The 72,089-nt window shown below is 31.4% G+C and overlaps 3 protein-coding genes, 3 long non-coding RNA genes and 1 pseudogene across 8 annotated transcripts; 5 read left to right on the forward strand and 2 right to left on the reverse strand.

The window, feature by feature from the left end:
* Nucleotides 1-195: 195 nt before the first annotated feature.
* Nucleotides 196-2,168, reverse strand: LOC140176325 (uncharacterized). Its single transcript, XR_011867385.1, has 2 exons — nucleotides 1,288-2,168; nucleotides 196-1,211 (listed from the first exon to the last, which is right to left on the reverse strand). It is a non-coding gene; the product is annotated as an uncharacterized lncRNA (long non-coding RNA).
* A 917-nt stretch (nucleotides 2,169-3,085) lies between these two features.
* On the reverse strand, nucleotides 3,086-6,431 carry LOC140176326 (uncharacterized). 3 transcript variants are annotated; one of them, XR_011867387.1, is made up of 3 exons: nucleotides 5,715-6,431; nucleotides 5,443-5,631; nucleotides 3,086-3,292 (listed from the first exon to the last, which is right to left on the reverse strand). It is a non-coding gene; the product is annotated as an uncharacterized lncRNA (long non-coding RNA). The 3 variants fall into 3 exon arrangements; XR_011867388.1 differs by having other exon boundaries at nucleotides 3,086-3,279; nucleotides 5,715-6,429; XR_011867386.1 differs by lacking the exon at nucleotides 3,086-3,292 and having other exon boundaries at nucleotides 3,436-5,631; nucleotides 5,715-6,417.
* Nucleotides 6,432-15,613: 9,182 nt separating this feature from the next.
* Nucleotides 15,614-17,719, forward strand: LOC112720541 (UDP-glycosyltransferase 84B2). Its single transcript, XM_025771509.3, has one exon. It carries the CDS (start codon nucleotides 15,905-15,907, stop codon nucleotides 17,462-17,464), a length of 1,560 nt encoding a protein of 519 aa, XP_025627294.2. The 5' UTR covers nucleotides 15,614-15,904; the 3' UTR covers nucleotides 17,465-17,719.
* Nucleotides 17,720-28,044: 10,325 nt separating this feature from the next.
* Nucleotides 28,045-28,590, forward strand: LOC112721139 (UDP-glycosyltransferase 84B2-like). Its single transcript, XM_072205915.1, has one exon. It carries the CDS (start codon nucleotides 28,045-28,047, stop codon nucleotides 28,588-28,590), a length of 546 nt encoding a protein of 181 aa, XP_072062016.1.
* Nucleotides 28,591-29,776: 1,186 nt separating this feature from the next.
* Nucleotides 29,777-30,502, forward strand: LOC140173033 (UDP-glycosyltransferase 84B1-like). Its single transcript, XM_072205916.1, has one exon. The coding sequence runs from the start codon at nucleotides 29,777-29,779 to the stop codon at nucleotides 30,500-30,502; it is 726 nt and encodes a 241-aa protein (XP_072062017.1).
* Nucleotides 30,503-35,667: 5,165 nt separating this feature from the next.
* Nucleotides 35,668-40,016, forward strand: LOC112720542 (probable methyltransferase At1g29790; annotated as a pseudogene).
* A 10,832-nt stretch (nucleotides 40,017-50,848) lies between these two features.
* On the forward strand, nucleotides 50,849-51,784 carry LOC140176505 (uncharacterized). The gene is made up of 2 exons (XR_011868108.1): nucleotides 50,849-51,176; nucleotides 51,267-51,784. It is a non-coding gene; the product is annotated as an uncharacterized lncRNA (long non-coding RNA).
* The last annotated feature ends 20,305 nt before the right edge of the window (nucleotides 51,785-72,089 follow it).

The following is a 72,089-nucleotide window of genomic DNA, read 5'->3' on the forward strand; positions in this document are numbered from 1 at the left end:
TGTCAGATTGTGTAATTAATACGATGAAAATAAGCGGTTGGTTAATTTTGACAGTAATTTTGGCGCTATGTTATGTTTTGTGGCGCTCATTTACTGTCGGATTGTTTCGCCTGATATGCAATTTTTTTTTGCATAATTAGCGCACAATTAGTAGTCAAATTAATTTTTTTTATTTTTTAGTATTCAAATTCTAAATACCAGAAATCAACTAATGATTTTATTAAATATCAAGAGTTTGAATATAATAAAAGTCAAAAAAGTAAAATACAATTAAATAGACGTAAAATAAATTAAATCCCTAAATCCTACGGATTCCGGTAATCGTCGTCATTGTCTTTTCCCTACTGAGGTGGTTGACTAGGTGCTGATGTCGGTGTCCCACCAGCAGTGCCGCTGCCTCCAGCTAACCTCAATCCACAACAGCAGTCAATACTCAATTAAAATACAAAGCAGTCCAAACAAATTCAAAAAATACTCAATTAAAAGGTTGCGGGTTTGAGTCTCTTATCTTTGATAAAGAAAAAATAAAAAAATACATCATGTTGAACTAATTTTTATAAATTCTCTAATTGGTTCTAAATTATCACCTAATTGAAGCAATAAGCAACTTGAAAAGGAAATTAAAGCACTAAAAAAAATTTTCAAGTTAAAGAATAAGAACAAATTAAATCAACAATAGAAAAAATAATATATAATAGAAATTTCACTAAGCAAAAACCTGAATAATCAATAATAATCAACAATAATAAACACAAATCCTATTTTATAATAATAAGTAAGCTCAGACCTTAATCCAGTCCAAACAAATTTAAATTCAAGAAACATAACAACATGTTGAACTAATTTTTATAAATTCTCTAACTGATTCTAAATTATTATCTAATTGAAGCAGCAAGCAACTTGAAAAGAAAATTAAAGCACTAAAAAACTATTTCTAAGTTAAAGATTAAGATCAAATTAAATCAACAACAACAAAAAATATATAATAAAAATTTCACTAAACAACCTGAATAATCAACACAAATTAACAATAATGTGTCAACCTAATTGATCTGTATAGAATATAAATTCTTCAATAACCATAATAATGAATATACTACCTCCTCAACCTGGGATGCAGATTGTGACAATGAAATTTCTTCACTCTGAGCTTGGGTTGCTATTTCAGGTCTTGTAGACAACTTAGAAAGATTTTTCTTAGCTTTTCTTGCCTGTATCAAAATAACGAGTTACAAACATCAATCAACACAGCTACCTTTAAGAAATGTTTTAACAGGTTAAACTTACCATAATATCTGAGACTGTCCCACCACCTGTAGGGTTAAACCAGGGACCTCCATCCTCTCTCGTGCTTTGCGCTCACAGTTTATAGAATCCTCACTCACTCACACTGCTCTGCCTATGCTTGTGGTGGTCGTGGCGCCACCGATCTTTCGGGTCGCACACCAGCCAACATCTGACCTCGTAACTCAGGCGACCTCCACCCTCTCTGGTGCTTCGCGCTCACAGGTTATAGAGCCCTCACTCACTCACACTACTCTACCTCCTGCATGTGGCTGCTTCCTTTGGTCTTAGACCTCGCACTCCCGCCAGCCTCCGACCCTTGCCACTCTGCGTCTTTGTGCTTCCTCTGCCAAGTCTCAATTTTTTTGTGAGTAGTGATGTCACTCTTTTTTGTTTCTTTGTCAATTTGCTTGTTAATGATGGTTCTCTTCGTCAGACTATGGCTTGGAGGTTTATTAATGGTCCTTTGGTCTTTCTAAGGATAAGATTAGAGGTTTATTAAAAAGTTAGGGTTTGTTCTTAACTCTTTGGATATGAATGCCACTCTCTTCTATTTTTCATCTGTCTAATATGTTTTATTTTTTGGTCTGTGATAGGAAATATTGTGAATGGTTGGTGAATTTGAAAATTTTTTTATGCATTAGTTACTTTTTGCATTGTTAACCAAAAATGTATTTGTTACAATTGCATTACAGTGATTCTCGTTTTTCTTTTTTGTTGCCCTTTTGAATGTATCCTTTATATGGTTTCTTTCAGAGCTATTCAGGTGGTTCTTAGAGACTTAGGATAGTTTGCTATTATCAAAAGGACAAGAATTTCTCTCGAGATAATACCCACACATACTTTAATAAAGATTATGACATAATCATAAATTCCTTTAAAGAAAAGAGTAAAAATGTACTTTATGACTTGGTATTAAGAATATATGCATTATGAGCTAAACTTAAAAAATATTATAATGAATGTTGCTGGTTTATTAATACTTTGTTATAATAATGAATGTTGCTAGTTTATTAATATTTTGTTATAATGAATGTTGCTGCATTATCGTTTAGACTTTCTTGCTGGTTTATTAATACTTTGTTCAAAAAAATATATCTATGCTGATTGTGCTACTTTGGAAAGGAGTAAATGAGTGTTTTGTTATAGCCTGTAAATTAAGTTGTCGGAGTATTTTTATAAGGGAATATACTCAATATACTCAATATACTCAAAAAACTTTGACTATGGTATCAAAATATATTCATGCACCAGTTTAGCGTCAATTGTTGCATTATTGGGCTATAAATTCGTATTTTAAGAACTAGAAGTTCCATGCACACTGGTAGTTCTATATCTATGGGTGAACATGCACGCAAAATGATAAAATAAAAATAGTTAATTTTAGTATTTGTTCTTATTATGAGCAGAGCTTTCTTATTTTTTTTTCTGTGGATTAAAACTACAATATTATAGAAAAAAATCTTATAGAAGTAAAACCTTTTCTAGAGGAAATTTATACCAAATGTCATACCAAAAAGTTAAAAATTGGATTGACGAAAGATCTGAGAAAGTCATTGTATGTGATGCTAGTTTGTTCTTTTGTCTTTCAAAAATATAATTTTTACTATATGTTAGTATTTGTTCATGATGTAACACCTTAACTTCTAGCACGTCATGATCGTACTAAGAGTAAGGTGTTACGACTCTATTTTCCTTTTATTAGCTATTTAATATTGAGCCTCTACACGTTAACTGGTCGATAGTTTTTAAGAAAAACGAAATTCCTTTTAGTTTGGTATATACTTCACACTCAACTATGTCAGATAAACATATACTCACATAATTAAGATTAACACATAATAATTATTCATACAAGACTTAAATACAAACCTATCCCTCTGTAAAAATACAACACTTTACAACATCAAGGGCGAGGGAAATAAACACAAAAGCAACTAGCCAAACAAGCCTTCTATGTCCGTAGCTCTTGAACTAGCCATCCTGTCTGTACCTCTGAAAAGGTTTTCTAAAAACTTTGGGGTGAGAACAAAGCCACACGTTCTCAGTAGGGAACGTGAACGCCGCAATATATAGAGTAAATACAAATAGCTAATTCATATCATAAAAACAATTTCACTTAAAACAGTTTTAAATTCCTTTCTTTAAATCTCGTTACTTAAATAAAATCCCAGTCACATTAACAATTCCTAAATACATTATTAAGACCGCAACTCAAGTAAAATATCCATCAAACACACAAGAAAATCACCAAAACAACAGCACAGTCACAAATAAACAAAATAAAGCAAACGCAATCAAATGTAAATGCGCAAACAAGATGATGCATGCCTGTTCCTAGCGCAGGCCATGAGCTCATGCGTCGGTTGTCTACCCACAACCCGACGTTACTCGGAGTGAACCCCGAATATGGTCCCTTTACTGTGCCAATTAGACACCTTGGCATCACGGTTACCCGTGTCAATTAGGCCTCATTATAATAATAGTTCAATGTGTATCACAGTAAGGAACAGTGCTATCAATTAGGCGAACATTCCCGCATTAGCAATCTCAGGCTATCCATTAGGCGGGCACTTTCGCATTAGCAGTTTGGCACAAGGCCCATTCAACATACACTTTTCATAATTTACTTATTCATTTCAATTATCTCTTTCAAACATGGTTTCTCATTTACTTTCTCTTTATCATGCCTCCGCATCACCAACACTGTAAAACATACCTCCGCATCACCGCCTAACTATACATACCTCCGCACCACCGTCTAATTATACATACCTCCGCATCACCCATTAACCTTAAACATTCTTGGAGACAACTTACACATTTACATTTAACTAAGTTCCTGAACTTTTATAGGAATTCGGACATAATCTCCTCAAAAATAGCACTAAAACCACCCTTACGGGTTCCCTCAGCTTTAACAACGTTCAAACTTTCCTCAACAATTTACTAGGTAAACATTCTTAATTGGTCATTATACTCTCTTTAATCCCTTTAGTTATTGTAAAAACACGGGTTTAGAAAATAAAACTTGGTTCTGGGGCATTCCTACCATAATTGAAATTTGTACAAATCTTTCAAAAATTCTACTATCATTGCAGAAAAAACAGCAGCGAGTAGTAAATTTGTTAAATTCACTAAAAATCCAATTCTCACCCATTGCCTTTCGAAATTCATGTACTTAAAAACAACTCTTCCAGCTTTCTAGAAAACTAAATTTTAGACTATTACCATGTCACATGTAAAAGTTATGAGGTTACGAACACAGCCCTGCCTTATACAAATCTGTTTTCAAAATCCAACAAGCAACTCACACTTTTTGCAACATATCTAATTGGTTAAAAAGAGTTTTGACACGAAATTTAAACTGAATATTTTAGACACATAAAGCTTGAAACTTCCGTTGGTTTCAGCCCAAATACTCATCAGAATTATAAATTAAGTGAATTGGAAGTTGGTGCTTCTGCAGTAAAGAAACAGAATTTTCTGCTGAAACCATCAATCTTCAAAAATTCATTTCTCCCAATCCACTTATCAATTAATTCTGAAATTTTTACGAGATATTAAAAACACATTAAAGTTTCATAGAAAAATAATTTCATCTAAAATTATGATCTGGAATGCTCCCAGAAATTCGCTCATTCTGCTGCCAATTATGCAGAAATTGCAGAAATTCTGCATAATGCACTTCCAGCAACCTCTCATGCCAAATCTTATATTCAAGCCTAGGATTCATCTAAAACCACATTTCTAACTTTCTTTTGACTAACCAAAGTTGCCCAAGAACTCTTAATTCAATATATTACAATTTCATATCATAGGTGCAACGTAACCATATTATCACAGCATCCATTCTTCAGCATCTCATCTATAACAACATCAAGTTCTGATTCATCAAATGAATTTCCAGCAACCATAGCAACATTTCATACACAAAATCATCATCAACAAGTACTAGCAACAAGTATAACTTCAAAATACACAACATCGTCAATAATAACTAGATTAAGTCATTAAACCAATCACCAATTACAACTATGATTCAACTCAATACCAACAATTATTCACACCAAGCAACCATAAACTATTTGTAGTTACTCATTTAATTTTATTGGCATTCATAACTTAAAACATTTATTTTTAAAACAAATCCCCTACCTTGATTTGTCGAACCCGTAGGAACTAACCGCGATAATCCCTTTTTTGTCCTTAATTTTCAGCAGCGGCAGCAACCCTCAAAATAGCCAAAGTAGCGGCAGTAGCCTCAACTCCTTCAGGGCAACAACAACAACAACAACAACGACAATCGCGCCAATTATGCTTGTCCCGGAGATGAATTAGCAATGACTAGAGCAAAACACATGCTGCTGTAATTAGGGCAGGGATATAGCAGAAGGATAAATTGATAACAGAGCAAGGAAGAAAGTTACAGGTTTCAGAAATTGGAAAAACTGGAATTAGAATAAGGAGGATGTTCGCCAAATCGGGAAATAGTGGCAGCAGCTGATCGGTGGCAGAATGGTGACTCCACGGTGGCGTGCAACTCGCCGGCGGCTATTGCAGAGGCGGAGATCCCCCTTCTCCTTTCCCGTCATGTCACTCATTCTCTTTCTCCCCGGTTCAATAGCGACGGTGATGGCTAGGGATTCTCCCAGCAGTGGCTTCTCCGACGACAATGGTTCTATCAACGGCAGCGGTGGCGATGATGGTTCTCCGCGAAGACGACGATGGAGCAGAACGTACACGGCATCTCCTCTCTCCTCAGCTGAACTCCCTTGCATGCATCTCCTTCTCAGTCTCCTCCTCTTGTTCGCGATTGTGGCGGCGACAACGGCACTCATCCTGTCGGCGAGATGAAGACGTGTGGCTTCACGAACGGTGAGGCGCGACACCGGCGCGGGACAGCCCCTCGCCTCTCCTCTTCCTTCAGTCGCCAGCTCTCACTCTCGAATCTCTCTTTGCTTCTGTGTTTTTCATTTTCCCTTTCTTCCTTTCTTTCTCTTGATCCATCTCTGTATATGTGTGGATTATGTGTGTGGGCATGGGATAAAGAGAAAGGGGAATGGCGGTAGTAAGTGACGGTGAGAGTGGGTGAACGTGGCTTGTTGAGGAATAAACACATGGTGGGAAAAGGTATAAGTTTTGGCGAATTGGGTAATAAGATTAGGGCTGGTGAAATTAGGAATTGGGAATTTAGGGATTAGAATAGAATATGAATTGAAAATCAAACTTAATCAATAAAATTAATTTTAAGAATACTACTTTTTTCTTTTTTTTTTAAATTATAAATTATTTTTAATTAAATAATTCATTTTAAAATTATAGATAAATAAATAAAATTTTCTTTGTTTATAAAATAAGTTCGAAACTAAATATTTAAATACGGTATATAAAATTTTCATTATTTCTCGATTACTAGAACTTCAAATTATAATTAAGACATTACTCGATTTTTATGTAAAAATCTTCGAAATTATAATCTTGATTAAATAGGATAAATCGTAAAATAACTTACTATTTAATTTTCGTAAATCCAGGGTCTTACACATGACATATTTAGTTGCGATTAAAATTGATTGGTTCTGTAAGGTGAATTCAAAAAGCGAAAGACAGAACTTTCTCAAGTAGCTTTATCTTAGATAACGAGGGAGATGTTGAGGCATCTAAGAAAGGTTTAAATATGCCAGATGATTACACTATTTGGAATGAAGTTGTGGCAAAAGGGAAAAAGTTGCTTTTGGTTTAGGTTCTTTTAGTTTAGGGGAAGTGTTATGGTGCTTATGGAAGATTCCTTCAACAGGTGAAGAAAAGTGTTGGCAAAAATATGGAGACATACATGTGAGATCTTGGGAACTATGAGGAGACAAATTCTGTCCAAAAATAAAGGCTATAAGAATTGTAGGGTAATAGAATTAGATTAATTCTGAAAACATAATTGTAATTATATTATTGGGCCCAATTAATGTGAAGTTGCAGTCCTTTTTTGGAAGTGTGTCAATGATATGGATTTTTGGGTTTCGAAAAAAATTGAGAATTCAAAAATAATAACAATAAAAGTTGCATGGGCTGAAACGGGCATTACTTATAATAATAGCATTGGATATTGTATTAGGAGTAGTAATAAGCATCTAAAACTTTAGTATTTTTTCATAAAAACACATTTTTAATTTTATTTTTATATTAAAATAAATATTTTTTTTACTAATTAACTGATTAGTTTATATTTATTATATTATCATATACTATATGTATTTATCAAAAAATAATATTAATAAATATTATATAATCTTAAAAAATATTATATTGTTATTAATAAAAATATTTGATTTTTTTTATTTATACATATTTAATTACATTTATATTAATAATCATAACTAAAAAAAATACTTAATTTAAATATAAGTAAGTCTAAAATTAAAATAATCAGTAACAGAAATTATTACATATATTGATACAACATATATTTGATCTTTTTTATTTAATTATTCCACAACAATATATATAATTTAGTATAATTACATATATTTATCCAACATATATCAAGCAAATCTCAAATGATTAATTTAACGTATGAAAATAATAACTACGGTAATATGATTAAGAAAATTATTCATAATTTTATTCTTCACCTTTTTATGTTATTAAGATATTAAATAATTATTTTAATAACAGTTTTTGGACTTCGATAAATGCAATATATTATTTTTGGATTTCAATAAATAATATATTAAAATAATTATTTAATATCTTAATAACATAATAAGGTAGAAAATAAAATTATGAATAATTTTTTAATCATATTACAGCAGTTGTTATTTTTATACATTAAATTAATCATTTGAGATTTGCTTGATATATGTTAGATGAATATATGTAATTATACTAAATTATATATATTGTTGTGGAATAATTAAATAAAAAAGATCAAATATATGTTGTATCAATATATGTAATAATTTCTGTTACTGATTATTTTAATTTTAGACTCACTTATATTTAAATTAAGTATTTTTTTATTAGTCATAATTATTAATATAAATGTAATTAAATATGTATAAATAAAAAAATCAAATATTTTTATTAATAATAATATAATGTTTTTTAAGATGATATAATATTTATTAATATTATTTTTCGATAAATACATATAGTATATGATAATATAATAAATATAAACTAATGAGTTAGTTAGTAAAAAAACATTTATTTTAATATAAAAATAAAATAAAAAATATGTTTTTATGAAAAAATGCTAAAGTTTTAGATGCTTATTACTATTCCTAATATAATATCCAATGCTATTATTATAAATAATGCATGTTTCAGCCCATGCAATTTTTACTGTTATTATTTTTGAATTCTCAATTTTTTTTGAAGCACAAAAACCCATATCATTGACACACTTCCAAAAAAAGGGCCGCAACTTCACACTAACAGAGCCCAATAATATAATTACAATTATATTTTTAGAATTAATCTAATTCTATTACACTATAACTCCTATAGCTTATGCTTTTGGTCAGAATTTGTTTCCTCATAATTTCCAAGATCTCACATGTGTCGTCTCCACATTTTGCCAACACTTTTCCTTACCTGCTGAAGGAATCTTCCATAAGCACCATAGAATTTTCCTTAGTTTAGATATTTCTTTAAAATTGGTTTTCAAATCTTGCTTAGGCAAATCTAAAGACGATCTAAATATTGAGTAAGAATTACTTCACATGTGGAAAGAAAACACAAAGGAACAAGAAATGATCAATGAAGAACAAAAGGTTAAGTTGGATAATGTTGAACACAAGTTAAAAGATCAAGGAGGTCAACTAAAAGCTCAATAGAAAAGAATTTATTCTACTGAAAAGACACTTCATACTTTATATAAAAAGTTGAATCTTCCACTTTTTTCAACTTTATCTGTTCTTGCGAAAGATGAGTTTGGAACAAATTTTAGTGATGATGATGATGATAATATGAGTAATTGATGTTTGGAGTATACGTTTTCTCTTATTTAAATTAAGAAATTTTTAGGTGAATTAATTAGTATATTTTAATTTATTTATGATTTGTGATCGTTTTAAGGGTTTTCTTTGTTTTAATTTAATTATTTTTTTATTTTAGTTTGATTATATTTATGGATAAAAATATTTTAATAATAAATATTTTTTAAATCTTTTACTGTAATTAAATTTTTTATGACTTTATTATGTGATTATAATTTCAATGATGTAATATAAAAATTTGTTTATTATAATGGTTTTAGTATAGAAAGCAGATCATATACAATTTATTTTTTAAAATATTTATATATTAAATAGTAAATTATTTTGTATGAAAATTATTTAAAATATTATATTAAATTTGTAAAAGAATTTGTGTGAAAATAATTGTATTTTTGTATGAAATTTGTTTCAAATACGTAAATTATATTATATTAAATTTGTCTAAAATTTAATCAAAAAAGAAACATTTGATTTGTCTAAAACTACTGTTAAACCCGTGCGATGCACGGGCTTATATTTAAATTTGATAAGTTAAATTAAAAATAATATTTTATAACCATATATTTTTTAAATTTAGTATAACACTATCATCGTCGTTATATAATAAACGTGTTAAATATGTTGTTTTATCTTTATTCAAAGTAAAATATAAATAGAAGAGTTTGAAGTTTATAATATTCTTGAACTATAAAGAGGGAGACATAAAAAAATAAGAACATATATAACTGTAATAATAGCATGTTAATTTTACCCTAAATTTTATATCAAAGCTAATAAAAATTTATCGACAACCTAGTATCTTACTAACTTCATTAGAAAAGTAATTGGCATAGGATGTTGTGCTCCTTGTTACACATTTCATTTCAAATTTGAAAAAAGAGTTATAGATAAATTAGTTATATCTATAGTAAATATTTGTACAAAAGTGTAAATCATAACATGCTATTAAAATGAAAATAATATTATTCTTACCTAAATATTATTAAAAACCTCTTTGAACACGACATTTATTGTTGATGACTTTGGATTGCCGTCTTCGTCTAGAATTAAAACCCTAAGGCCACTGCCACTCTTAACTCTTAACAAAGCAACATAAAGTTGTCCATGGATGAACACTGATTTTGGCAAATAAAGCCGTACATGTGATAATGATTGACCCTGACTCATGTTAATGGTCATTGCAAAGCATACTGTTAATGAAAATTGTCTCCGTTAGAACTTAAATGGCAATCCTGAATCTAAAGGGATCAAGTTCATTCTTGGAATGTACACTTTATCTCCAATATTTCTACCAGTCACTACCGTCGCTCCAATTACGTTGCTGCCAAGTTCGTTAACTATTAATCTTGTCCCGTTGCATAAACCTAAAGTATGGTCTATGTTTCATAGTAGCATTACAGCGACTCCTGGCTTCAAAGTCAACTTGTGATTGGGTAGTCCCGAACATTTGATGTCATTTAGGAACTCTGGTGTGAACCACGCTTGTTGTACATCTTCATTCTCATCAGCTTGACATGTTGTGTCAGAGCTCAACAAATATGTATTAATATTCGACATAAGCAAGTTCCAAAAAAAATCATCCAAAAAATAATATGTATTAATGCTATTTATAATGTTCGACAACACCGATTGAAAATGCACACCATTGAAACTATCACTCGAATTTCCTATAATTTTTTCATAAACAAATTTATTAACATATTACGAAGACAATGTAAATTAATAATTTATTACTTGTCAATAGCTAAATAATATATAGAAAATATTGTATTTTATGAACTTTCATTTGGCCAAAATACTAATGACATGTTATTTATTTTGTATACCCAATAAAAACTAAATATATAGAAATGACATACTTAAAAATACCAAATAAAAAAATATATTATTCTAACCTAAAAACAAAAATGATAAAATAATCAATTTATTTTTTTATATGAAATCTACTTTAAGTTGTGCTTCGCTTTGTATTTTCTTTGTCTTTTAATATCAATTTTCTCTTCAATATAATCTTGCTTCTCTTTGGACTTCTTGCATCTTTCAATATATACCTAAAAATATTAAATAAATAAATTTTTTAACCAATTAAAAATATATATACATTATACATAATACATTTTTATTATCAAATTTTTTATATTATTAAAAAAAATAAAGTAGTACACATATGACAGCGTTTGTTTTTGGTATACATGTCCATCAAAATATAGACACAGGAGTACACAGGAGTACATGTACGGTGTTTGTTTATTGAGATAAAAATGATGAAAGACATAGTCATACACAAACACCCATTAAAAACATGTATTTTGTGTCTCTCTAAAATAAAATGCTGAAACACTAATTTTTAACTTGAGACACTAATTTTTTTTATAATTTTTCTCATGTCTAACTTACCAAATAGAATATGAAATTAGTGTCTTCTTATGTCTATGTAAAATCGCACAGGTTTTATTTTCAATGGCTGCTTTAATTTCTTTTTTATTCTCATTTATTTAGTTACTTAAACATATTTTACAGAAAATAATATATATTTTTCTACAAAAGTATCTTTTTTCAAAAAAAATATAAGTTTAATCTCACGATCAATAAATTCAACTTATAGTTAAAATCTTTTTTTTTTCATTTCCTTAAATAAAGAGATTGAAAATGAATAACTTATAAGTAAAAAGAGAGAAAAAGATGAAAGTACCTCTATTGTTGTACTGGGATAATCTAAAAAATAACAATGTAAAAGAAGTAAATAGAAAAAAATTATAAATGTGACAAATAAAAAAATTTAAATTTAAAAATCAAAACGGTTAAGAAGCCACTTAATTAGGAATTAGTATTAAAATTTTAAATTTCAAATTTTTAAATAGAGTTTCCTAATTAGCTAGTATAAATTTAAAATTTTTAAATAAATTTTTTTAATTAAACGTTTGCTATTCATTAAGAAAATAGGAATTTGTTAATTTAAAAATAATTTTTATTAGTTTCGTCATAAATAGTATCAATCCTATTATTTATCGGTAAAAATAAATAAAATTAAATACAATCTAAAAATTAATAACCTTATAAATTACGTAAATTTAGAAAAAAATACTTAAAAAAAGAGAAAAAGATGAAAGTACTTCTACAATCTAAAAGATAATAATAAAAATTTATAAATATGGCAAGTAAAAAAATTTAAATTTAAAAATCGAAATGGTTAAAAACTTAATTAGAAATTAGTATTAGAAATTCAAATTTAAAATTTTTAAATAAAATTTCCTAATTAGCTAATATAAATTTTAAATTTTTAAATAAATTTTTCTAATCAAACGTTTGTTGTCCGTTGTCCATTAGAAATATAGAAATTTGTAAATTTAAAAATGATTTTTTTTATTTTTATCATAAACAGTATTAACTTTATTATACTTTTTCTAAAATTTAAACAGTATTATATTTTTTTAAAATAGTATAAATAACTTCACATCTTAATAAGACTGATAATTCTATTTACAAATAACTTCAATTTATATTTAAAAAAATTCTAAATTCCAAACATAAAAATCGAAAAGAACCAAAAGAAAAATAACAACTCAAGAAAAGACAATGTTTCCACCAAAACAAACATATGCTTGGCATTATTCTATTAGATAGACTCTAAAAGGGATTCCAAAACATGTGCATCCAAATTCTCAAGTTTCTTTCTCAATCTTGATCTTCTTGCAAGTTGAGGTATCTCCTTCCACCTTCGAATCTTCCGACTCCGAGAATAGTCGCTTAGTTGGTGTAATAGCATTTTCCAACAATTCGGATTCATCATTGGCCGCAACTTCATTGGAATTCAAGCAACAAATTCTGTACAAAAAACCACGTTAAATTAAAGACTTCTTTCTAACCTTTGATTTTATCTCACTAATATTTTTTGAATAAAATTAAGATCTAATTTTGAGAGAACAGACAAAAAAAATTATTTTTTGAACAAATACCTTAACACCTTCTACTTTCTCCCCTTCAATGATTGAGGATGTCTTTGAAATTGGAAGCAAACCACCGATGTAGTCAACATCCTAAAATTATAATTAATTATTATTTATAAATTAGATACTACTAATGACCAAGGAAGCAAAAAATAAATTAATTTTTAATAGAAAGTACACTTATATATACTCAAAATTTGAATAGGGTGAGCCTCTTTGAATTTATTTATGAGGTCCACATTATCAGTCATCTTCTTAACTTTATAAGAAGGTGAAAAATGTGGATTATCAGATATTTGAACTTCAACGATGAAGAGAAAGATCTTATCAATTAGGTTGAGCAAAAATGTAGGTGCATCCGATAGATCTCCTTTCTGCAGGGTATTACATAATATATTAATAATAAATAATATAAAAAGTACCAATAAAAATATCTTCACTAATGCTTTTAGAAATAAATATTGGTTAGATCTTACCAATAGGAGTGGATCAAGTATCTCTACACAGCTCTTTCCCAAAACTTGTTTTGCCTCCTTGTCAAAGACTACATAACATGCATAGTCAGAATCATCAATGACATCAAGCTTTATTCGATACCTACTTAAAAAAGAAAATAACATAAAAAAAAGTTAAATATAGACTTATTCAATATCTAATCCAATGTACATAGACTTTAATTTAAAAAAATAAATAAATAACCTTGGAGTCATGGATAAAAGGATATTAGTAGAAAACTTGCGTCTTCATCGAGCCAAACCATCTCAATTGAGTATGGCAATGGAGAATTTTTGTAACTTGATAGTGTCCATGACCGTATCACTCGTATACGTACACACAAATTGTCGATTGTAGGATTGATGTCAGCAATTTTGTGAATACCAGCCATTGGAATAAGTAGGGAGATTTTGGATATATGTAAAAAAAGGGATTGATGTACTTTAAATTGTGGTGCTTTACATCTCTCATAACTTATCCTTTTATAGTTGCATCATAACTAAATTTTTTTAAATTTGGTTGACTTCAATTTAAAATTTAAAAAATAACAAACTAAGTAAAACAACCCAAACTTAAAATTTGAAAATAACAACCTAAATAAATAATAATTTAAAAATTCTAAACTAACGTAAATCTTTATTTATAGTAATATTAGTATGTAACAACCGAAGAATAATTAACGTAAATTTTTTTAAAACTCTAAATTTCTTTAAAAGAATGTATGTAGCTGCAATTTAAAAAAAAATCAACAAAATTTTAAAAAATAATTTTAAAAAGAATTAACAGATTTTTAAAAAATAGTGTTAAAATATAAAAAAGAACTATCTAAGTAAAATCTAAATAAAATTTAAAAAATAACAACTTAAATAAAATAATTTGAAATTTAAAAAATAACAACCTAAGTAAAACAACCCAAACAAATAAAACAATTTAAAATTTAAAAAATAACAACCTAAGTAAAACAACCCAAACTTAAAATTTGAAAATAACAACCTAAGCAAATAATAATTTATAATTTATAAATATAAATCCAAAAATTTCTAGTGACGACACGTAAGCAAAAAAACTCCCAGACTCAACGTATGAGCGCCACGTCAGCAAATGAGCTTCCCATTTGTATACTATAAAGATTTGTTCTAAAAAAATGGTTATATTTGATTAAATTTTTCATAAATTTGTTTGAAATGAAATATATTTTTGTTTAAAATTTATCTAAAATGACGTATTTTTACGTTTAAAATTTGTCTGAAATATATTATTTTTATATTACTTAATCTGTCTAAAATTTTTCTAAAATACATTGTAATAGTTAAAAATTTAGTAAATAAATGTCTATTCAAAATCTGTCACAAAATTGTTTGAAAAAAAATTCAATGAAATTTCAGACAAAATATAAATTAACAACAAAAACTTTTGGAACAAAAAAAAATTCGTCTCAATTTTATTTAAAACAAAAAACTTATTTTTAATTTATTCAAAATTTATCTCAATTTCATCTCAAAATTTGTTCGAAAAATATTGATTTGTAGTAGTATTTGTCTTTTCATATGAATAATTAGAGATTCGTTTTGAAAATTATATTTTGTGATTATTAGTTTAAAATGATTTTATTTTATTTTTTATTATAAATAGATATTTTTGTCCTAACAATAAAAAAGATTATTCATTCTTTTAACAAAAATATCAAAAGACATATTATTTTTTATAATTATTTATAAGAATATTTTACTATATATGATGATATATAATACTTTTTAAAAACTAATAAATAAAAGTTAAATGATGAGAATGTAATTTACGTGATAATTTTTTTTCCGGTTCAATTTGTTTCTCATATTAATACGTATTAAATAATCACCGTCTTCAAGAAAGCACTTTTTGATAATATGTAATTGGAATAGTGTTATATTAGGGGGAAAAAAATCATTTTAATAGATACTTCTTAAAAGAAGAGCTGCTAATTCCTATCTAATCGTACCAATTTATTATTAAATTCAAATGTTTTTTTTTTTCCGATACTCTTACATTAGATAGCATTGACGTGAACTTGGAAGGAAAAAAATGAAGAGGTCACTAAGCCACTACGTATGCTATGATGCAAATTGATTAGCAAGAAAAAGGCCACTACGTATGCCATGATGAAAATTAATTATTTAACAACCAGAATCATTTCATATATATATGCAGCGTACTTATCTCCTAATTCGTCAGTCATATCATCTTGTCCTTAATTTGATAATTTCCATACTCTTAAATCTAGTTAGTCTTCAACCACAACACACATTTTGTGACTTTCGTGACACGGAGGAGAAAAGAATGTCTTCATCTAAAGAAGTTATCAATGTCTTAATGGTGTCACCAACTCTTCAAGGCCACCTGAACCCAACTCTCAATTTAGCGAAACGCCTTGCATCAAAGGGTGTCCACGTCACATTAGCAATACCCGAAGAACTACGTCAGCGTTTCCAAAACCTCCACAACCAAGAAACCAATAATTTCCACCACCATAGCGACAAGCCATCAAAGATCCAACTAGCGTACTTCTCTGATGGCCTTAGCGTTGACCATGATCGCAGCAACGATCCCGCGGCCTTCTTCGCTTCCTTCGAAACCAAAGGTGCGGAGAATCTTTCAAACCTCATCACTCACCTAAAGGAGCACGATCGAAGCTTCTCGTGCTTGATCGCAAATCCTTTCATGCCGTGGTCAGTGGATGTTGCCGTTTCTCATGGAATTCCTTGTGCCATGTTTTGGCCCCAAGCTTCGGCTCTTTTTTCCATTTACCTTCGCTATGTATGCAAAACGAACTGTTTTCCTGACATGGAGAATCCAAATGAGACCCTTCAGTTACCATCACTGCCAACGTTGCAGGTTCGAGAACTTCCCAGCTTTTTGCTCCCCTCTTGCCCTCCCTACCACAAGAAATTGGTTACGGATTTTGAGCCAATCTTGGACAAAGTGAAATGGATTTTAGGAGCTTCCCTTTACGAGTTTGAAGAGGAGATAGTGAACTCCATGGCTTCACTGAGACCTATTCTCACCATTGGACCCCTTGTGTCACCATATTTGTTAGGACAAAAAGAGAGTGAAGATTTTGATGATCTTAGCGTAAATTTGTGGAGGCCAGAAGATTCTTGTCTACAATGGCTTAACGATAAGGCAACTAGTTCGGTTATCTACGTGGCATTTGGTAGTTTAATGGAACTTTCACAGAAGCAAATGGATAACATCGCAATTGCTTTGAAGAATACAAAGAAACCGTTTCTCTGGGTGATTAGGCCACAGAAGGGTGGTGCTGAATTGCCACAAGAGTTCTTGGAAGAAACGAAAGAAAAGGGATTAGTGGTGACGTGGTGCCCTCAGGCAAATGTGCTAATGCATCCTGCAGTGGCTTGCTTTGTAAGCCACTGCGGCTGGAACTCGACCCTGGAAGCTGTGACGGCCGGCGTACCGATCGTTGCTCTTCCCAACTGGTCAGATCAACCGACGAATGCTAAGCTTGTAGAAGATGTGTTTAAGACTGGGGTGAGGATGAGGATTGGGGAAGAAGAAGATGGGGTTGCGAGCGCAGAAGAGGTTGAAAGGTGTATTACGGAAGTCATGGAGGGTCCCATGGCTGAAGAGATTAAGATGAGAGCAGTGGGGCTAAAAGAAGCTGCACGGAAAGCGATGGTGGATGGTGGTTCGTCAGATAGAAATATCAATCGGTTTGTCACCGAAATTTCTGGGAAATCCACTTAGAATAATCAAGTTTCATTTGGATAATACAGTATTCTTCTGTAAGGGGGAAGAAATTGAGTAGAGAAAGAATTAATAGTATTAGATAGAAATAAAAAAAAAATAAAAGAGAATTAAGAATAAAGAAGAGAGATAGGGGGAGAAAATAATTTTATTGATAGAATTTTGAAAAGAGAAGATATAAATTATTTTTATTGTTATTATTACATTATTTATAATAAATTTTACTCTTAATAAAAAAATTTTAATTGAACTACAGATTTATTTCTACTCCTTACATTTTTTATTCTAATAAATTAGTCATCGATATACTTTTTCGTCACATGCTTTATTTATTGTAATAATTTTTATTAACTTAGTCATAAAAAATTTTGTGCCTAGACGGCTAGACAACTACTTTTAGGCTTACCATAACATCATTCGTACATATTTATTGTGTGTACTTGATACTTAGGCTAAATTTTTAATCTTGGGTTTTCAAATATTTTTGACAACCCAAAAAAATTGAAAAAAACAAAGAGATACACACACTCTTTGTTCGGAAATGGATCCTCTCCAGTTTTTTCAACACTTGAGGAAATACAGTGTGATTTTTTACCATTAACTTTATAAGTGAGGCCAAAATTAAATATGAGAGAGAGTGTAATGAAGAGTGAGAGATCACAATTGACACCATCCAGTTTTTTCTTCACTGGAGAGGATCCACTCCCCTCTTTGTTCTCTAACACTTAAAAAAAATTTATTAGTGCTTTTAAGAAAAAGTTTAGGAAGTCAACAGTTTTATTAAAATTTGGTCAGTACTTAACTATAAAAAAATAAATAATTTTACACCATTAAATTTTATCTCATACCATTAAAAATACTAATAATGACTAATTGATAACTACAAATCATAAAATTTGCTGGCCTTTAATACTCCTCATGCTTTTAATTAGAAAATTCTAAAGATAAAAGTAAAAATTTTTCTCTAAAATTTAGAAAATTATTCACTTTTTTTTTAAGTCTGATTTAATGTCATGAGGTGATCAACTTTTGTTATTCTAGTGCTACTACTACTACTCTTGGTTTACATCCTCGGTCTTTTATTTTTCTTTTAGTTTTATGTAATGGATTGATTAAACATGGATCATTTGTTTAAGTTTATTGACTGAAAGTTTATATTTATGTTGAATCTTTGCTAATTTAATTTGTTGTTATCTTAGTTTTGGATTTAGTTGTTTTAATTTGAGTTGTTTATTATTGTTTTGGGTAAAGTACTAAATTGGTCCCCTACGTTTGGGCGTAATTCTGTTTTAGTCTTTAAGATTTAAAGTGTTCTATTTAAATTCAAAAAAGTTTCATTTAGCATCAATGTTGTCCCACCGTGAGGTCAAAGTTAAATAATTAATAAAATGTCCTACATAACACTAATACAAGACAAGGTTGATAATTTAGAGAATAAGTACAAGCTCTAGAGGTACAAAATCAACTGTGGATGCATCAATACATGTATTTATCATTTTTCTTAGTTTTATAGAAAATATTTCATTTAAATTATAAGAAAAATGATAAATAAATGTATTGATGCATCAACGGTGGATTTTGTGTCTTCAGAATATTGACCTTGTTCTTATACTACTGTTATATAGGATATTTAGTTAATTATTTAACTTTGAACTCACAATTGGACTAAATTAAAACTAAATGAAACTTTTTTTAGATTTAAATAAAAAAACAGAATTATGCTTGTAAGGGACTAATTTAATACTTTATTCTATTGTTTTTTATGATGGGTTTACTATGTGGACACCAAATTTCGTTGAATTGTACTTAGTAGTTAGGAGCAAATTTTATAAACTTGTTATAAGGCTATGATCACGGACGCCTTGAGTTGCTAAATGATTTTAATGGATAATAATTAAGGGTTAAAAACTTAAAATTTATTTGGTCTTTATGATTTAACGAATTCTCTTAGTTAATTGGTTGAGTAAATTCACATTTTAGTTCTTGTGATTTACGTAATTATTAATTTTTGTTTTTAAAATTTAAAACTTTTTATAATGGTCTTCTTGATTCAAGTATGGACACTAATTTAGTCCTTCGACCTTTTTTAGTAATGAGTCAGCAAACGGAATACTGAAATGGTAAAATTTTGTCCCGTTAAACTTTTCAACGATTGAGTGACATGACAACATTTGATTTTAGACCCAATTTGATCCGTGGAACCCTAACTTTTTCGTCTTCCTCTTCCATGTTTGTGAATTTTAAAAGTTCTAGTAGTTCGTCGATTTCTATGACTTCAGGGGGCTATATTCTTGTCACTGCGGCGGAGAAGGTCATCATTGTTGGAAAAGTATTTCTGCCCCCGTTGACTTGATAGATATTGCACTCGTCCAAACGCTTGCTCACGTGGCCACCAGCCTTGTCATGTGCTTCTCCGATAAACCCTTCTTCTTCCAGTGCAAGAATTCCGGATCCCTCATCCGAAAAGCCAAAGTCTTTTAGCTGTTCCTGAAGTACCTTAGCGATTCTTTAGGCGTGTGTCTATCACTTACTGTCGTGCTCTGCCTCAAGGAGTTGTACTTGCTTCTCTTTCGGTCCAAAATTTTTTTTGATGATTATGCTCAATTGTGTAAGTTGTGGCTTTTGCTTCAAAATCATTTGATTTATGGTCATTTCTATGATTTGAACCAAGAAATTTCAACCTTTTTGGATGTCTTTTCAATTGGGGATATTGGGTTGAGTAAGGATGTTAGAAAACATGTTGAGCTTTTGCCGAAGCAATCAAAGAAGGCCACTAGGTTGTTTATAGACAATAATGATGATGTGCTTAGGATAAGATTTTTCGCTTTTTTGATGAATTTAAGAGTGGGGAGATTCTTGATTCTGCTGGATTGAGGAATTTCTATGTTGATAAGTTTAGGATTTTGGATGCTAGGAGTTGTAGAAGTGAAATTGAGGATTTAGAAGAGCAGATTGTTAATCATGAAGGATAAAAAATTAGGATTCCAAGGACAAGGAAGTAGAAAAGAAAAGTGAGAGGAGAAAGACAACGCAGAGTAGAAGGAAGAAGAAGAAGAATACAATTAAAGAAGGTCATTAGTTTGTTTATAGACAAGAATGATGATGCGCTTCGGATAAGATTTTTTGCTTTTTTTTTTTTTATGAATTTGAGAGTGGGAAGATTTTTGATTCTGCTAGATTGAGAAAGAAGAAGAAGAAGTCAGGATTTCAAGGATCAAATAGGATCTAAAATTAAATGTTGTCATGTCACTTAATGGTTGGAACTTTCAGCATAACAAGATTTTATCATTTTAGCATTCTATTTGTTAATTGATCACTTGAAAAGGGTTGATGGACCAAATAAATGCCCAGACCTAAATTAGGGGACTACTATAGAGAATTTTAAATTTCAAAAATTAAAATAGATAACCACATAAATCTTAGGAACTAAAATGAGAATTTACTTTTAATTGGTTAGAATTTTTTGGATTAGAATAATTAATTTTAATTAATTTTTTTCGTATTGAAGGTTAACTAGTTAAGATAATTCTCTTCTTTATCACATCATTTTAGATTAGTGATAGGGATAACAACACTGGGAATTAACCCTAATCGAAATCTTTTATTAATTGATCAATCGCTTTTGCTAGTTATTTTATTTCGTTAGTTTACTTGTTAGTTGTTACCTCTAATTTCCTCCATTCCTATTTTATTTTATTTATAGTTTTACTTTTAGTTGTTTACCATAAATAATAATCTCCCAATTCCCATAGTCAATAACAATGTGCAAAGACGACTCGGGAATAAAACTCTCACTTGGTTTTGAATTTAGTGACAATATTTTAAATTTGATCGATGAAATTTCAGTTTTGGAATATTACTATAATAATACAAAGAACTTTTCAATCCTATTTTCTCCCAAGCTGATTTTACACCCATCAAGTAGTTTAAATAAATGGCTAGACAAATTTAATAGTTATATTATTAATAATGTAAAGAGAGAGTACAAAGAAATTTTAGAATTTGTTTTTTTTTTAATTTAATTACAATGAGCTTTATTGTAGTCTTTTTATAGGTTTCTCGATTATTCATTTTTTAAATAAGTTTTTTTTGAAGATTAAATTAGTAATATTAGATTATTAGTCTCTAAAAGATATAACTGGAAGTTAAATTAGTCTTCGTGTTAGTTAAATTATTCTGTAAGTGATACGTGACATGATGATACGGCAGGTTAAATATCACGTGTCATAAAATAATTGGTTGATATGTCATGTCAGTAACATATGATATGCCACTTATCATCTGACATGCCATAAACTTATATGGAGTCAAATTAGTTTTCGAAAGTAGGGATGACAATACCACCTGAACCCGCGAGTACGCACCCTGCCCCTACCCACACAGGGCGAGTAATTACCCACTCTGCACCGAGACAGATTCTTGGGTGGGGCAGGACGGGGTCGGATTTAGGTAATACCCGCCCCTGCATATATATAATATATATAATTTTTTGGTTTCCCACGGTATCCCCCAACCCAGTAGGTCAAGGACTAATCCGTCGCGGTACTGAGCTCCATTTAAGGGTTTGCCGCTGGCCAATGGGTTATATAAATTTTTACTTTAATTTATATTATGTATGTCATGATGGTTATATAAATTTTAAAATTTAATTTTATTTATTGAATTTTAATAATTATAGAGATGGGACGGGTACCAGCAGATAGGAGCAGAGCGGGTTCTATACGGGTTATTGTAGGGTGGGACGGAGTCAGATAGAGCAAAAATATGTCCCTACCCGCCTTGTTACCACCCCTACCAGAAAGTACACATGAATTATTTTCATCTCTAAAATTTTAAAAATTTAATCAAACTAGTTCTTATATAAATTTATCATATTTTCTTCATATTCTTAAAATTTTAATATTTCTTGATCTGACTAATTTTAATATCACTTTTTACACCTTAACAAGCAAAATTCTCTTCATATAAAATAATAGAAATAATTAAATTATTACAAAAATTATTTTCTCATTCTACTTATTTTTAGATTTTATATTTTTAAATTTTTGTTACATTGAAAATTTTTTATTTAGTTAATTTTATCAAATAATTATTAATTATATACTAATAATTTATTTTCTTATCTCACTAAATAAATATAATAATTATTTTAAAATTTTACTCTTTTAGAAATTTTTTATTTGAATTGTAAAAATATTTTTAGATTAAATTTAAAGAGTTTAACAAACTCCATAATATATAGAAGTGCTAATTGTTTCTTTATAATTGATTTGACTTATTGCAAAATCCTTCGAGGTTTAACAGAACTAATTTAATTTTTTAAAAACCAATTTAAAGATAAATTTTCTTTCACAGACAAATTTAAATATTAATTGATAATTTTATATACTATCTTTGATATTTTTAGTATTTAATTTATTTAGTTATTTTCTAAATTTTTCGATCGTAATACATAGATATGTTTTTGTATAAAATAAGATCATGAAAATTCTAAATATTTCTACAAATGTATAGTATAAATAATACACTTAACGGTTTAGTTTAGTTAATTTTTATTTTCTCATTGTGTACTAGTCTTCATGGCTCTAATTGTAAAAAAAAAAAAACAAAATAAAAAAATAAAAAATAAAAAAATAGAATAATAAGATATTTGGAGTTAAAAAAATAGTTTAAAAAATTTGAATAATATTTTAAAATTTATATAATTTTATCGATCAAAATTTATTTTCTATAAATGCAATATAAATATTATTTTTTCTAATAGAATAATTGCCAACACCTAAAATTTTTCATAATTAAAAATAATTATTTATTTTTGTTTTCTTTAGTCATACTAATTTATTAAATTCAGTTTTTTTTCGGTCACCCAAAAAGAAATGAAAAAAAAATAAAGAAAAAGAATAATAGAGACACTGACGCATGCTGTGATGTATATATACTCTCCGATCCATTCGACACGTGCAATTTCTTTTCCGTCGATATGTCCCGCAATTTGTACTTGAATTCCTTTTGTCCCCGCCTGTTCAGTTAATTCAATAGCTTTTTTCATTACTTTACGAAACAAAATTCTATTCCTTAATTGTCCGGCTATAAATTCTGCAAGAATATTAGGATGTCCATAAGGTAGCGTTTGTTTTGAGGTACTGAGACAAAGACTGAGAGACTGAGACTCAGTATCGTGTTTGTTAGTTCAGAGACTGGTACTAAAATTTCTGTCTCTGTCTCTAAAATTTTAGTATTTCAGTACCTCCAAAAAGTAGGGACACAGGGGACTGAAATTTTTAGAGATGGAAACTGAAACTTTAATAACATTTTATACCTAAAATACTTTCATTTCAATTAATTAATTTCAATTTTACTCTTTGTGCAAATTAAAATAGAGTTTCATTCTTGTTTCAATTCCTGTCTCCCATATTGCACCAAACAGAATACTGAAATTTATTTCAATCCCTGTATCTTAGTCTCTGTCTCTCGGTCTCAGTCTTTCTGTCTCTGTCTCTCCACCAAACGCTACCTAAGGGTTTGCAATTCTTGTAATAGCAATGTTCAGTTTTCGGTTCACACAATTGAGTTTTTTTTGTAAATTCATCTGTAACTCTTCTATTCTGCCAGGCTTACCCTCAATTAATAACTTTGGAAATCCCATAGAGATTATGACTTGAATCAAATAAATTCTTTTTTGAATCTTTATCCCTGCTATTCATTAATAACTAAGTAGTAACCAACTCATCGCTTCGGTAACCAACTCATCGCTTCGCATTATCTGGATTTAAAGGATTAATCTAAAAATCGAAATAAAATCAAGATATCATATTTTGGTAGTAGAATTATAACAACTGAGATATTGGATAAAAAAAAAACGAATATGATTATAAGTTGTAAAGCAATAAGAATATACAGATAAAAATGAAGGGTGAAAGAAAGAAAAAAGATATATCAATGATATAGAATTCGAATATGTAAAGGTCTTATGGTTATCTCATAAAAAGGGGAAGTGTAATAAAGCATCAACATTAACTAAATTCATATATAGATATATATATTCCCAAAATAAACAAATCAAGATATATATATATAGGAAAGTTTTATGGTGCTTACCAATAAAATCAACATAGCATATTGAACATATGTGTCTAAGAAAGAAGAGTGACACGTGGAATTTGATTTGTTTGTATGTGTGTAAGCTACAAACGCTGTTTTGGTACCATTCTTTTTATTGTAAAGCTAATTATTTATTAATATTTTGATTAACTTTTGGATAACAATATATTTTTGGAACTGGGCTGGACCAAATTTTTTTGAATTTCTAACTTGGACTGGATAACAATAGTTAATGGTTTTCTAGACTCTTTTTGAAGTCTGGTTGAAAACGTTTTCCTACTCTAATGGATAAAAACAAATTAATCAACCATGATATAGACATGTCTTACACAAATATAAATATAATACATATACTTTCTAGCTTTCGTAATTTGAATGAATATTTTACTGAAGAGTAAACAATATATTATTTTTCATATTTTTATTATAACAACAATTAGGTAATTAAGAACACTTAAAAAAATAAAAAAAAGTATAATTATAATTTTTTAAATAAATAAATTATATGTTTTATTTATGAAAATATATTATTTAAGAGATATTTATTAATTTATGTAATATTATTTATCTCATTTACAATAAAAACTATATAGGTATACACATATCTTCTTTATAAGTTAAATGATATGTATTTCGAGACAAACTTAATACGTATTAAATTAGTTTGAAAAAGTATATTAATGTTTGCGATAATAATAATAATAATAATAATAATAATAATAATATTTTATATTCTTTATTAAAACTTAATAATAATAATAATATTTAATATTCTTTATTATAGTTCATTCAAATTTTAAGTTTTAATAATTTTATAATAAAAAATATTATTATTATCGCAAACATTAATATACTTTTTCAAACTAATTTAATACGTATCAAGTTTGTACTCGATGTACATACAAATAATCTAACTTATAAAGAAGATATATATATATATATATATATATATATATATATATATATATATATATATATATATATATATATATATAGTTTCTATGGTAAATGAGATAAGTAATATTACATAAATTAATAAATATTTTTTAAATAATATATTTTAATAAATAAAAGATATAATTTATTTATTTAAAAAATTATAATTATACTTTTTTTTATTTTTTTAAGTGTTCTTAATTATCTAATTGTTGTTATAATAAAAATATAAAAAATAATATATTATTTACTCTTCAGTAAAATATTCATTCAAATTACGAAAGCTAGAAAGTATACGTATTATATATTTATATTTGTGTAAGACATGTCTATATCATGGTTGGTTAATTTATTTTTACCCATTGGAGTAGGAAAACGTTTTCAACCAGACTTAAAAAAGACAAAAAGAGTCTAAAAAACCATTCACTATTATTATCCAGTCCAAGTTAGAAGTTCAAAAAAATTTTGGTCCAGCCCAGTTCAAAAAATATATTGTTATCCAAAAGTTAATCAAAATATTAATAAATAATTAGCTTTACAATAAAAAGAACGGTACCAAAACAGCGTTTGTAGCTTACACACATACAAATAAATCAAATCTCACGTGTCACTCTTCTTTCTTAGACACATATGTTCAACATACCATGTTGATTTTTAACGGTAAGCACCATAGAACTTCCCATATATATATATATAGGAAAAAGTTTGGTAACCAAAATTTTTCAGCCATAATCAGCCAAAACTTTCTATATTTTACTTCATTTATATCATTTAATAACAGTTTTATTTTTTACTTCACTCTCTTATCATTCTACTTATCACCGTTTATTCTACTTATCACCGTTCTTATCAAATCTGCTAATTAATGATATTAATTAGAAAATCATATCCTTTTTATTAGGCACTATTGTAATCAATACTTAATATTCTTTTTTATAATTTAATTTTTATATATAAAAATATAATAAAGATTAATAATAATTATATTTTATTATGTAGTTCAAATTATTTTACATATATACTAATAAATCATGATTCAAAATATTTTAATATTTTATTTTTGAAGACATTATACATTTAAATCAACGTATAATTTTTTAAATCACCGTCTTTGATAATTTAAAAATTTATTTCATGTTTTTCAAAGTGAAAATGATTTATTTTAATTCACATATATTTCTAAATTTTACTATAATTAGATTTGAAAAAAAAATGTCAAATACCTAAATTAATTTATTCAATTGGCAAATTTATTCATAACATCCACAAGTTCATACACATAACATCCATAATTAAGTAAGATACACATAACATCCAAAATTTTATATTAATAACATCCATAATTTCATACTCATAACATTCATAATTTCATACATATAATATTTATAATTAACAAATTTTTACAATTAATATTACCAAATTTAAACTATGTGTCTTGTTATATATTTCAAATTATCTTACATGTACATCAAAGGATCATAATTTTAATATTTTTTGTTTACTATTCATATGTATACTTATTTATTGATTTTAATACGACGAATTAATAATTATTTTTTAAATTTTATTTTTTAATTTTAATTTTTTTATTTTATAATAACCTATATGTAAAATATGAGTTGTATACCAGAAGTTGTTAAATTCTCTAATTTAACATCCATATTTTTATACGTATAATATTTATAATTTTATATATATAATATCCATAATCAATAAATTGGTGCTAATTTATTATTATTTATTATTTTATTTTGCAGGTCATGAACTAATAATTTTAGATATTTTTAATTTTCAATAAATAAAAATTGATTAAATTTAAAATATTTTATTTTTTATAAAATGTATTGAGGTGATTTGAGTTTTTTTTAATTAAAAATATAAGAATTTGAAATTTTTATTTGGAAGAAAAAAATTATACAATTATAAATACATGTAATAATAATGAAGGAGAAATTTTTGCAATTTGATTCACATTAAATTTGGAATTAACTTTTTGTATAATTAAATAAGGAAAGATAATTAATGATAGAAAGAAATTAATTACGTCAATTAAATTAGGAGAGTGATTCACACTCTCTTATCAACGCAAATACTATTAATCATATACCTTTATTTATTATCTATAATATTTTGGTTACGTAGCATTGCCCATATATATATATATATTGGTGGGAACTCAGTCGTTAGATGAAAATTTAGTCAAATTAATCATATTATTTAACGACTCTCAATTATCAACTTCACGTAAAGTTGATTATACCTTAATTTTCACCATACATTTTTTTAAAATTAAAAATAATTATTTATTTTCCTTTTCTCTAGTCATACTAATTTATCGTTAAATTCAATTTTTCTCAGTCACAAAAAAAAATTGAGTTTTCTTCCATACACCCATACTAGCATTGACCCGTACGCTCCAAGGAAAAAAAAGTAAAGAAAAAGAATAATAGAGACACTGACGCATGCTGTGATGTAAATTGATATATATAATTAGTCTTTAATGGCAAAACATATTTTGTCACTTTTGTGCCCGCAGGAAAAAAATGTCTTCATCTAAAAAAATTATCAATGTCATAATAGTGTCACCAACTCTTCAAGGCCACCTGAACCCAACTCTCAATTTCGCAAAACGCCTTGAATCAAAGGGTGTCCACGTCACCTTAGCAATACCCGAAGAAACACCTCACCGTTTCCAAAACCTCAACACCCAAGAAACCAATTCCCACCACAGCAACAACCCATCAAAGATCCAGCTAGAGTACTTCTCTGATGGCCTTAGCATCGACCATGATCGCAGCAAAGACCCCGCGACCTTCATTGCTTCCTTGGAAACCAAAGGTGCGCAGAATCTTTCGAACCTCATGACCCACCTAAAGAAAAACGATCGAAGCTTCTCATGCTTGATCACAAGTCTTTTTATGCCGTGGTCAGTGGATGTTGCCGTTTCTCATGGAATTCCTTGCGCCGTGCTTTGGCCCCAAGCTTCTGCTCTTTTTTCCATTTACTATCGCTATGTATGCAACGCGAACCATTTTCCCGACATGAAGAATCCAAATGAGACCCTTCGTTACCCTCACTGCCGATGCTAAGGGTCCGAGAACTTCCTAGTGTTTTACTTCCTTCTTGCCCTCCAGTGGCGTAGCTTGAAACAAAATTTTGGGGCTCAGATAGAAGATAATTGTCAAGATGCTTTGGATATAGACCTATTTAAGATAAGTTCCTCTAACCTCATCTCTTTGATTTTGGTGATATTGCCAAATTTAAAGCCGTTTTTCAAAGAATTAAGGTCAAACTCATAAGATACAATTCTTTGAATTTTGTGAGGTTGTATCTCACTTTTTTCGTGATTCATTAAAGTAGAAGAACTATGTACATATATTGATATTGTAAAAGTTATATGTTCTCTTTCTTGAATATTAGCCTTCCTCTTAAAAAATGCATCAATTATTTGATTTTTCATAATTATTTTATATAAAAATTTGAATATATATCCTGTAAAATATGTAAAAAAGAAGTTAGAATAACAAATATTAAAATTTATAATATTTATTGAATTTTTTTATCAATTTATACAGATACAATAATATCAATACTTATTGAATATTCTAAGTTTTTTATCATATAAAAAAATTAAATTAAATAAACAGTAAAATATAAAATGTAAAATAATATTAAATTACATAAATAAAAAATACCTAATTTTTTATATTTGAACTCAAAGGTAGAGAAAGTGTTGCTTATTAAATAGAGAGCTGCGAAATGCGAATACACTCAGTTAAGACCAAATCTAACATGTTTTAAATATTTAAAACTAAAAATTATTGTACAATAAAAACAAAAGATGAAGATTGAATTTTGATATTTTAAACCATAGCAAAATATTTGAGCCAACTAAACTAATTTTTTATTTTTTAAAAAAATATTACTATTTTTTTTTACCAAAAATTTGGGGCATGCCCCTTATCTTAACTAAGTTCCGCCCATGTTGCCCTCCCTACCTCAAGAAATTGCTGATGGATTTTAAACCAATCTTGGACAAAGTGAAATGAATTCTAGGATCTTCCGTTTACGAGTTTGAAGAGGGGGAAAGTCTAGGAGGCCAGCAACTTTGTTAAATTCTGGCCAGCATATAACTAGCAAAGAAAAGTGAGTCATTGGATGAAATGTCACACCAATCTTACACCATTAAAACCATCATTGATGACTATTTGATAGCTATAAATCACAAAAATTGATGCCCCTAACATTCCTCTTGAAGAGGAGATAGTGAACTCCATGGCTTCACTGAGCTGTATCCTTACCATTGGACCCCTTGTGTCACCTTATTTGTTAGGACAAAAAGAAAGTGAAGATTCTGATGATCTTAGTGAAAATTTTTTGAGACCAGAAGATTCTTGTCTACAATGGCTTAATGAAAAGGCAACTAGTTCGGTTATCTACGTGGCATTTGGTAGTTTAATGGAGTTTTCACAGAAGCAAATGGATAACATCGCAACTGCTTTGAAGAACACAAAGAAACCATTTCTCTGGGTGATTACGCCACAGAAGGGTGGTGCTGAATTGCCGCAAGGGTTCTTGGAAGAAATCAAAGAAATGGGGTTAGTGGTGACATGGTGCCCTCAGGCGAAGGTGCTAATGCACCCTGCGGTGGCTTGCTTTGTAAGCCACTGCGGGTGGAACTCAACCCTGGAAGCGGTAACGGCCGGCATACCGATCGTTGCCCTTCCAAACTGGTTGGATCAACCGACGAATGCTAAGCTTGTAGAAAATGTGTTTAAGACTGGGGTGAGGATGAGGATTGGGGAAGAAGAAGATGGGGTTGCGAGCGCTGAAGAGGTTGAGAGGTGCATTACGGAAGTCATGGAGGGTCCCATGGCTGAAGAGATTAAGATGAGAGCAGTGGGGCTAAAAGAAGCTGCACGGAAAGCGATGGTGGATGGTGGTTCGTCAGATAGAAATATCAATCGGTTTGTCACCGAAATTTCTGGAAAATCCACTTAGAATAGTCAAGTTGCATTTGAAAAATACAGTCTTCTATCCTAATAAATTAGTCCTTATATACTTTTCAATCCCATGCTTCATCACGTTTCTTGTAATAGTTTGGCGACATAGTGATAGAAAGTTTTGTGCATAGGAAACTGCATGCGTAGGCACTTTTTGTGTGCGTACACATCAGTAGTCTCATGTGACTAATTTTTTTTTGGAGGCCACTCGTATAAATATCCTTAAAACATCTTTTTTTAAACATGAAAAAAAGATGTTTTCATGTTGTATTTTAATTGGTTTCTGTATAATTTATTCGGTGTTCCTCATCACATATTATTAAATTTTTTAAAATATTTTCTTTCCAGAAACAATAAAAAATATTTAGTTTGGATTAAAACATAAAAGGTAATAAATTAACTATTAGATTTTTTTAAAAGATTATTTACATAAAAAAATATATCACATTCATATATATATATATATAACAAGCTCTTAAAATTTTTATAAATAAAAAAATAATTAATTTATATTCGTACAATATATAAAATAATTATTATATTATTATTATATTATATATTAAGATTCACTAATTTAAATTTTTTTTATTTTTAATATAAGCATTAGAAATAAATAAAATTTTTATAACTAAATGTAGTGTAATAAAATATATATAATATTAATTAGTTTTTTAAAAATTCTAAAAAAATAGTTTCTTTCATTTTAGTAAAATAACTATTTATTAAAGTAGACAAATTAATTATTTTCTTCTCATATACAGTTTTTTTAAGACATAAAAGTAATTAATTAGGACATTGGTTAAGATAATTAAAGTCACTATTTCATTAAATTTTTAATTTAAAGAAAAATCCTAGTTAATTTTGGTATAGAAATTTCGAATTTAAAAACATTGATAAAAATTATGTTAAATTTTGATTTATTTGATTCTCATTTAAATTAATCACTACATAAGTTAAAGTTCTGTTTTGAAGTTACATTCGAGCTTTAATCTGATTTTTAAAGTTTCAATTTACTTAGTTTGATTTTTTAACTTAGGTATCCGTGACTCATATTAGGGTTTTAAGTGTTTAGTTGAAAAAAATAAGGTAAAAAAAAATTCAATTGTTACATCAAACAGTCGATAGAATGTATAATGTAACAGTCGTTAGTCCATCTCAGCATGTCGTTAACGATTTTGTGAGACAGTGACAAAAATAAGATTAGGAACCAATGTGAGTCATAACTATTAAGTTGGGAGACTAAATTGAGTAAATCGAAATTTTTGAAATTAGATTGAAACATGGTTGTTAGAACCGAACAGTGATCAAACCGGTCAAGCTACTGGTTCACTGGTTTATTGGTTCAACCGATAAATCACTGGTTGAACCGATAAAACCGGTCTCACATAAATATAAAATATAAAATAGTTAAAAACTTAAAATTAAAATTTGAAATACATATTTTCACTAACATTTTATGAAGAATCAAGTCTCAACTTCTAAAAATAACTAATATAAAAAAATCATAAAATTTTAATACTACAATAGTATCTTATTTTGACACAATAAAAAAATAATTAATTCACAAAGCCTATCATCTAACTATAATATCAGTAGATTTTAACACTAACATCAAAACAAATAACCTTAATCACAATACTAGCAATAAAATAGATCAAGTAAATTAATAAATTTTTAGTGAAATTTATATTTATATTAATAATGGTATATAATTAAAATATAATTAATTTTAAAAATAGAAAAAACAAAAATTAAATTAAATTAGATATTTATATATACTATATAATTAGTATTTGTCAAATATAATGCTTAGAAGTGCAATGGTTAAGTGGCAAGTAGAGGTTGTTTTTGCTCCAAGGTTCTTGGTTTTTTTCAAGCAGACCAGTTCGGTTAGACCGGTTTGCACCGGTTCTTATCGGTTCACACCGGTTTTATTCCTTAAACGGTCCAAAGAGTAAACCGAACTGAACTAGGGTTCGGTTATAGTCCGATTCACTAGTTTTCCGATCGAACCAGCCGATCCAGTTCGGTTTTTACAACTATGGATTCAAATACGAATATAATTTCAGAGACCAATAAGTATTATCTCTTTGTTGACACAATTAAGTTATTTTAATGGTAATTAAGATCTAATAATGGTTTATAATAAAAGAAGCATTCTTTTGCAACAATGAACCTATAGTAGTAGTTAGGGGTGTTCATAGATTAGATCATATCCATATAAATCCACAGTATTTATCCGTATCTGATCTATAATTTGAGGATATGATCTGATCTGTAGGATGATCGGATTGGATCGAATCGGATCCACACTCTAATCAGATAGAAGTAAATATGTTTACAAAAGTAAACAAAAAAATATTGACTTTTTTTTATAAAAATAAAATTTTTTAATATTTTTTATTTTATGGATATATTTGATATCTGATCCAAACATAAAAAGTGCGAATATCGAATTTGATCTAATGAGTTTAGTGCGGATTGGATCGAAATTTCAGCCATATCCCATCTGTAAACACCCCTAGCAATAATAACTAAAAAATTATAATGATTATATTTTTAACTAAGAGGAAGTGCGTACTAAATACAAGGAACATTTAATCAAATATTAAAAGAAAATTTTACTTTAAAACAGTTGGACTTTTTTTGCTCATATATATATATATATAATGTAATAATAATAATAATAATAATAATAATAATAATAATAATAATAATAATAATAATAATAATAATAATAATAATAATAATAATAATAATAATATGATAATTGTTTTATATATCACACAAATATAAACATTTTTTTTTCTATGATCTTAAGAAAGGTTTTGTAAGTCCCTAATATTGTTATCAATTTTTGTAGTGTTAGCCCTCATATTATCAATTTGATTCATATATAATTCAGATGATAAATTATTTGGTGACGTACTTCCTTTTTTATTGTGATATACTTGTTTATTATTATTATTATTAAAAAATAACAGGCCAAATTATTGTCATAACATAATAGAAGTATGGAAGTTTATCATTCTTCTCTAATGGAAGAAACAAAATTCTTTTCAATAGTTTATTTAACGTTTAGTAGAATAAAAATAAATTTTATTAGAATAAATTTTAGTACGAGTTTAATATTTTTATTCATCATAAAATATTTATAGAATTACTCGTAGATAAATTTTGGAAAAAAGAAAAAAAAAACATGATTTTTAATTTTATTTTTAAATAAACTTTATTTTTAATTTTATTTTTTAATAATATTAATTTTTTACTGTATATAATTATTCAATTATTTTTTAATCATATATAAATAAATTACTATTAATAAGACTTTTTTGTATTATTCAATTATCTTTTTTAAAAAATAATTAATTATTAAAATAATTAAACTTTTCACAACAAAAATAATAAAAAAAATTATGAACGAAAAAAATTAACTATCCTGATAATTTTTTTTATTTTTATTCATATTTTAATTATAAACATAAATATAATTTAATTATATTATTTATGAAATGTGACTATAAATGTAGATAAAATTTAGTTAGATTATAATTATGACAATAGAATTGTTCTTGTATTTTTATATATGTGACTAATTGGTGATGTTAAAACATTACTCTTAATTATAAATAAGGTTTATAATTTAAAAAATTAAAGACTCAATTAAAAAGATACGAAAAAAATGATGTTAAAATATTCTAACTCTTTAAAATAAAAATATTTGAAATTCAATTAAAAATTATTTAAAATTTAAACTCAATAAAAATTTATATTCAATGTGTTTTGTATTAAATATATTTAATAACCTAATATAAAAATTTTAAGAGCTTGTTATATATATATATATATTTTGATGAATGTGATATATTTTTTTTTATGTAAATAATCTTTTTAAAAAAATTTAATAGTTAATCTATTACCTTTTTTGTTTTAGTCTAAATTAAATGTTTTTTATTATTTTGGAAAGAAAATCTTTTGAGGAATTTAATAATATGTGATGAGAAATACCGAATAAATTATATAGAAATCAATTAAAACACAATATGAAAACATCTTTAAAAAAAAGACGTTTTATGGATTTTTATCTGAGTGGCCTCCTTTTTTTTTTGGGTATTAACATGTGACTGACTTATTAAAGCATGTAGATACGTCTATAAGATTTGTTTTAAAAATAAGAAACTTTTAATTTTGTCTTATCCTCAAACTTTATTTCTGTAGAATTTTATATAAAATTAGAGTCTGAAAAAAAATTAAGTTGTCATAAATTGATGTTGCTTTTCTATTTCAATGGCTAAATAAACTAAATCTTTTATTATTGTATAATGGTAAAGTTCGACTTTATGTGTAATTTTTGTTTAATTCAATAAAAAATCATCCCATAAGAATCTCAATATTCTTTTTAATATTAGCCTTGTCTGTTAAAAACAGAAACTTTTTATGGTACTTTTTGACTGATTGTGAACCTTATTTTAACATACAAAATTTTTTAAAAAATTTGTTGTGGTATGATAATAGCACAAACCGATTTCTCATGATGTATGATAATGGTACAAATCGGTTTCTAAAGATTTTCTTCATCTTCTCCCAACTGTAAATTGATCTTTTCCCATACCTTCTTCTATATTTTTCTAACTCATTCCACTATAGACCAGCATCGTCCGAAAATTTGGTTACTACCAATCGAACCTTCTTTTTCTCTAAAAGGATGCAACATGCAAAAATCGACTCTACATTCCTTTCCCATTAGAAACAAGTTTTAGCATCAACTTTTCTTTTAAAAGCTGGAATTTAAATCTTGAAAACTTTTCTCGCATATGAGATTCCTTCATCATCACTAGCACAATTCTCAAGTCTCATTGATTTTGATTTTGAAAAAAAATAATAGAGAAAAGGACAAATTAGTCCTTAACTTTTTACCTCGCGGACATTTTAGTCCCTGACCATTGGAAAATACTTTTAAGTCCCTGACGTCCTTAAAAGTTGGACGGATCAGTCCCTCCATCCATAAACCATCGTCAGACCCAACAGAAAAGATTGACGTGGCTCCCCCTCTGCTTACCTGGCATCACGGCTTCCCACGTGGCACGTTAGTAGGATGGAGCTTTTGAAAAATAGACATATAAGTCCCTGTCGCTCAAAACAACGTCATTTTGTGTGCTGCCCTAATCCTCAAATTCATTTAAGACCTTCATTTAGGGTGGTGGCTGGTGGAGAGGAGAAGAGTTGTATGTTTTTCAACAATGGCTACGAAGGGGGATTCATCAACCTCAAGAAAAAGCGTAAGACAAGAAGAAGACGAAGCAGCAGCAGCAGCAAGAGAGGAAGGGAAGAAATGGCTTTGCCGTTCCCCACAATGACACTGAACCTTGTTCTTCTGATGGCAATGGTGGCCACCAACATCCTCTCACTCTATCACCTCTCTTCAACTCTCCAATCGCCAAAATCCCCCAAACCACCCACTCCTGTCCTCGACCAGGTCCTCCACTAGCTCCACACAATATGCGCCACCATCAACCACCTCACGCGCCTCCAACACTCCACCGACATAACCACCACCACCTCCACCATCCCACCAGATCTACTCCTATACTCCCACCTCAACCCGATAGCCTCTTCCTGCCACAACCACCATGACCTCCTCCACAAGTACATGTCCTACACTCCCTTCTCCTTTTGCCCCTCCGACTCCGACCTCGCCGAATCTCTTATCCTCTGTGGCTGCCACCCCTCCCCTGCCGCCGCTGCTTCTCCCGAACCGCGCCGCACAATCCCTCATCCCCTCTCCCTCAAGACCCTTTCCCTTCTTCACTCCCCGATTCCTCTGTAATTTGGGACCATTACCCTTGCAAATCCTTCGATTGCTTCCATCACCAAAACCCTAACCTAGGCTTCAACCCTTCCTCCGATTCGTCCAAGTTCACAACCTACAAGACCGACCTCGATCTCCCGATCTCGCAGCTCTTCCAGATCGCCAATTCTGCAAAGTCAGTCATCCGGCTGGGCCTCGACGTCGGTGGCGGCACCGGGTCATTCGCCGCCACGATGAAGCTCCGCAACGTGATAGTTGTGACGACGACTATGAGCGTGGGTGCGCCATATAGCGAGGTGGTGGCGCTGAGGGGGCTTGTGCCATGTCACGTGCCGCTGCAGCAGCGGCTGCCGGTGTTCGACGGAGTGGTGGACCTTGTGCGGTGCGGGCGTGCCGTGAATCGGTGGATTCCGGTGACGATGATGGAGTTCTTGTTGTTTGATGTGGATAGGATTTTGAGAGGTGGAGGGTACTTGTGGATTGACAGATTCTTCAGTAAAGAGGTGGACCTTGAAAAGCTGTATACGCCATTGATTGGGAAATTAGGTTACAAGAAGGTGAAGTGGGTCACTGGGAATAAGGTTGATGCTAGTGGCATCAAGAATGCTGAGGTTTTTCTCATTGCATTGTTGCAGAAGCCTACTTCAAGATGATCAACTTGAAGCTTACTTCTTTACTTCTTCACTTACACAAGGATTAGGGCAGCACACAAAACGACGTCGTTTTGAGCGACAGGGACTTATGTGTCCATTTTTCAAAAGCTCCATCCCACTAACGTGCCACATTGCCACGTGGGAAGCCGTGATGCCAGGTAAGCAGAGGGAGAGCCACATCAACCTTTTTCGTTGGGTCTAACGGTGGTTTATGGATAGAGGGACTGATCCGTCCAACTCTTAAGGACGTCAGGGACTTAAAAGTATTTTTCAATGGGCAGGGACTAAAATATCCGTGGAATAAAAAGTCAGGGACTAATTTTTCTTTTTCTCAAAATAATAAGACCTCACAACACTCTTCTCGCGTGTATTACTCGAATTAGGACACTCGTGTTTATACTCAATTTGTGATTTTTACCCTCTTTTGAACTCAACACTCTTGCATTTTTCCATTCTTGGATTGCTTTAACAAGTTGCACTTCAGAAAATAAGAAATTAAGATACCAAACTAAGATAATTTGAATAGAGTAATTCTCCACATCCAGCTAGCAATTTTTCATCCAAGTGATTTGAGTTACGCGTTCTTTTTCCCGTTTTCTTCCCCCTTCCTCCCTTGCGCTTCTTCTTCTCCGCCTTTTTTTTATTATTTTTCAATTTCGTTACTGTCGTCACCAACAACACCTCTTCCTCCTCCTCCTCTTCCTTCTATTGGAATTTCGTCTCCTTCTTTCTTTTCATCCTTTTCTCCATCATCGTCATCATCATCATCATCGTTATCATCGTTATCGTCATTGTCTTCTTCTAATACGTATCGTCGTTATCGTTATCATCGAATTCGAATTTATATAATGGACAATTTTCAGTTCATTTGGTATTATACAATGGTTTCATTTTGAGCTAATTTTTGGTTCATTCGAGACGCAAGTATTTCTGAATTTGAATTTATATAATGGACAATTTTTGGTTCATTTGTTATTATACAATGATTTTGTTTTGATAATATTTTCGGTTCATTTGAGAAGCAGGTGTTTCTAAATTCGAATTTATATAATGAACCATTTTCGGTTCATTTGGTATTATACAATGGTTTCATTTTGATAATATTTTCAATTCATCTGATCACCATAGAGAATCAGAATCAATAAGATGTTAGCAAAATGTTGGTATTGTTGGTAATAACAATAATGATGAAGAAGAAAAAGAAGAAAAGGAAGGAGGTGATCAAAGAAATTCAAATAAAAAAGAAATAGGATGAGGAGAAGAAAGAGGAGGAGATGGATGTAGTGGTATGGTGGTGGTGACGATGACGATAATGAAAACCAGATGAAGAAAAAGGAGAAGGAGAAGAAGAAGAAGCAAGAGGAGGAGGAGGAGGAGAAAGAAGAAGAAGAAGACGAAGCCCCGCAGTGTAAACTAAATAACTTGGATAAACCTGAAAGTAAAATTGCTTGGATGTGTAGCGGGACTCATTTGAATAATAGAGACTTTTAATTTGACAAGAAAACAACCAAAATATGTGAACAGGAAAGAAAATAATGAGTGACATTAAGGTGACAGAAACCAAAAAAAAAAAAAAATCCTAATTGGAACCAAAGTAATTCTAAAAAGCTAAACAAAGCTGAAAAAATTTATGATTTTTTTTGTTGTTGTAGAAGCTTGAAAAAGAAAATTGAAAAGTGTATTTTGTTTTTGCAACTTTTTTTTTTTGCGATTTTTTTTGTAGAGGTTGATTTTAAGATATAGTAATTGTAGAAATAAAAATTAAATAAGAATTTTCGAATTTTTTTTGGAGTCTAAAGTAAATTTGCAGAAATTGAAGAGAAAAACAAAGAGATTATACAAGAATTCTAGAACGTATAGATAAATAAGAATTTACCTATGACCTGTAACTGATACCAGATGGGAAGAAAATTAGGGGCAAAGAATGAAAGGATAAAAAAATATACAGAAAAAATTGGATGGAATAAGAAAAAGACGACATAGCAAAAACATAAAAAGATAGATAAAGATTTTTTTATTAGACCTCTAATAAACTTATTCTTAACAACATAGGTCACTAGAAATATTTTTTTTTACTAGACCTTCAAAAAATTTGTCATTGGCAACCTTGATCAGAGGGATCAAAATTGAAAAAACTAACACTAAAGAATTACCTTAGGTTGAATCCTTCAAATTTCTTAATGCAACAAGCGAAGCAAATCACTCACCTCACTTAATTACATAATAAAAAATGTGCATATATATCAGTACCCATAAAATTTATTCATCAAAAGTTTTGTAAATTGTCTCACACAAGTGTCTAAATAGACTCCTAACAGAATTAGTCTAAAAGATACGATAAGATAATTTAATTTAAATCTCCTAAAGATAAAATAACTTAATTTAAATAATATTTGATCTTATTGGATTATATGATATTGATTTAAATTTAAAATACCTAAAAATACTACTAAACAAATCAGAACTAAATCAAATTTTCTAACAAACCTTCACAACAAAACAAACTAAAAATAGACCTAATAAATTTAAAAATAAATATTAAGTTTGTGTCTTCCACTGGATTTAAAAAACACATTGTTGGGATTCTTGCTGTCCTGACTTATCCCAATAGGCCTTATGAGTTGTTGCCATTTCAGTACCATTGATCTTGGGACGAACTCTTGGTCTCCTTGATATCCAAGACCAGCATAGTATAATTCTGCTAGTATTTAGATTCTTAAAGATGATAAGATTACCGTTCTGTCCACTGTTAGCAAAATCGAACCGGACCGACCGATTCGACCAAAAAACTGATGAATCGGACCCTAAATCGGTCCGGTCCGATGATCTGACCGGATGAGGTAATGAACCGGTGCGAACCGGTCAAAACCGGTCAAACTCGATAAGACCGAACCGCTTGAGGGGTTCGAACCCCCTCCTCAGGAAAAAACATGATACTCACAACCACCGGGCTATTGAGCTTGTTATCAATTATATGCAAATTAATATATATATATATATATATATATATATATATATATATATAAATATCTTTCAGCAAATAATTTACTTCTATTTAATTTATTTTAATTTTAGTTATAAACCCATTCATTCTTAAATTAATTATATTTTTATTTAACAATAATTATAAACTCATTTATTTTTTTTATAATTATATAATATCTATTAATATTATTTTTCAATAAATACTTATAGTATATAATAGTATAATAGATATAAACTAATTAATAAATTATTAAAATTCAAAAATAATAGTTATTTTAATATAAAAAAATAAAAATATTTATGATAGAGTAAAATTAACAAAATACTTATTGTTCCTGTTTCATATTGTTTTAGAATAGCTAGATATTTTTAAAATGTTAGTGAAAATATGTATTTTAAATTTTTGACTATATTTTATTTTTTATTTACATAGGACCGGGTCAATCGGTTCAACCAGTAACCTACCGGTTGAACCAATGACCCAGTGACCTAACCGGTTCGATCACCGGTTCGGTTCTGACAAATATGATTCTGTCCCTTATTTCTAAAATGACGAAAATGTCTATCATATGGTTGGCATTGCCATCATCTTAACGTCAACACGATCTTTTTGCATGGAGAATTGAATAAAATTGTGTACATGAGACCTCTACCAGGATTAGCCATCACATCTTTTGATTTGGTTTGCAAATTTGATAATTCTCTTTACGGACTCAATCAAACAAGTAGGCAATGAAACCTCAAACTATTTTCAGTTCTTGTTGCCAACAATTACAAACAATCAAGGAATGACTATTCTTTATTTACCAAATTAGATGTTGCCTCTTTCACGGTCATACTAGCCTATGTTGATGATTTGGTATTAGATGGAAATGACCTTGCTGAAATTCAATCCATCAAAGCTATTCTCGATGATCAATTCAAAATCAAGAAGCTTGTCAATCTCAAATATTTTCTTAGATTCAAAGTTGCAAGAACCAAAGCTAGAATCATTCTTTGGCAGCGCGAATATGACTTGTATTTATTGGAGGAGTGTGGACTTTTAGGTGCCAAACCAGCCTCAATTCCTATGGAATACTTATTGAAGCTCTCCAAAGAATCTAGCTCCCCCCTTCACTTATGTTCAGAGATATTGCAGATTGATTGGCTATTTAGTTTTTCTCACTAATACACAACCAGACATTAGCTTTTTATTTGGAAAACTCAGTGAATTCTTAGGAAAACCATATGATATTCATTTACAGGCTGCATTTCGTGTTCTATTTTTCGCAGCTAATTCTGAACTTAGACTCTCTGACTTTTCTGATTCTGATTGGGCAGTGTCTCGATACTCATCGCTCTATCACATGTTTTTATTTCTTTCTTGGCTCTTCCCTCATTTTTTGGAAAAGCAAGAAATAGTCCACTGTTTTTAGATTATCTTCTGAGGCAGAATACTCGTAGACTTTCTTACCTCCTCAAGGATCTTTACATTCCTCATCCTCAACCAATTTCTCTTTACTATGACAGCTAATCTGCCAGCCATATCACAACTAATCCGGTCTTCCATAAGTACACCAAACACATTGACATATACAAGGTCCATAGTGGAATGCTTCATCATTTTCCAATTCATACATCTCATCAAGTTGCGGATTTGTTCACTAAAACCCTATCTCCAGACTCCAGTTCTCTTTTTTTCATGTGTTTCCAAGCTTGGTATGTTTGATTTTTATCAATCAAGTACTACCACATTGAGGGATCTTTATGAGCTAAATTTTAGAAGATAGTTGGTCATTAGTAAAATATTATTAGATGATTAATAGCTAGTTAGTTAAACTATTTCTTGTAATGAGTCTGTTAACTATAAGCTGATATAATTAGAAAAGGCTGCTAACAGTTTTAGGTATCTTGCTATTTAACACTTTTAATTACTCTAATCATACTTTTTCTCTCTGTGCTCACTGGAAAATTTTTTCTCCTTCCTTTTTGGCTTCTCTGCATCTTTCACAAGTCAATTTGTACTTTTTTTTATAATTTTTGTTAATAATTATTTTGTTTAATTCAGATTTATTATATAAGAAATTTTCATTTTTTATTTCTACTTGCTTAACATATTTACATGACATTCATTAAAATACTATACAAAAAATATTATTATGTTGAACATCAGTGATGTGAAATTTAAAATCCTAACTCCATTTAATAGCTATTCTTGAGATTTTTTTTATTCAATTTGTTGCGTTATCATAATTTTTTGTATTTATATGAAAATATAATTTATATATATGTTTTACGAGAAATTTTTTTTTATTAAAGATAAGAAGACTCGAATTCGCAACTTCTAAATGAATACGGAGAAACTATGCCATTTGAGTTATAATTCGTTGACGTTTCACGAGAAAAGTTGAAGAATGAAAACAAAAAAATTCCATGCAATAAAATGTTGCCAAAGTAAAAGTATATGACCAATATATTATGTATGAGTAAAAGCGGAGTAGGTAATGATAATGTCGTTAACAAACTTAGACGATTAAAAAGAGTAAATAATTATTTTTAATTACAAAAGATTTAAGTGTTGATAAATTTATTTATAAAAGATAAAATTAATAATGTATCCAAATAAAATAAATTATAACTAATTAAATTAATTAAAACCTAAAAATTTATTCAAAAATTTTAAATTATTCTTTTTTTTGTAACTAAATTATTCTTTTTAATATTTCACCATCACCCCTATATAATTTTACAACCTTTTTCCTTTCTTTTCTACCGTTTTCCATAACACTCATTCCTGACACCGACACTAAATACAGAGCCACCACTATTATACGTTCTCAACGCTAAATTTTTTGTTGTACCAGCTATTCTAGAGACAAGGCTTATTAACAATAAAACAATTATGTTATAATATATATTAAAATATGTAATATATAGTGAAAATAAATTAATAAATAATACAATATTTATAAAAAAATATTATAATTTATTTTTAATGTACATAAATATTTTTACAGTAAAATTATACGTGTGAAAATATTAATAGCTTTTCAATTGATACTGCATTTGGAACAAAATTAATAAAATAATAATATTAATAACCTTGAATAACATTATAATAGGAAGGATATTTTAGAACAAGTAAACAAAAGGTTATTACCATATTAATTAAAATAGAATGTAACATTAGACTAAATAGTGTGTGAGTAAATTCTCTCGTTATATTTGTCACAAAAAAAAAATCCTCTATTTATTATAGCTGAATCATCACAATTACTAATTCATAGAACAATTTTGTTAAATAACCAATAAAAAATGCAGTCAATTGTAAGTAATTAGCAATTTTTTCTTTTTGAATATTTTTTTGGAGAGAATATAAATTTAAATTATTAAAAAAAATATTTAAAACCTAATAAAAAATCTAAAATATAAAAAAAATATACAATATCAAATAATAGTAAATATCTAAAATTATTGTCAAATCATTAACGATTCATTTTAAAAATTTTAAAATTATTTTAAAAATTTCAAAAATCATTTTAAAATTTTTTAATAAAAAGAAACATTAGAAACATAACAAAATACATCCAAAATCTTTTGGAAGGAACGTGAATTCAAGTTATCTTGAGAAATATTTAAAATCTAATAAAAAAAATTAAAATCTAAAAAACATTCTAAAATCAAATAATAGCAAATATTCAAAATTATTTTAAAATTAATTTAAAAATTTTAAAACTATATTAAAAATCACTAATAAAAAAAAACATCTGAAACGTAATTAAAAAAAACTTCCAAAACTTAACAAAAATGAAATATCCAGTTGGTTAGTTGCACTACTAATTGGTCCCTATCATTTTTCTTTCACTCTCACTCCATTCCCAGTTAAAAAAAAACCCACAAAAATCCTTATCTCTCTCCCTTACAGCTGCACACCTTATCCTTCCCCACTAGAACGGATCCAGAAAATTTTGATAGTGGGGTAAAATATATATAACATTATAATAATTTTTATAATAAAAATATTATGTTTACCTAAAAAATTAGTTATTATAAATTTGTGTATAAATACATATATTATTTAACTTATTTTTAATATGTATTTTGTATTTCAAAATTTATATTTTAAGATTTATTTTGTACAAATGATTATTTTATATATACGTAGCATAATTATTGTTATAATTATATTTTGTTATTGTAAAATATGATTAGGTTTTAAAATATCTAATTACAAATTAAAATACTAAAATAGTAATTTAAATAATAACATATAATTTAAAATTTAATTTTTTATATTTCATATTTTGAAACGTTGACAATATAATTAAAATGTCTTTTTTTTTGTATATGTCGTTAAACAATCATTTAAAACTCAACTTTCATACAAATTAGCACTTGATGATATTCATAGTTGAAAAAGTTCATTCAATTAGTGTAGTTATTATGAAAAAACTAAAGCTAATTTTAAATGAAGAAACACAAATGGATAGATAATATTCTTTCGAGTTGATATCTAAGAAAGAATACCAATCTTATTTAAATTTAAAAATTGATCATTATAATGGACATCTAATATGAAGTTTTCAAATTGGCTATCAAGTGTCGAAAGTTGAATAAAAAATTATTGTGGGGTCAAATTTAATAATTTAGTGGGGGCAAATAAATATTATTATTATATACTACTCAATAAAATTCCAAATTGTAATAGGGCCCTTGCCCCCACACCCACATGAATGGATCCGTCCCTGGCCTCACGTCGTGCCATCCTCCCGTGAATGAAGCGATGCACTCCACAACTTCCTTCCGCCGCACGCTGCGCCCCCTCTCGAGAGCGAAGCGTCTTCTTCTTCTTAGTTTTAGATAATTCTTTTTACTAGTTTTGGATGTTTCTTTCTTTTATGTTTAAGATGTTTCTTTTTCTTATGTTTTTTGGTGTTTCTTTTTTTTTTTAATTTTTGATTTTTTTCTTAGTTTTTGGATTTTTTTTTCAATATTTTGTTGAATGTCTTATTTTGTTAGGTTTTAGAATTTTAAAAAGATTGTGGATATCTTGTTTTTTTTAAGTTTTTAATTTTTTGTTATATTTTAAATATTTTTTATTAAAAATTTTTAAAATTATTTTAGAATTTTTAAAATAATTTTTAGCATTTTTAAAATACTTTTACAATGATCCTGGATGTTTGTTATTATTTGATTTTATTTTTTTTAGATTTTAGATGTTTTTCTTTCATCATTAGGTTTTGGATGTTTTGCTTTCTTGATAATTTGAATTTACGTTCTCTCCAAAGATTTTAGATATTTCTTTTTGTTATGTTTCAGATAAGTTTCTTTTATTATGAATTTTAAAATGATTTTGGATGTTTGTTATTGTTTAATTTTAAATATTTTTTATTAGATTTTGAACTTTTTTATTATTAAGTTTTAAATGTTTCTCATGATAATTTGAATTCACGTTTCTTCCCGAAAGTTTGGGATGTTTTTTTTTGTTACGTTTTGGATGTTTTTTTATTAAAATTTTTTTAAATAATTTTGGAATGGTTAAAATGAATTTTTGAAATTTTTAAAATGAATCTTTAAAATGATTTTACAATAATTTTGCATGTTTGTTATTATTTGGTTTTAATTTTTTTTATATTCTAAATTTTTTTTATTAGATTTTGAATACTTTTTAAGATAATTTAAATTTATATTTCGTCTAAAAAAATTCAAAAAAAAAAAAAATTGCTAGTTAACTATAATTGATTACACCTCTTATTAGTTAGCTAATGAAATTATGAGTGAAATTAGGTTAATTCTTTGAATTTTTTATTTTTTAATAGAACATCTTTTACTAATTAATTACATTTAGCTGCACCACTAGTTGGTCCCTATATATTATATTTTAATATTTTATAGAACTATTTCAAACCATTAGTTAAAAGACAACCACCTTTGATCTTTCCGACTTATTATAGAGATAAGAGAATCATAATGCTATTTAATTTGTAGCCTTCCTTCCACTCGACCAATGTATTTTATTTGTATTACTAACAATAATAAAATCAAATCAAAGCCAGACTGAGACACGACAAAAAAAAAAAGAAAAGGTTTTTCATTTCTTTTTTATGTGTGAATTATTTGACGAGACTTAAAAAGAAAATTATAAAAACCTTTTCTGACCACTGTTTTTACAAGAGGAAAACTATTGATTGGAGAAAGAAATACATATTCCTTTCGTTTCATTTCCTTTTAATTAAAGAAACCGATAGATTCTTTGAGCTACGGCCCTTTCATTTTTTTTCATAAAAATAGTGGAAACCACCAATTGAGGATTCTAGTTATCTTGATTTTTGATGCACCATTCTGTCGTCCATCAATTGTGAAAAATAAAAAGTGAACAAGGAATAAAAATAGGGAGCTACTCAAATGAAGATGCAAAAAACATCTTTTTATGAAGATGCTTTGTATAAAAGTGTGATTTATTGATTTGGCCACACTTCAAATAAAAACAACACTTTTATAACATATCAAAATCTAACCCTACACTCCATCATCTAAGGGTCAAAAAGAAAAATCATCACATGAAGACAATTATAATATCTTCATGGGAGTACCCACCATAAAAATAAGGGTACAAACACATATACACCTTCCATCTTTCTGATCTCCATTTATCTATTGATGCACACACCGGTCAATTGTGCCACAATCAAAGCCTCTTAATCCGAAATTAATTTTCTAACTTGTTTTTTATTATATTTTACTTAACAAAAATATTATATACATACAAAAAAAATCAACCACTATATTTTATATTTAAATACAGGTATTTGTTAAGTTTATTTTTAATAAATAATTAATTTGATGATGATTGTAGTATCCTATAAAAAAGACATTCAGTACCATCGATAATTAATTTACTATCAGAATGCATTTGACGGTATAAACGACGACAAAAAATGTTTACGAATAAATTTTGCGTCAAATTGTGCAATCAATACAACGAAAATAAACGGTTGATTAATTTCGACGGTAATTTTGGCGCCATGTTATGTTTTGTGGCGCCCGTTTACTGTCGGATTGTTCCGCCGATATGCAATTTTTTTTTGCATAATTAGCGCACAATTAGTAGTGAAATTATTTTTTTATTTTTAGTGCACAAATTCTAAATACCAGAAATCAACTAATGATTTTATTAAATATCAAGGGTTTGAATATAATAAAAAGTTAAAAAAGTAAAATACAATTAAATAGATATAAAATAAATTAAATCCCTAAACGCTACGGATTCCGGTAATCGTCGTCATTGACTTCACTCTACTGAGGCGGCGGACTAGGTGCTGATGTCAGTGCTCCACCAGCAGCGCCGCTGCCTCCAGCTAACCTCAATCCACAACAGCAGTCAAAACTCAATTAAAACACAAAGCAGTCCAAACAAATTCAAAAAATATAACAACATATTGAACTAATTTTTATAAATTCTCTAATTGGTTCTAAATTATCACCTAATTGAAGCAATAAGCAACTTGAAAAGAAAATTAAAACACTAAAAAATAATTTTCAAGTTAAAGATTAAGAACAAATTAAATCAACACTAGTAAAAACAATATATAATAGGAACTTCACTAAACAACTTGAATAATCAATACAAATCAATAATAATCAACACAAATTTTATTTTATAATAACAAGTAAGCTTAGACCTTAATCCAGTCCAAACAAATTCAAATTCAAGAAACATAACAACATGTTGAACTAATTTTTATAAATTCTCTAACTGATTCTAAAGTATTACCTAATTGAAGCAGCAAGCAACTTGAAAAGAAAATTAAAGCACTAAAAAAAATTTCTATGTTAAAGATTAAGAACAAATTAAATCAACAACAATAAAAAAATATATAATAAAAATTTCACTAAACAACCTGAATAATCAACACAAATTAACAATAATCAATATTAATGAACACAAATCCTATTTTATAATAACAAGTAAGCTCATACCTTAATTTAGTCTAAACAAATTCAAATTCAAATTCAAGAAACATAACAACATGTTGAACTAATTTTTATAGATTCTCTAACTGATTCTAAATTATCACCTAATTGAAGCAGTAAGCAACTTAAAAAGGAAACTAAAGCACCAAAAAATAATTTTTAAGTTAAAGATTAAGAACAAATTAAATCAACAATAATAAAAAATATATATAATGAAAACTTTACTAAGCAACTTGAATAATCAACACAAATCAACAATAATTAACACAAATCCTATTTTATAATAACATGTAAACTCAAACTTTAATCCAGTCTAAACAAATTCAAATTCAAATTCAAGAAACATAATAGCATGTTGAACTAATTTTTATAAATTCTCTAATTTATTCTAAATTATCACCTAATTGAAGTAGCAAAAAACTTAAAAAGAAAATTAAAGTACCAAAAAATAATTTTTAAGTTAAAGATTAAGAACAAATTGTATCAACAATAATAAAAAAATATAATGAAAACTTCACCAAGCGACCTAAATAATCAACACAATTTAACAATAATCAACACAAATTCTGTTTTATAATAAATAAGCTCAGACCTTAATCCAATCCAAACAAATTAAAATTCAAATTAAAGAAATATAATAACATGTTCAACTAATTTTATAAATTCTCTGATTTAAAATTATTATCTAATTGAAACAGCAAGCAACTTAAAAAAGAAATTAAAGCACCAAAAAATAATTTTCAAGTTAAAGATTAAGAATAAATTAAATCAACAATAATAAAAATATATAATAAAAACTTCACTAAACAACCTAAATAAATAATCAATACAAATCAACAATAAATAACACAATTCAACAATAATCAACACAAATTCTATTTTATAATAACAAATAAACTTAAACTTTAATCTAGTTCAAACAAATTTAAATTCAAATTTAAGAAACATAATAACATGTTGAACTAATTTGTATATTTTTTTAACTGATTTTAAATTATTACCTAATTGAAGTAGCATGTAACTTGAAAAGGAAATTAAAGCACTAAAAAATAATTTTTAAGTTAAAGATTAAGAACAAATTACATCATCAATAATAAAAAAAGATATAATGAAAATTTCACTAAGCAACCTGAATAATCAACACAAATCAATAATAATAAACACAAATCCTATTTTATAATAACAAGTAAGCTTAAACCTTAATCCTATTTTAGAAGTTTAGAAGCATTATCTGAAATGAGATTTAACAGGGGAAGAGAACGGCTGAGGAGGAGCATCTGACCTTTCTCCTATACCGACACCAAGAAGAAGAGTAGCAAGAGAAGAGCAGAAGCAACGACATAAGTGTTTCTAGCAGTAGAATCGTGAGACGGTACTGTTGGAGGGGCTGGCAGAGAGGACAGTGTCGGAGAGATGTTGATGGAGAGAAGAGATGAGAGAGTTAGAGAGAAAGACTAGGAGGTGAGATATTAGAGAGAGAGAGATAGGGAGAGAGAGAGTGAGAGATTCGAAATGAAGGGAAAAAAGGTTCGCGGTTCGAATTTAGGGCATGATTACCGTCGGATTTACCAGGTAACGCGTTGCAAGTCATCAAAACACAGTGTTTCACTAAATATGTTTACCGTCGGAATAATTCGATGGTAAATCCCACCCCTACATTTTATACCTATGTTTCCCATTTTTCCTTCAATTATTACTCGCAAATTTATCGTCAGAACTGAAAATCTGCCGGTAATGATTTGACATGACGAATTTTACACCTAAATTGTCACTAAATTCACTAGTAAAGCCGACGCTAATGTGCGACATTAAATCTGATGGTACTCAACATTTTTCTTATAGTGGTATACACAAAGACGTACACAAGGGAGGCAAATTTTCTAAAATAATAATAATAATAATAATAATAATAATAATAATAATAATAATAATAATAATAATAATAATAATAAGTTATTAAGTATATAAAATTATTATATATTATATATTTTTTGTTTGAAAAATATATTTAGTATTTAGTCTAGTATAAATAAAAATCCAATACAAATATTAATAATCTTTAATATCTGAGAAGTGAAATAGTAGAATGATTTTATCCAAATGAGTTCAATGACCAAAAAAATTTTTACATTAGAATACAAGCTCAATATTATAAATTTGATGTTTTTAATTATGTTGAATTAAGTAACTCGTGTACAATTTCTGAGTTATGTCAAGGGTTAATTAACGAAGAAGAAAAATCTTTAGCATATCATTTGATTGATCATTTGATTCGCTTGGTATTAACTCTTCCTATTTCAACTGCTACAAACAGAGAGATATTTTCAACTATGAATATTGTAAAGAATAGACTCAAAAATAAAATGAAAGATGAATTTTTTATTAATTATCTTTTGATTTACATTGAGAAAAAAATTATTAAAAGATTTAACATAAATTTTATTATCAATGAATTTTTTGATATGAAAAATCAACATGTAGCATTTATTAATAAAAAGTACATACATATTTTTTATATTTAAAAAATATATATTTTTTATTAATATATTTTTATAATTTATATTATATTTTATTATATAATTTATTTGCATAAATTTTATTTTAATATTATATATTATTGGTCTATAAAATAACATTTTTGAATCCGTCCTGAGTATACACATAGCATGAATGCTTTCTTAATTCTATTAATTATTAAAAAAGAATCAACTTTATTACATGTATACTAAAAATTTATTCAATTGTGTTTACATGTATATAAAAGATTATCGATCAATCAAGTGCTGTGTTTATAAGAGTATAAATTTAGTGTTTATGAAAATTTTGATTATAATGTTGTAAAATGTTTGATTATTCTTTCATGATAATAAGTTTGATATTTTATTGTAAAAAAAACTTTTATTATTCTAATAATTGATTAATTTATTAAAAAATGTATAAATAATAATATAATAAATATATAAATATGCACAAATACATAATATATTTTTTGATTGATTTTTTTTATTTTGATTGAGTATTTTTGAAAATTCATTTAATTGAATATTTGTACGTGTTTATTGTTCTATAACTGGTTAATTAAGTAATATAGTATTTATGTGATACAACCAATAAGGAGAGAAAGACAAAACTGAGAGGGTCTCAAAATATGACCATAGCAGAAAAAGAAAAAATACCCAACAGAAAGCAACAATGCGCGTAACAATTTGGAGAAAAATGGAAGAGCAATTTAATTGATCAGAGGAAGGACTTGGTGTGTGTGAGAGATCATTGTGAGTACTATTCTATCTGAATATTCTCTCTTTTCATATGATTAAATTCTTGTTTTTTCCCTAATATCCCCGTGTATTTTGAAATTGCAGGTGGAGCAACCACTTTTATACATACAATTTACTATACTTATTAAGACATTCATTCTTCATTCTTTGTAATTGAGTTTCTGTACTTCATTATTTCAACCTCCATATATTTATTCATTTAGCAATCGTATCATTTGGTACTTTCATTGCGTTTTGATGGCGAAGAGCACTGCATTTCAGACAATGCAGGTAGTGAATGCCAATCTCATCGAGCAATCTGAAGGGTACAACGAACAACTTCTTGTGATTATTCAATCATTGAGTTTCTTTGCATGCTCCTCCACGACAAACGAAGATTGATTTTTCTCGATTTTTTTGGCGGTGAAGATGTACTACTGTGTAACAATTTAGATTTTTAACAATGGATTTTTTAAGCTCTATAAGTTAAGATTCGCAAAATTTAAGTTAAGCGGTTAGATTTAATTTGACGAGTTGATTTTGAATATGTAAAAAAATAAATAATAATATTTTAGTATATTAATATTTTATTATAATAATATTTTATTAATTTATTTTGATAATTTACCTTTATAATTCTTACGGTTTTTATTTTCAATCACTTTTTATTTTTTTTTCTTCTTCGTATATAATATTGAGAACTATTTCTTTCTTTCTTTTTTTCATACGTGATGTTAAGAAAAAGAACGAGAGATAAAAGTTGAAGCTCAATAGCTGGCAAGCTTCTGAGGTTCAGTCGTTTAATTCAAAAATTTCAACAAAGATTTTAGATCGATTAAAGTATTCGTTTTTTCTTCTTCTTTACGATCGTACTAGTTTCGGTAAGGTAATGATTTTTCTCTTGAACTTATGATTCGGTTATTCTATATATAATGGTTTAAAAAATGTTGCTTTGACTAAAATTAGGAAGAGTGTGAGTTACAAATTATCGAAAGAATTGGTTTTTGTGAGCTAATTTCCAACCCGCCGCCGCTGCCCCTGTGTCCAACCCGCCGCCACCCTTCGTTCTTCCTATTTTTGTTTTTTCTTTTTTAAATTTTTGAAGAACATATACATGATTGATGATTATTGAACTTCTGCTTCTTCCTCTGCTCTGCTTGAATTTCTGCTTCTGAAATTGTAACTTGATGATTATTGAACTTTTGGATCTGAAAACTAAAACGGTAGTTGATGATTATTGAATTATTGTTTATTGAAATTGATGTGATTGTTGAAATTGTTATGCTTCTTCTGCTTCTGATTTGCTGTTAATTTGTTTTGTGGGGTGATTGGGTGGATGGAGTGATGGGTGAGGGATGAGGGACGAGGGGTAGAAGGTGAGGGGGTGGGCTGAAGGGGTTACGGGAGGGTGAGGGAGGGGGGAGGCGGGAGGGGTGAGGGTTGAGGGGTGGGGGGTGAGGGAGTGGGCTGAGGGGGTTATGGGAGGGGGGAGGCGGGAGGGAGTGAGGGAGTGAGGGAGGGGGGAGAGCGAAGGGGGAAGGGGTGGTGGGGGGAATTTGTTTTAATTTTTTAATATTATTTTTAATTATTTTTATTAATAATGAAGGGTAATATGGTAAAAAAAATAAAATTGAAGTGGAAAAGGACGATTTTATAACATTTTGTAACGTTGAGGATGATTTTAATAACAAAAAAAGGTCGGGGACGATTTTGATTTTCACCCCAAACCTTAGGGACGATTTTAGTACTTAACCCATATATGTATGTATAATAATAATAATAATAATAACGACGCCGGCCGTCCAAACTAAGTACATTAATAATATATAATTATATTATATAATATAAAAGAATATGTAACACCCTATCACACAGAGCTTTACGCTTAAGTCGTAAAATAGAGGTGGTGTGGTATTATGACCTCTAAAATAAAATGTATATATATAATAGCAGAAGAATTATAATATGCTAGGAGCCTTGAAGAATAGAGGAAATAAAAATCGCGAAATAAAAGTGCAACGCTCGAGAAATGAGTTAACTTGCGTGCTAAGGAAACCATAACTATTGAACATATGATAACAGAAGTAGGAATATAGTACCAAAGATACAAAATAACAAGCTCCTAACTCAGCCTGCGAAGTCAAGACTAGCCGGAGAATATTTACACATATATACATACATAACCAAAACCCAAAAGTACATATACACAATCCTGCCTCTCCATAAACCTCTAAGAGGATCAAAAAGAACAAATTATGTAGAGAGAAAGCTAAGTACATACATATACATCAATGTACAACAAAATAGCCCAGTAACCACTTCGCTTCAAGGGTCCAGACGCCTAACGAGATGCCTCTCGACCTGCATATGAAAAATAACAACATAGTATGGGATGAGAACCGGAGGTTCTCAGTATGGTAAAGGTGCCACACACATAATATATAAGGTCCTAGAAATGCCAAAGGCAATCCTAGAACGCCGACACTCAGATTATAGAGCTTAAAGTATTAAATAGGAGCTCTAAAAGGTGGTTTTCTAAGGATATTTAAACCTAACTTAACTTAACCTTAAATCTAAATCCCATTCTGCCATTCCTCCATACCTCCAACTCCATCATGCATTTCACAGACAGATAAACAGATAAAGGCAAGTACAAGAAGGTTACAAATACTGCAGGTAATAAATACACATTTAACATGGCAAGTACATTTAGGAACACCCAATTAAAGCACAATCAAGTAATTCAAGTAATATGCATATGATGCATGCCTGTCCTATGGCTGATGAGTCTCATCTGTCGGTTATCCAGCCAACCCGACAAATCTGAATTGTCCTTAGACTGTCCCCCGACGTGCATCCCCAAGAGTCTATGCATAGCTTTTTCTCAAATAATCAATATTGCTCAATGGGGGTAACATTCCCGGGAATTTATATAGTGCCCGGTCACACTTACGTCGTAGGGTCAACAGAGTATCGAGTTTTCAACTTGGTACACGTGGTGGCAAGCCACGACACTTAATCCAGGGAATCTTGTATCTTAGATTATTCAAATTCATAAGCCATATAAATAATTCAATTATAATTCATCACCATCCACATCATTCTTAATCGCATCTCATTCATCATTATACGTCAATCATATTCAATCCTTATCCTTCATTATCACACCTCCCATTCCGTCCATCAATAGTTCAAATTCAAAACATAATTCATTCTTTTCTAAATGAATCAAACTTAAAACATGCTCATTTTCTTAATAACTCTAAATCAAACCATATAACTTTTGAATCTAAATATTTTTAAATAATCATATAAGCAAAATCTCTAATTTTTATAAAATTTCGGCAGCATCTCCTCTAAAACTCGGACTTTGCGACCCTTTTCGGGTCCAAACCTGCATTCTTTTCAATTCAACATACCCTTCCTCATTATCATAACAATCACCACAATAAATCTACCTCAGATCAACAATTAAACTCATACAATATTCAAATCCAACAACCAAAATTCAATTAAGAATCATAGTTCACAAATCCTAGGCTTTTAACACAAAATACCTCATTATCACAACAACCTCCACAATAGTTATACATCAAATCAATAATTCACCAAATCATTAGTTAATCAACAAGCACCAAACCAACCATGTTCATCAACAATAACATTCAACCATAATTCTCTCCAAATTAACATAACAACATTCACCATCTAAAATTAATAACTAATTATCCAATAAACTTCAACCAAATATATTCATCGACAAATCATTAAACATTAAATATACACCTGCATTCCAACTTATCCTATGGTCATCTAGCCTAAGTTTTCACAGAATATTATATATTAAATGCAAGAAACCTAAACCATACCTTAGCCGATTCCCAAGTATTATTCCAAGACAATTTTCCTAAAAGAACACAGCCCTCAAAACCTCAACTAATCTGCTTCCTCCAAGTTCTAGTATTCACAATTTCAAGCTCCAATTATTTATTCACAACCTAATACACATTCATAACATATATATTCAATTTAATACTCAAAGCTCAAATTCAATGAAAATAAAATAGAATTATCGTATCCTTACCTTACCCAAGCTTCACATAAGCAAGAGTGAACGTTTTCCTCAAGCTAATTGGATCCTAAAACATCAAAAATCAAAGAAATTCAATATTCCTTCTCAAATTCGAAAATTGGGGGAAATGAAGGCTGAGTGTAAAATAACGAGTTACCTATGAAATTGTTCCGATAGAAACGTAGAGCTCAACACAGTGAACGCGTGGCCACAAACAGTGTGGCAATCGGAGCTCGGATGGAGAAGTTATGGGACTTGGAAAGTAACGTAATGGTTGGGAGCTTTTCTCGTTTCTCCTCTTCCTGGAAGCTGAAAGCTTCGTTGTTGCAGAAATGGGAAGAAGACAAAGCTTGGGTTCACTTAAAAGGGCTGGTCCGGTTGGACCGACAGCCCGGTTCGGGTCCGATTCGACCGATTCGGTCCTTTCGGTCCAATTTTGGACAATTTTTTTTGAAATTAGTGTCAAAATTCTCGTTTCGATGAGCTCTACCCTAATTTAATATAATATTCACATTTCTAATCTTCCTTATTAAAAATTAATTTATTGACTAATTATCTACTAATTTAACCGGGGTTTACATCCTACCCATCTAATAAAGAATTTTGCCCTCAAAATTCAAATCTAGTTACCTGAAAATAGATGTGGATTGTCCTTTCGCATATCTGATTTGAGCTCCCAGGTATGTTCCTCGATACCAGCTCGACTCCAAGCTACTTTTACCAATGATACTTCCTTCCTGCGTAATCGTTTAATATTGATGTCACCAATTCTCACTGGAATTACTAGGAGTATTAGATCTTCTCTTACTTGAATTGGTTCCGGTTCTAGAACAAGACTTGCATCAGGAGTATACTTCTGAAGCTGTGATACATGAAACACATCGTGCAAATTTGAAAGATATGGTGGTAAGGCAATTCTATAAGCTACCGGCCCAATTCTCTTCAAGATCTCAAACGGTCCAATATAACGGGGATTTAGTTTCTTAGTCTTAATAGCTCTCCTACTCCAGTTGTTGGTGTAACTTAAAAAAAAAACATGCTCCCCTTCCTCAAATTCCAAAGGCTTTCGCCTCTGATCAGCATAACTCTTCTGGCGGATCTAGGCTATAAGCATTCGACTACGAATCTTCTTTATCTATTTAGTAGTTTCAGCTATCATCTCAGGCCCTAATAAACTCCTTTCTCCAGTTTCATACCAACACAACGGAGATTGACATTTTCTGCCATACAGAGCATTATATGGATCCATTCCAATGCTGGCATGGTAGCTATTATTATAAGCAAACTCTACTAATGGCATATACCGGTCCCAGCTCGCCGGCTGGTCCAAAACACAAGCTCTTAGCATATCTTCCAAGGTCTGAATAGTTCTCTCTGACTGACCATCTGTCTGAGGGTGATACGCAGTACTCAAGCTTAACTGAGTCCCAAATACACGCTAAAAAGCTCCCCAGAACCTTGATGTGAAACGAGGATCTCTGTCAGATATGATAGTAGAAGGCACACCATGTAACCTGACAATATCTTTGATATACATTCGAGCCAATTCCTCCATTGTGAAACTTATTCGGATAGGAAGAAAGTGAGCTGATTTTGTCAGTCGATCCACAACCACCCAAATAGCGTCACAACCAGATCGGGTTCTAGGCAAACCTTTCACAAAATCTATTGCGATACTCTCCCATTTCTATTGTGGAATCTCCAAAGGCTGAAGGGTCCCTGAAGGTCTCTAATGCTCAATCTTAACTTTCTGACACGTTAAACATTTAGATACATGCAGTGCCACATCATTCTTCATACCTGGCCACCATAACATCACTTTCAGATCTTGGTACATTTTAGTACTCCCCGGGTGAATTGAGAATCCACTCTTATGAGCTTCCTTCAAAATACTCTGTCGTAGGTCTCCGATATCTGGCACAATAATCCGGTTCTTGAACCTCCACAAACCATCCTGTCCTTCTGACACTCTCCACTATTTTCCCTGTTCAACTGCTGGTAATACCTTACGTAACGCTTCACTATCTTGATGAGCCTTCAGAAGTTCTAATTTAAAATCACTTGAAATCTACAACTGACTTAAACACAAAATTCCAGATTCTTCTCTAACTCCCAAATTCAAACCTTGAAATGCCCTCAGTAACTCTTCCTCCTGTAGCATCATCCAAGCTGCATATAAAGACTTTCGACTCAAGGCATTCGCCACAACGTTCGCTTTTTCCTGGATGATAATTCAATTCAAAATCATAATCTTTCAGAAGCTCCATCCACCTTCTCTGACGCATATTCAAATCTTTCTGCTAAAAAAGATACTTCAAACTCTTATGGTCTGAGAAAACATGAAACTTAACGCCATAGAGGTAGTGCCTCCAAATCTTTAAAGCAAATACAACAGCAGCAAGTTCCAAATCATGTGTCAGATAGTTCATTTCATGCGGTCTTAATTGCCGTGAGGCGTATGCTACAACATTCTGGTGCTGCATTAGAACGCACCCCAAGCCCTTCAGCGATGCATCACAGTACACTTCAAATGGTTCACTTGGTTTAGGCAATACCAACACGGGTGCAGTAGTCAACCTGTGCTTCAGTGCTTGAAAACTCTCCTCACACTCCGGAGTCCAGATAAAAGGCGTATCCTTCCTAGTCAGTTTAGTTAAAGGTAAGGCGAGCTGTGAAAATCCCTTAATGAATCTGCGATAATATCCCGCCAAACCTAGAAAACTCCTGATCTCTATCACTGAAGTTGGTCGCTCCCAATTCATCACTGCTTCCACCTTAGCAGGATCCACAGCTATCCCCTGCTTACTCACCATGTGGCCGAGAAACTTCACTTCTCTACTATTCCAGAACTCACATTTAGATAACTTAGCATATAACTTCCTGTCTCTTAGAATTTGCAGCACAGTTCGCAAGTGATCAGCATGTTCCTCTTCAGACTTAGAATAAACAAGAATATCATCAATGAAGACAATAACAAACTTGTCCAGATACGGTCGGAAAATCCTGTTCATATAATCTATAAATACTGCCGGGGCATTAGTTAACCCAAAAGACGTTACTGTATACTCATAATGACCATAACGCATCCTGAAAGCAATTTTTGGAATATCATTGTCTCTAACCCTTATCTGATGATAACTAGATCGCAGATCAATCTTAGAAAACACACCGGCACCCTGTAACTGATCCATTAGATCGTCGATTCTAGGCAACGGATATTTATTCTTCACAGTGATCTTGTTCAACTGCCGATAGTTGACACACAACCGCATACTCCCATCCTTCTTCTTTACCAGTAACACTGGCGCTCCCCACAGAGAAACACTTGGTCAGATAAAATGCTTACCCAACAGATCTTCTAACTGAGCTTTCAGTTCAGCCATTTCTATAGGTGACATCCTATAAGGAGTAATCGAAATCGGACCGGATCCCGGCACCAACTTAATTGCGAATTCCACTTCCTGGTTAGGTGGAAATTCATTAATATCATTCGAAAACACATTTGGAAATTCACATACAACCGGAATCTGCTCTAAACTCTGATCATCACCTGATACTCCTGCAGTTAATAACATAATACCCTGACATCCAGTTCCAAAATAGTTTACTATCATGGAATTCAAATAGTAACTATTCACTACAACCTGTGCTTCTGACCCTTCCGGCATAAACTGTACTGACTTTTTAGAACAATCAAGCAAAACATGATTCTTAGATGACCAACCTCCTGGTTATCACAGCACCATCTGGCTGCAGGATACGTCGTGTTCCCTGCCACCAATATTGAGCTTCACCTTACAACTGATAAGTTCCAAACTCAACCCATTGCTCTTCAGGAACCTGCTGTGCCTATAACGCCCTTTCCACAGCCTGAATCCAATTATCTACATCAGTGGGATTTGAGGTTCCCCTAAAAGTCGGAGGGCGAACTTTCAGAAATGTAGCAAGCATCATAGGACCGTCCTCATCATTATTGTTCCCATGATTACCCTGGTTTATCTGATTACCCAATGCCTCGGCTGTCACTTGCATAGCTGCAGCCATATTTCCCAGGGCAGTCATAAAGTCTACTAGATCATTCCCTACCAAACCAGGAGTAACGGTGCCTATCCTACGTCTACCTCACCCGCGACCGCGTCCGTGAGTCGACATCTGGTCCTTATACACACCAAACAAGTGATATTAAGTTGATCAGTCTCAATATCGCATGTCTAATGCTTTAAGGTCCAAATGCATGCTCACAAACATTTATGCTATATATATCAATCAGATATTCTAATAGCACATAAACACATATACAGAGAATGCATAGAAGTACAATCAGTCCGTCTTTCAGGCTCTATAGGAACGAACTGCTCTGAAACCATAATGTAACACCCTACCACACAGAGCTTTATGCTTAAGTCGTAAAACATAGGTGGTGTGGTATTACGACCTCTAAAATAAAATGTATATATATAATATCAGAAGAATTATAATATGCTAGGAGCCTTAAAGAATAGGGGAAATAAAAATTGCAAAATAAAAGCACAACGCTCGAGAAATGAGTTAACTTGCGTGCTAAGGAAACCATAACTATTGAACATATGATAACATAAGTAGGAATAGAGTGCCAAAGATACAAAATAACAAGCTCCTAACTCAGCCTGCGAAGTCAAGACTGGCTGGAGAATATTTACACATATATACATACATATCCAAAACCCAAAAGAACATATACACAATCCTGCCTCTCCATAAACCTCTAAGAGGATCAAAAAGAACAAATTATGCAGAGAGAAAGCTAAGTACATACATATACATCACTGTACAACAAAATAGCCCAGTAACCACTTCGCTTCAAGGGTCCAGACGCCTAACGAGATGCCTCTCAACCTGCATCTGAAAAATAACAACATAGTATGGGATGAGAACCGGAGGTTCTCAGTATGGTAAAGGTGCCACACACATAATATATAAGGTCCTGGGAATGCCAAAGGCAATCCTAGAACGCCGACACTCAGATTATAGAGCTTAAAGTATTAAACAGGAGCCCTAAAAGGTGGTTTTCTAAGGATATTTAAACCTAACTTAACTTAACCTTAAATCTAAATCCCATTCTGCCATTCCTCCATACCTCCAACTCCATCATGCATTTCACAGACAGATAAACAGTTAAAGGCAAGCACAAGAAGGTTACAAATACTGCAGGTAACAAATACACATTTAACATGGCAAGTACATTTAGGTAAACCCAATTAAAGCACAAGCAAGTAATTCAAGTAATATACATATGATGCATGCCTGTCCTATGGCTGATAAGGCTCATCTGTCGGTTATCCAGCCAACCCGACAAATCTGAATTGTCCTTAGACTGTCCCCCGACGTGCATCCCCAAGAGTCTATGCATAGCTTTTTCTCAAATAATCAATATTGCTCAATGGGGGTAACATTCTCGGGAATTTATATAGTGTCCGGTCACACTTACGTCGTAGGGTCAACAGAGTATCGAATTTTCAACCTGGTACACGTGGTGGCAAGCCACGGCACTTAATCCAGGGAATCTCGTATATCAGATTATTCAAATTCATAAGCCATATAAATAATTCAATTATAATTCATCAACATCCACATAATTCTCAATCGCATCTTATTCATCATTATACGTCAATCATATTCAATCCTTATCCTTCATTATCACACCTCCCATTCCGTTCATTAATAGTTCTAATTCAAAACATAATTCATTCTTTTCTAAATGAATCAAACTTAAAACATTCTCATTTTCTTAATAACACTAAATCAAACCATATAACATTTGAATCTAAATCTTTTTAAATAATCATATAAGCAAAATCTCTAATTTTTATAAAATTTCGGCAGCATCTCCTAAAAAACTCGAACTTTGCCACCCTTTTCGGGTCCAAACCTGCATTCTTTTCAATTCAACATACCCTTCCTCATCATCATAACAATCACCAAAATAAATATACCTCAGATCAACAATTAAACTCATACAATATTCAAATCCAACAACCAAAATTCAATTAAGAATCATAGTTCACAAATCCTAGGCTTTTAACACAAAATACCTCATTATCACCACAACCTCCACAATAGTTATACATCAAATCAATAATTCACTAAATCATTAGTTAATCAACAAGCACCAAACCAACCATGTTCATCAACAATAACATTCAACCATAATTCTCTCCAAATTAACATAACAACATTCACCATCCAAAATTAATAACTAATTATCCAATAAACTTCAACCAAATATATTCATCAACAAATCACTAAACATTAAACATACACCTGCATTCCAACTTATCCTATGGTCATCTAGCCTAAGTTTTCACAGAACATTATATATTAAATGCAAGAAGCCTAAACCATACCTTAGCCGATTCCCAAGTATTATTCCAAGACAATTTTTCTAAAAGAACACAGCCCTCAAAACCTCAACTAATCCGCTTCCTCCAAGTTCCAGTATTCACAATTTCAAGCTCCAATTATTTATTCACAACCTAATATACATTCATAACACGCATATATATCCAATTTAATACTCAAAGCTCAAATTCAATGAAAATAAAATAGAATTATCGTATCCTTACCTTACCCAAGCTTCACATAAGCAAGAGTGAACGTTTTTCTCAAGCTAATTGGATCCTAAAACATCAAAAATCAAAGAAATTCAATATTCCTTCTCAAATTTGAAAATTGGGAGAAATGAAGGCTGAGTGTAAAATAATGAGTTACATATGAAGTTGTTCCTGTAGAAACGTAGAGCTCAACACGGCGAACACGTGGCCGTAAATGGTGCGGCAATTGGAGCTCGGACGGAGAAGTTATGGGACTTGGAAAGTAATGTAAGGGTTGGGAGCTTTTCTCGTTTCTCCTCTTCCTGGAAGCTGAAAGCTTCGTTGTTGCAGAAATGGGAAGAAGACAAAGCTTGAGTTCACTTAAAAGGGCTGGTCCGGTTGGACCGACAGCCCGGTTCGGGTTCGATTCGACCGGTTCGGTCCTTTCGGTCCAATTTTGGATCGTTTTCTTCGAAATTAGTGTTAAAATTCTCGTTTTGATGAGCTCTACCCTAATTTAATATAATATTCACATTTCTAATCCTCTTTATTAAAAACTAATTTATTAACTAATTATTTACTAATTTAGCCAGGATTTACAGTATATATATATAAGATATAACATATAGTATATATTATACATAATAATTATTAACGTATGTATATTGTATAATCTACTATATAGTATATATATAATATATAGATTATGTAAAAAAGTAAAATAATAATAATAATAAGAAGAAGAAAAGAATATAATTTATTAAAGGTATAGAGTTAAAACGTAACTAATTTAAATGCGAGAATATTAGTGTAATTAGTAAAAAATCAGATAATTAAAGTATAATTAATTAAAATTTATGAACTAAATTATAATTAATTAAAATTTTGAGACTAAACGTAAGTTGTAAGTGTAATATTTAAAAATTAAAACATGTAAAAATAATTGAACTGAAAGTTGAAGTAAGTAACGTAAAATTTAGGTTTAATTACTCTGTTGGTCCCTATAGTTTCATAAAATTTTTAATTAGGTCCTTATACTTTTTTTTTAATTGGGTCCCTACACTAATTTTTTTTATCAATTAAGTCCCTCTTAGTAGTAATTAGCTTAATTTTATAGGGACCCTGTGAAACCCAGTCAATTAACGGCTAATTAACCCATAAATAAAAATTTATTCTAGAAAGCCAAAAATGTGATTTTTATGGCTTAATATGATAGAGAAGATTGAGACAAGAATTTCGGTACCAATTTTATAGAAATCGGACCAAGATTGGACCGAACGGGCCAAATCGGGCCAACCGGACCCAAAGTGGGCCCTTGGCCCAACTAAACTAAACCAAAACCCTAGTTTTCAGCACTCTCTCTCCTCATTCGAGAAACTAAACACGCTGAAATGGAGGCCATGGAGGGAAGAACACTCTCTCAAGTTCTTTCTCTCATTTGATCTTCAAACCACCATAACTTTTGATCTAGAGCTCCGATTGTCGCACCATTTGTGGCCACACGTTCATCGCAGAGAGCTCTACAAAACCCATATAATTAATCTTGAGGTAAGCCAAGTTTTGTACTTCAAAATTCCAGCCCTTGTTTTTGAGTTTCATGGACAAAATGTTGAAATTTTGGGCTCTTTGATGTTATAGGACCCAACCCTCTCGAAGGAGAAGATTAATCTTGTCTCCTTGGACCTTGAGCATGGTAAGATTCTCAACCCTAGTGTAATTTGTTATTCTATGACATTTGGGCATTGAGATGTTGTGTATGGGTATGATGATTGTGGCTTTGGTTGTGTATATGTGAATATTTGAGCTTGATTGAGACTTTGAAAAGCTTGAAGAGGGTTTTATATGCAAAAATCTATTCTTGGAGGTGTTGAGACCTTGAGAGCTTGTATGGTCTCGGTTTCTCGTATCTAATATGTAACGTGGTGGGAAATACTTAGGCTAGAGACCCTAAGATAGGCATTGAATTGTTGATGTTGTTGAATGGATGAGATATATAATGTGGTCATATATGTGATTATGAATATTGATGTCTTGATGGTGTGATATATGAGAAAAATGCATGTTGTGATATATGCTTGATGAGTAATTGAGGTTGAATTGTGGGTGGAACCATGTTGATGGTGAGCATGACATTGATTATGTATAATGATCGTTAAATAGAAATGGTATTATTGGAAATTGGGATGAGAAAGTGTGTATGACATGTTTATGTGTTTGTCTCATAGCCATTTGATTGAGAAGTGTTAAGATGGTGGGATGATGTTTTGTGAATTATGGTACAATGTTAATGTGTGAGTTAAGGATGGCTTGATGTTGATTTTGGTACATTTTGATTGATTTCAAAAAGGGATGAAATTGGCATGTTTTGGTTGATTTTAAAAAGGGTTGCAAATGGCTTGTTTTGAAAATGGCACTTTGTGGTTTTGAACAAAAATGCAGTTTTTGGGCATACTTTGATGGGACGTAACTTGAAATCCGGATCTCCGTTTTCTGCCAAATCTGTTAAAAACTGAAATTAGATCCGGGGTGGTTATGCCGTTCGAAGAACGGGCGAAAAACATTTTAAAATGATGAAGTTATGTCCGTTGGAAAATTGGGGGTTTAAATTGTGAACTCTGCAGCTTTTAACTTAGAAAAATTTTTAGCAGAATAACCCCCCACGCGTAGGCGTCCTTGATGCGTTCGCGCCTTTTTTCAAGATGACACCATCCACGCGTGCGCGTGGTTTGCGCATGCGCGTCGATGTGCTGAAATGGTTGCCCAGCCATTTTTTCGAGAGTTGTGCCAAAGTTGTGCCGGTTTTGCACCAGGGGCACAAATGCACCCGCGCGTGCGCGTGGCTGATGCGTACGTGCCGCTTGGATGTTTTTCAACTCACGCGTCCGCGTGAATGACGCGTACGCGTCGATGAACTGTAAGGCCATCCACGCATGCGCGTGAAGGACACGTACGCGTGGCCCTGTTTTCATCCCAAAGTTGATTTTTGAGTTTTAAAAGCCAAATTTCATACTTCTAAGCCTCCGATCTCACCACTTATGACTTAAATCATTATGGTATGCCTAGCAATGAGAAGAAGAGCTAGGGGATGTGGTAACTTGCAAGTGAAGCAAGGGAAAAATGAATGATCAATGAGGATCAAAGTTGACTATATGAGGTGTGGAGGATGGTGGTGAAAGTGCTGTATGTGCCATGAGCCTAAGGGCTGTAAATGATATGACTGGGCTGGTTATGAATTTAACCGTGAGCCGGATGGTGGGATTATGGCCGTGTTATGGCGGTGTTATTATTAATTATGGCCGTGTATAAATGCATATATGCTATTGAAAGAAATGTGAATGTTGCACTTCCACTACCTGAGACACGAGTTTCCCTGGAAGAAAGCAGTGGCTAGCCACTACGTGCTCCAGGTGGAGACTCGAGACTCTGTTGATCCTATGTCATAAGGGTGGCCGGGCACTGTGAAAGCCCTGGATGAGCTTGCCCCCGTGAATATACACCATTGATGGTGTTGGATATGGATCATGATTATGATCACGATTATGTTGAGTATAATTCGAGTTGGGGATGCATGACAGAGGGACAGTCCAATGGTTAGCTACCAGGACTTGTCGGGTTGGCTATATAACCGACAGATGATATCATCAGCCATTAGGGACAGTCATTCATCATATTGCATATTATATGAATTATTTGAGATTGTCTAATTGACTGCATATTACCTGCTAATTGCCTAAATGCCTTATCTGTTTCTATTTGTATATCTTTTGTCTGATATAACTGTGTTTGCCATATTATACTCCTGTTGGTGGTTGGGAAGTTTGAAGGATTTGGAAAGGGAAGTATTAGTTAGACTGAAGGATCTTTAGCCAGTTGCCATTTGTGGTTTAGCTTGTTTATAAGCTTTGATCTTATTTGGAGGAAGTTCTAGGATTGCCTTCGGCTTTCCTCTGATATTACATGTTATATATGTGGGAACTGTTACCATGCTGGGAACCTCTAGTTCTCACCCATGCGGATTTTGTGGTTTTCAGATGCAGGACGTGAGGTTTCTCGTTGAAGCATGCTGGAGACTTCAGGATTAGCGAAGATCCTTGTTCTCGGGATTCTGTTTTGGTTTATATATTTTGATTAGATGCTTTTATCTCCATTGAATAATACAAACTGTGATGACTCCTTCTAGAGGGGATTTTGGAGAATAGGTTTTCTTGTATTTGTGTCCCTTCGGGTTTCCTTGGGGTTTTTCCTATTTTATTTTACTTGTATATATTGCTATGCTCGGACCGGTTATCTTCGCAAGCGGATTATGAGTTTTGACATTCCTATTTTTGACATTCCTTTTGTATATATATAATCTCACGTTGTTTATCCTTGTTCGTCACGTTTTCGATCGGAGTGTTACGCTTTCGAGATGTGATTTTGTTTTACCCCTTTTTCTTCAAAGGCTTCTAGTTATAATCTTTATTCACATTACTATATGTATGAAATTTTAAATTTTTAGAGGTTGTAATACCTTGCCATCTCTGAATTATGACTTAAGCATAAGACTCTCTATGGTAGGGTGTTACATTATGGTATCAGAGCAGTTCGTTCCTGTAGAGCCTGAGGGACGGACTGACTATGCTTCTGTGCATTCTCTGTATATGTTTATGTGCTATTAGTATATCTGCTTGATATAACTGGCATAAACGTTCATGAGCATGCATTTGGGACTTTGAAGCACTAGACTTCCGATGTTGAGACTGATCAACTTAATATCGATTATTTGGTGTGTATAGGAACCAGATGGCGCCTCGTGGACGCAGTAGAGGCCGTGGGAGAGGTCGTACTAATACTCGTGCACCGAAGGTTAACCCTAATAATTCGGTGAACTTTATGACGGCATTGGAGAACATGGCTGCTGCTATGCAGGCCACTGCTGAGGCTCTTAGACAACAAATGAACCACCATGGCAATGATGGAGGCAGAGTTCAGGGCCCGATGACACTGGCAAAATTTTTGAAGGTTAATCCGCCTAAGTTCAAGGGAACTACTAGTCCGACTGAAGCCAATACCTAGTTTCAGGCTATGGAGCAAGCACTGCAAGCGCAGGTGGTACCTGAGGGGTAGCGTGTTGAGTTTGCTACCTATTTGCTCACTGGTGAAGCATGGCATTGGTGGCAGGGAATCCGACATCTTCTGCAGCAGGGTGATGACTATATCACTTGGGATGTCTTTCGGGAGGAGTTCTATAAGAAGTACTTTCCGACTTCTGCTAGGACGGCCAAGGAACTTGAGTTGCTGCAGCTGAAGCAGGGTACCATGTCCGTATCTGAGTATACTGACAAGTTTGAGGAGCTGTTCAGGTTCTCCCGTATGTGTCAAGGGACTCCGGTGGAATATGAGGAATGGGAGTTCAGTGGGACCAATGGAGATTAGGACTTTCTCCGAGTTGGTGAACAAGTGTAGGGTTGCTGAAGAGTGTGTGAAGAAGGCAGCCGCTGAGAGGGGAAGTCCTAAGGGATCATTCTCACAGAACCGAGGAAAGAATTTTGCACCTAGAGGTCCACCTTTCAAGCGGGAAGGCTCCTTTAGGAAGTCCAACAATAACAACTCCCAAGGAAAGAGAGTTGGGAAGCAGCCTCAGAGTGAGCAAGCATGTGCTAGGTGCAGAAGTCACCATCCGGGAGCCCCATGCAAGGCCGGGTGGGGCTCGTGCTATTCTTGTGGTAAGGCAGAACATAAGGCCGCGAACTGTCCAGAGAAACAGAAGCAAGGTGCCAGGAAGGCACAGCAGACTGGTCAGGTGTTCACCACTTCAGCTATAGGTGCTGAGGAATCTGAGGCACTCATCCGAGGTAGCTGTGAAATGGCTGGTCAAACTTTAAATGATTTATTTGATTCGGGAGCATCACATTTATTCATTGCATTTGAAAAAGCCCATGAGTTAGGATTGAAGATTGTAATCCTAGGTTATGACCTAAAGGTGTATAATGCCACCCATGAAGCCATGGTAACTAGGCTAGGATGCCCGCAAGTTTTCTTTAGGTTCAAACAACATGAGTTTGTCCATAATTTAATCTGCTTGCAAATGATCGGTCTTGATTTTATCTTGGGTTTGGACTGGTTATCTAAGAACCATGTCCTGCTCGACTGTTCTACAAAAACAGTGTGTTTCATGCCGGAAGATACGGAAGGGCCGGTGGTGGCAAATAGTTACTACTTGAATTCTATGATGGTGAATTGCTCTGGGAATGAATGTCAGGGAATTTTGCTGTTGACCGTAGGTATTTCGGGCAATGATCAAAGATTGGAACAAATTCCGGTGGTGTGTGAGTTTTTGGAAGTGTTTCTCGATGATATTGATGAATTTTCACCTAACAGAGAGGTCGATTTTGCTATCGAGTTAGTACCTGGAGCTGGACCAATCTCGAGTGCTCCGTATAGGATGTCACCACTGGGGATGGCCGAACTAAAGTCTCAGTTAGAGGATCTGTTGGGTAAGAATTTTATCCGACCAAGTGTTTCTCCGTGGGGTGCGCCAGTGTTACTGGTGAAGAAGAAGGACGGGATTATGCGGCTTTGTATGGATTACAGGCAGCTGAATAAGGTCACAATAAAGAATAAATACCCGTTGCCGAGAATTGATGATATCATGGATCAGTTACAAGGAGCTGGGGTTTTCTCCAAGATCAATTTGCGATCCGGTTATCACCAGATAAGGGTGAAGGGAGAGGATATCCCTAAGACCGCTTTCAGGACTCGTTATGGTCATTACGAGTACACTGTAATATCTTTTGGGTTGACAAACGCTCCTACAGTGTTTATGGATTACATGAATAGAGTTTTCCGCCCGTTTCTAGATAAATTCGTTGTTGTCTTTATTGATGACATACTGATTTATTCCAAGACTGAAGAGGAGCATACAGAACACTTGAGGACCGTATTGCAGATACTGAAAGAAAAGAAACTCTATGCGAAGCTGTCCAAATCTGAATTCTGGAAGAGTGAGGTGAAGTTTTTGGGTCATGTGGTGAGGAAGCAAGGGATAGCAGTTGATCCATCCAAGGTGGAGGCAACTAACCACAGTAACTGAGATAATGAGTTTTCTGGGCTTAGCTGGCTATTACCGAAGATTCATCAAAGGCTTTTCGCAATTAGCTTTGCCATTGACAAAGTTAACCCGCAAGGATGCGCCATTTATTTGGACTCCTGAGTGTGAGGAAAGCTTTCAAGCGTTGAAGAGAAAGTTGACCACTGCACCTGTGTTGGTGTTACCTGAGCCGAATGAACCGTTTGAGGTGTACTGTGATGCCTCACTAAAGGGTCTGGGGTGCGTGTTGATGCAGCATGGTAATGTGGTGGCGTACGCCTCACGGCAGTTGAGGGCACATGAAGTTAACTACCCTACGCACGATTTGGAACTTGCTGCAGTCGTGTTTGCCTTGAAGGTGTGGAGGCATTATCTCTATGGGGTTAAGTTCCAAGTTTTCTCTGATCACAAGAGCTTGAAATACCTCTTTGATCAGAAAGAGCTTAATATGAGGAAGAGGAGGTGGATGGAATTACTAAAGGACTACGACTTTGAGTTGAATTACCATCCGGGAAAAGCGAATGTAGTGGCGGATGCGTTAAGTCGGAAGTCGTTGTATGCGGCTTGGATGATGCTTCAAGAAGAGAAGTTACTCAAGGGATTCGAGAGCCTGAAGATTAGTGCCCAAGAAGTATCTGGAACCCTGTGTTTGAGGCGATTAGAGATCTCAAGCGACTTTAAATCCGAACTCCTAAAGGCTCATGAAGATGATGATGTGTTATGGAAGGTGTTACCAGCTATTGAGCAAGAGAAACGGTGGAGAGTGTCAGAGGATAAGGATGGACTATGGAGATTCAAGGATAGGATCATTGTACCGGATGTTGTCACTTTGAGGCAATATATCCTAAAAGAAGCACACAAGAGCAGATTTTTTATCCACCCGGGGAGTACTAAGATGTACCATGACCTAAAATTTATGTTTTGGTGGCCTGGTATGAAGAATGATGTGGCGGAGTATGTCTCGAGGTGTTTAACCTGTCAAAAGGTAAAGATTGAACATCAGAGGCCTTCCGGGATGTTGCAACCTTTAGAGGTCCTGCAATGGAAATGGGAAAGCATTGCGATGGAATTTGTGTCGGGATTGCCAAGGACTAGGGCCAGTTTTGACGCTGTCTGGGTGATTATGGATCGACTGACGAAGTCAGCTCACTTTTTACCCATTCGGATGACTTACACCCTTGAGGAATTAGCACGGTTGTACATAAAGGAGATTGTGAGACTTCATGGCGTACCGGCTACTATAATATCTGATAGAGATCCTTGCTTCACTTTGAGGTTTTGGGGTGCATTTCAGAAAGCTTTCGGAACCCGACTAAGCTTGAGTATGGCTTACCATCCTCAAACAGATGGTCAATCTGAGAGGACGATCCAAATACTAGAGGATATGTTGAGAGCTTGTGTTTTGGACTAACCGGCGAGTTGGGATCGATATATGCCGTTAGTGGAGTTTGCATACAATAATAGCTACCATACGAGCATCGGAATGGCTCTGTATGAGGCCTTGTATGGGAGAAAATGTCAATCTCTGCTATGCTGGTATGAAGCGGGAGAGAAAGGCTTGTTGGGGCCGGAGATGATAGCTGAAACCACTGAACAAGTCAAGAAAATCCGAGATAGGATGCTTATGGCGCAGAGTCGCCAGAAGAGTTACGCCGATCAGAGGCGGAATTCCTTGGAATTTGAGGAAGGAGACCATCTTTTCCTTAAGGTTACTCCAACCATGGGAGTAGGTAGGGCGATTAAAGCAAAGAAGTTGAATCCTCGATACATCGGTCCATTTCAAATCCTGGAGAGGATTGGACCGGTGGCATATCGGATGGCTCTACCACCTCATCTTTTGAACCTGCACGACGTGTTTCACGTGTCGCAGCTTCGGAAGTATACTCCTGATGCTAGCCATGTGTTAGAACCTGAATCGGTTCAGTTAAGGGAAGATTTGACGCTTCCAGTGGCTCCAGTCAGAATTGATGATACTAGTATCAAACGGTTGCATGGAAAAGAGGTTTCATTAGTCAAAGTGGCATAGAGTCGAGGCGGTGTTGAGGAACACACTTGGGAACTTGAGTCAGTGATGCGAACGAATTATCCGCACTTATTCTCAGGTAATTAAATTTGAATTTTGTGGGAAAAATTCCCAATTAGGTGGGTAAAATGTGAAACCTGGTTAATTAACGGCTAATTAACCCATAAATGAGAATTTATTCTAGAAAGTAAAAAATGTGATTTTTATGGCTTAATATGATAGAGGAGATTGAGACGAGAATTTCGGTACCAATTTTATAGAAATCAGACCAAGATTGGACCGAACGGGCCAAACCGGGCCAACTGGACCCAAAATGGGCCCTTGGCCCAACTAAACTAAACCAAAACACTAGTTTTCAGCCCTCTCTCTCCTCATTTGAGAAACTAAACACGCTGAAATGGAGGCCATGGAGGGAAGAATACTCTCTCAAATTCTTTCTCTCATTTGATCTTCAAACCACCATAACTTTTGATCTAGAGCTCCGATTGCCGCACCATTTATGGTCACGCATTCATCGCGGAGAGCTCTACAAAACCCATGTAATTAATCTTGAGGTAAGCCACGTTTTGCACTTTGAAATTCCAGCCCTTATTTTCGAGTTTCATGGACAAAATGTTGAGATTTTGGGCTCTTTAATGTTATAAGACCCAACTCTCTTGAAGGAGAAGATTAATCTTGTCTCCTTGGACCTTGGGTGTGGTAAGATTCTCAACCCTAGTGTAATTTTTTGTTCTATGACATTTGGGCATTGAGATGTTGTGTATGAGTATGATGATTGTGGCTTAGGTTGTGTATATGTGAATATTTGAGTTTGATTGAGACTTTGAAAAGCTTGAAGAGGGTTTTGTATGCAAAAATCTATTTTTGGAGGTGTTGAGACCTTGAGAGCTTGTGGACAAGTGGTTTGGAAGTGCTCTGGTTGAGCTTGGGAAATCGGCCAAGGTATGGTCTCAGTTTCTCGTATCTAATATGTAATGTGGTGGGAAATACTTAGGCTAGAGACCCTAAGATAGGCATTGAATTGTTGATGTTGTTGAATGAATGAGATATATGATGTGGTCATATATGTGATTATGAATATTGATGTCTTGATGGTGTGATATATGAGAAAAATGCATGTTGTGATATATGTTTGATGAGTAATTGTGGTTGAATTGTGGGTGGAACCATGTTGATGGTGAGCATGACATTGATT

Source organism: Arachis hypogaea, chromosome 11, assembly GCF_003086295.3.
Source record: "Arachis hypogaea cultivar Tifrunner chromosome 11, arahy.Tifrunner.gnm2.J5K5, whole genome shotgun sequence".
Classification (NCBI taxonomy): domain Eukaryota; kingdom Viridiplantae; phylum Streptophyta; class Magnoliopsida; order Fabales; family Fabaceae; genus Arachis; species Arachis hypogaea.

What these genes read in the sequence shown, in the direction of transcription:
- LOC112720541 (XM_025771509.3), top strand. Translation starts at nt 15,905, where the DNA reads ATGCAGCGTACTTATCTCCTAATTCGTCAGTCATATCATCTTGTCCTT.
- LOC112721139 (XM_072205915.1), top strand. Translation starts at nt 28,045, where the DNA reads ATGTCTTCATCTAAAAAAATTATCAATGTCATAATAGTGTCACCAACT.
- LOC140173033 (XM_072205916.1), top strand. Translation starts at nt 29,777, where the DNA reads ATGGCTTCACTGAGCTGTATCCTTACCATTGGACCCCTTGTGTCACCT.